General features: G+C 47.4%; 4 protein-coding genes across 9 annotated transcripts in view; 3 read left to right on the top strand and 1 right to left on the bottom strand.

The window, feature by feature from the left end:
• The window catches only part of wdr62 (WD repeat domain 62), a 21,237-nt gene extending 8,253 nt beyond the window's left edge, over positions 1 to 12,984 (top strand). For 2 of the 5 annotated variants that reach the window (XM_080888113.1, XM_080888112.1), the window contains exons 13-34: positions 1,029 to 1,154; positions 1,249 to 1,319; positions 1,504 to 1,625; positions 3,793 to 3,868; positions 3,952 to 4,063; positions 4,150 to 4,213; positions 4,291 to 4,398; positions 4,481 to 4,578; positions 5,911 to 5,963; positions 6,074 to 6,292; positions 6,490 to 6,563; positions 6,646 to 6,803; positions 7,321 to 7,434; positions 7,509 to 7,620; positions 7,759 to 7,831; positions 8,175 to 8,256; positions 9,722 to 9,847; positions 10,134 to 10,413; positions 10,901 to 11,076; positions 11,868 to 11,957; positions 12,351 to 12,448; positions 12,646 to 12,984. In XM_080888113.1, coding sequence (XP_080744239.1) covers positions 1,029 to 1,154; positions 1,249 to 1,319; positions 1,504 to 1,625; positions 3,793 to 3,868; positions 3,952 to 4,063; positions 4,150 to 4,213; positions 4,291 to 4,398; positions 4,481 to 4,578; positions 5,911 to 5,963; positions 6,074 to 6,292; positions 6,490 to 6,563; positions 6,646 to 6,803; positions 7,321 to 7,434; positions 7,509 to 7,620; positions 7,759 to 7,831; positions 8,175 to 8,256; positions 9,722 to 9,847; positions 10,134 to 10,413; positions 10,901 to 11,076; positions 11,868 to 11,957; positions 12,351 to 12,448; positions 12,646 to 12,864 — 2,651 coding nt within the window. In that variant the 3' untranslated portion in view covers positions 12,865 to 12,984. The remainder of the gene's footprint in view (positions 1 to 1,028; positions 1,155 to 1,248; positions 1,320 to 1,503; positions 1,626 to 3,792; positions 3,869 to 3,951; positions 4,064 to 4,149; positions 4,214 to 4,290; positions 4,399 to 4,480; positions 4,579 to 5,910; positions 5,964 to 6,073; positions 6,293 to 6,489; positions 6,564 to 6,645; positions 6,804 to 7,320; positions 7,435 to 7,508; positions 7,621 to 7,758; positions 7,832 to 8,174; positions 8,257 to 9,721; positions 9,848 to 10,133; positions 10,414 to 10,900; positions 11,077 to 11,867; positions 11,958 to 12,350; positions 12,449 to 12,645) is intronic. The other 3 variants (XM_080888114.1, XM_080888115.1, XM_080888116.1) reach the window with 3 other exon arrangements.
• A 531-nt stretch (positions 12,985 to 13,515) lies between these two features.
• atg16l2 (ATG16 autophagy related 16-like 2) lies at positions 13,516 to 32,450 on the top strand. 2 transcript variants are annotated; one of them, XM_080888119.1, is made up of 18 exons: positions 13,516 to 13,909; positions 15,245 to 15,302; positions 15,572 to 15,647; positions 24,029 to 24,102; positions 24,614 to 24,865; positions 25,296 to 25,397; positions 25,733 to 25,822; positions 26,281 to 26,334; positions 26,424 to 26,526; positions 26,655 to 26,760; positions 26,848 to 26,918; positions 26,996 to 27,067; positions 27,282 to 27,402; positions 27,488 to 27,593; positions 28,075 to 28,227; positions 28,306 to 28,353; positions 31,386 to 31,487; positions 31,824 to 32,450. In XM_080888119.1, the coding sequence occupies exons 1-18, from the start codon at positions 13,552 to 13,554 to the stop codon at positions 31,915 to 31,917; spliced, it is 2,040 nt and encodes a 679-aa protein (XP_080744245.1). In that variant the 5' UTR covers positions 13,516 to 13,551; the 3' UTR covers positions 31,918 to 32,450. The 2 variants fall into 2 exon arrangements, with proteins under 2 accessions (XP_080744245.1, XP_080744244.1); XM_080888118.1 differs by having other exon boundaries at positions 13,517 to 13,909; positions 26,421 to 26,526.
• A 6,918-nt stretch (positions 32,451 to 39,368) lies between these two features.
• arrb1 (arrestin, beta 1) lies at positions 39,369 to 62,193 on the top strand. Its single transcript, XM_080888120.1, has 16 exons — positions 39,369 to 40,986; positions 53,034 to 53,064; positions 53,165 to 53,225; positions 53,338 to 53,382; positions 53,634 to 53,830; positions 54,943 to 55,002; positions 55,156 to 55,223; positions 55,382 to 55,517; positions 55,911 to 55,995; positions 56,072 to 56,144; positions 56,268 to 56,405; positions 56,497 to 56,580; positions 57,132 to 57,155; positions 57,290 to 57,360; positions 58,675 to 58,723; positions 60,056 to 62,193. The coding sequence occupies exons 1-16, from the start codon at positions 40,967 to 40,969 to the stop codon at positions 60,165 to 60,167; spliced, it is 1,254 nt and encodes a 417-aa protein (XP_080744246.1). The 5' UTR covers positions 39,369 to 40,966; the 3' UTR covers positions 60,168 to 62,193.
• A 2,196-nt stretch (positions 62,194 to 64,389) lies between these two features.
• LOC308401307 (olfactory receptor 51E2-like) lies at positions 64,390 to 65,385 on the bottom strand (the record flags this gene model as incomplete). The annotated part of the gene is made up of 1 exon (XM_080889466.1): positions 64,390 to 65,385. The coding sequence occupies one exon, from the start codon at positions 65,383 to 65,385 to the stop codon at positions 64,390 to 64,392; it is 996 nt and encodes a 331-aa protein (XP_080745592.1).
• Positions 65,386 to 69,083: the final 3,698 nt, after the last annotated feature.

Raw genomic sequence — 69,083 nt, 5'->3', positions numbered from 1 at the left:
ACAAAAAAAATTGAAAATCGCTTTTGTTTTGTTTACATATATTTCTACTTGGAGAAGTTTAAGAGGTTTATCCCTCAAAACTTTAAATACAATAAAGTTGCAAAAAATAGTTTCCCACCACAGGAAATTTATTTTGAGTGTCTTCATAGTTTTATTTTGGAGATACAGCAATTTTTATATACTGCAGGAAAAACAAAAAACAATCCTATGATGCAGATTTGCAAAGAAAACAGCATGTGCATCATTTCACTGTGGGAAGTGTTACGAACAGCTGATCGGATCGGCAAAGCGTGTTTCTGGAATATTATGTTTTTGTTCCTGCAAGCGCTTTTTATGCAATTTTTGCAAAGCTTTATGTGGAAGGAAACCGTGACCGAGGACAAGCTGATGGCATCAGATGTAAGTACAACTCCTCCGGTTTCATATGCAAAACAAATTATTGCGCTAGCTTACACGGTTCAGGTTCTACAGGGATTTAAAAATAGTTACGCAAAACGGAGCATGCTGCTCTGACCGGCTTTAAAGGGTTAACAATGACTTTAAAAAAATAATATAACATAGTGTGCAACACCACTGAAGTTTGTTTTTAAACTCTCTGTTCAACCAACAGCAGTCACTCTCCTCTCCAAATAACTTCTGCTTAGCTTTCTGAGCTTCCCTCGGGTCCTCTTAATCAGCGGTCTCCAACCTTTTTTGCGCCACGGACGGTTTATGCCCGACAATATTTTCACGGACCGGCCTTTAAGGTGTCGCGGATAAATGAGGGAGGGGCTAATAATCGGCTCAGTCATTTTTAATGATCGTTGAAAGCCCAGATCGTAATCGTGATTAAAATTTGATTAATTGAGCAGCCCTATCAGTCGGTGAGGACGTGAAGATGCAGATCAGCAGCGCCTCAGAGTAATCCAAACCTGTCTACGACTCCGCCCATCAGAGACCCTCAGCCCTGCTGGCTGGGCGTGGTTCTGTGGGGGTGGGCTTGAGTGTGGTGCGGCTCCTGAGTGACGACGCGATTTGTGGCGTTTCAGGTGTGAAGCTGTTGGCGTCGGCCAGCAGAGACCGACTCATCCACGTCTTCGACCTGGAGAGGAACTACAGCCTGGAGCAGACCCTGAATGACCACTCGGCCTCCATCACCGCCGTCAAGTTCACAGGTACCCCAGCTCCGCCCACACGACGCCGCCCTTCATCCCATACGCACCTGTGTCGTGTTCTCCCAGCGATGTCACTTTGTTACCTGTGCTGCAGGTGAGAGCCCGGAGGTTCGACTCGTGAGCTGTGGAGCCGACAAGAGCATCTACTTCCAGACAGCTGAGCAGGTGAGGCTCCCTCGTGCACGCCTGCAGATGATCCACTTTCTGATTGGTCGATTTCTGTTCTGTTTCTGCAAAGTCTGATTTTTTTTTTTTGGTTAAACTCCTGACTGGTTTTATTTACCTGCTGATTGGTGCCGCCGTCCGTTTCCCATGATTCCGTGCTCCGGGACGACTCGTCGTGGTCCAGACTTCGGAGGGCCTGCAGTTCTCCAGGAGTCACCACGTGGTGGAGAAGACGACTCTGTACGACATGGACCTGGACTCGAGCCGGACGCACGTCGCCGTCGCCTGTCAGGACCGAAACGTCAGGTGAGAAACTCTGCGCGTGGTCACAGCTGCTGGAAACGTGTCGTTAAGAGCAGGTTTGTGGCTGCGCAGCTCGTTCAGAGGCCGCGAGGCGACGCAGCCTGTTAATCACGTGGGCAGATATCAGCTGATAAAGTCGAGTAAAGATGATTCTGATTCCTCCTTGAAGGTAATCTGGAGAACGGGGCAGGCGTTGAGGGAAGGTTACTTCCGTGAGACGGCACCTTCAGTTTCATTCAAACATTTAAACCGCGACCGGTTGGATCTCTTAATTCTCACCCCAACCAATCGCAGCAGATGGCCCCGCCCCTCCCTGAGCCTGGTTCTGCCGGAGGTTTCTTCCTGTTAAACAGAGTTTTTCCTTCCCACTGTCACCAAAGTGCTGCTCATAGGGGGTCATGTGATTGTTTGGTTTCTCTGTATGTGTTATTGTAGGGTCGACCTTGAACAAGTCACCTGACAGCTCCTAATGTTGTCGTGTAAAGACAGTGGGGGGGGGTGGGACTCCATCAGTCAGATGAATCCTTAATGAGCAGCGCTTGGCAACTGTGGGGACGAAGAACTGCCCTGAGACAGGGGGGCACTGAGGGAGGGGTCAGGAAATGAGATTGGATGGTTTTACTAAAGCTTTGGTCACTCGAGCTCTTCGTTCAGAGCCCAGTCCCTCAGTAGCACGTGACCTATAACCCCGTGTGGACAGTTTTGCCCCTTGCAAAATGGAGAAGATGAATTTCCTGTACGTGAAAGCGACGTAGCCTCGGTATCTTATGGAGATTGACAGCACGACCTTTCTGACGTTAGAATAAAAACGGCGTGTTTTATCGCTGCGGGTCCAGCTGTTGAGTCTGCAGAAGCAGAGGCTCGTAGCCCTGCAGCTTCCTGTCGGGGCAGCTCTTCCATCACTCGCTGTCATCATCGCTCCTCTCTAATCCTGGCCGCACTCGACGGCGCGTGTTTGGCTCTGATCTTTGTTTTGTTGGTGTTTGTTGAACATCATCAGAGGCTGAGGTGTGTTACTGATGCGTGTCCCGGTGCCATCAGAGCACCGCTGTAGTGCACACGAAGCTACGGGTTCAAAACTGTGTGTGTGTGTGTGTGTGTGTGTGTGTGTGTGTGTGTGTGCGCGTGTGTGTGTGTGCGCGTGTGTGTGTGTGCGCGTGTGTGTCTGTGTGCGTGCGTGTGTGTCTGTGTGCGTGTGTGTCTGTGTGCGTGCGTGTGTGTCTGTGTGCGTCTGTGTGCGTGCGTGCGCGTCTGTGTGCGTGCGTGCGTGTCTGTGTGCGTGCGTGTCTGTGTGCGTCTGTGTGCGTGCGTGTGCGTGCGTCTGTGTGTGTGCGTGCGTGTGTGTCTGTGTGCGTCTGTGCGTGTCTGTGTGCGTGCGTGTCTGTGTGCGTGCGTGCGTGTGTGTCTGTGTGTGTCTGTGTGCGTCTGTGTGCGTGCGTGCGTGTGTGTCTGTGTGCGTCTGTGTGCGTCTGTGTGCGTGCGTGTCTGTGTGCGTGCGTGCGTGTGTGTCTGTGTGCGTCTGTGCGTGTCTGTGTGCGTGCGTGTCTGTGTGCGTGCGTGTGTGTCTGTGTGCGTCTGTGCGTGTCTGTGTGCGTGTGTGTCTGCGTGCGTGCGTGTCTGTGTGCGTGCGTGCGTGTCTGTGTGCGTGCGTGCGTGTCTGTGTGCGTGCGTGTCTGTGTGCGTGCGTGTCTGTGTGCGTGCGTGTGTGCGTGCGTGTGTGTGTCTGTGTGTGCGTGCGTGCGTGTCTGCGTGCGTGCGTGTGTGTGCGTGTCTGTGTGCGTCTGTGTGCGTGCGTGTGTGTGTGTGTGTCTGTGTGCGTCTGTGTGCGTGCGCGTGTGTGTCTGTGTGCGTGCGTGTCTGTGTGCGTCTGTGTGCGTGCGTGCGTGTCTGTGTGCGTGCGTGCGTGTCTGTGTGCGTGCGTGTCTGTGTGCGTGCGTGTCTGTGTGCGTGCGTCTGTGTGCGTGCGTGTGTGTCTGTGTGCGTGCGTGTGTGTCTGTGTGCGTGCGTGTGTGTCTGTGTGCGTGTGTGTCTGTGTGCGTGCGTCTGTGTGCGTGCGTGTGTGTGTGTGCGTCTGTGTGCGTGCGTGTGTGTCTGTGTGCGTGCGTGTGTGTCTGTGTGCGTGTGTGCGCGCGCGCGCGCGTGTGTGTGTGTGTGTGTGTGTGTGTGTCAGGGTCTACAACGTGGAAACAGGAAAACTGAAGAAGTGTCTGAAAGGCTCGTCCAGCGATGAGGGGGCCCTGTTGAAGGTGAGGGGGCGGGGTTAATGATTGCGGGTTATGGTGTGTCTTGTGGAAACGGCTGAAACGATGTGTCTCAATCGGAGCTGCAGGTTCAGATGGATCCGTCGGGCTCCTTCTTCGCCACCAGCTGCTCGGACAAAAACATCACCATCTTTGACTACGGGTCAGGAGAGTGCGTCGCCACCCTGTTCGGCCATTCAGGTGAGCGAATCCCCGAGCTTCACGCGCGTGTCTTTGAGGAGTTTAAACTGTCAGCTAAACGTGTCTGTGCTGCGCTGTCTCCTCAGAGCTGGTCACCTGTATCAGGTTCAGTCAGGACTGCAGACACCTGATCACGGTGTCAGGAGACAGGTGAGCTCAGCGGTCAGACGACGCGCTGCTCAGACCGATGTGCAGGAAAGCGTTGACCGACTCTTTGCTTTGTGTAGCTGTGTGTTTGTGTGGCGGCTGGACGCTCAGATGACCAGCACCATGAGGAAGAGGCGGGGCGTCAGGCTGACCGCTGCACCTGAAACCCACAAAAAGCCGAACATTAGGTAAGTCAGATGCGATGGGACGCTGCAGAAGGTGCAGCAGATGTTGGGGTTAATTCACGTTCTGCTTCATGGCGTTTTTCAGGAGGGAGACCTTCATCACGGTGCCCTCCTCCCAGCTGCCTCAGATGGAGGAGGAGGAGGAGGAGCGGAGGACTCCCTGCAGGCTGGACCCGTGTCCTGGTGAGGACGAGTTCACTGAGAGCGGTTTGTCCAGTCCGGTGAAGCAAACAGCTGAGCTCTTTGTTGTGTTTACACGGTGATACTTTGTGCAGGCAGCTGTGGTGTATCGCAGACACAGAATAAAGAGTCTGTGCAAAAACAGCATCAGTACAGCGCTGTGAGGCTCCTCACAGGGCAGCAGTACAAATACGTCTCCTCCCCTCGCCGCCGCATGTCGTGCCCTAATGAGACAGCAGCTGTTACAGCGCCCCTTCAGGGACAAACGGGAGAGGCCAGTGAGGGCCATGGTAAACCACACAGAAGAAACTTACACTGCAAGTCTGCGTCCATGTGCACACACAGGAAGTAGCAGCTGGGCGCCCTCGCCGCACACTCTCCTTTGATGCAGATGAGCTGCAGGTCGGACGTCCTCCTCCTGAAATCAGTGATAAGCTCTTTGGTGTTGGAGGTGTAAAGGACACCACACCTCCACCGTCAGACCTCCTCCCTGTATGCAGTCTCATTGGGACTGGAGATGAGGCCCACCACGCCGGTGTCGTTGTACTGACAGGTGTGAGATGAGTACAGTAGAGGGCTTGGCACACAGCCCTGTGGCGAGCTGATATCAAGGCGAGGGGCTGTGGAAAGATGGGGACCCACTCTGACTTTCTGCACACAGACAGAAAGTCTCTGATCCAGCAGCAGGTGGTGAGAGGAAGCATCGTGCAGAGCTGAAGCCAGCAAAGAGCAGCCTAGCACTGCGCCCCTGTTCTTCTTGTTGGGCGAGGTTCGTGTGGAGCGCTGTAACAATGGGGGCGGGACACGATGATGCTCGCCTCGCGCTCCTGCACCGGGTGAGCAGAGCTGCTGCACGCTTTGAGGTGGACAAACTGTTCTGCTACTCTGCAAGCACAGCCTCTGACGTCGTGCTGTTGCTGGCCTTCAAGTGGGTGCAGACCCTCCCACACCTGCTGTGTATGGTTGTCACTGTAGTGGGCCTCAGTCCTCCCCTTATCCTCAGCATCTCTGCTGCCTGTCAGGTCAAGTCTGAAACTGAAAGCGTAAAACCTGAGACGGTCCAAACATTGGTGCAGATCCCACATCGGTCAGGGGATTCCTGATGACACGTGCGCGGGCTCGCTACTTCCTGCTGTGAGTCATATCCTCTTTTACTCGCTGAAAGCTGCAGGAGCTGAAAGCGCTCCCTCGGGCTCAGACAGGAGTTCACAGCTTCAGACGTTAGACTGAGCCCTGCCAGGCCGGAGGAAGCATCTGTGCTAAACTTCCAGTGTTTCTGTGAATCAGCCAGAACCAGAACGATGAGTCTTTTCTGTCCTGACTTGTTTGTTTCAGACGCTCCGCTGCTTCAGACCAACGGGAAGCTCCCCCTGTGGTTCAAGAAGCTGGTCAGTCTCCGCCCTCTAACCCTCAGCTCATCAATCTGCTCGCAGATAATGATCAACCACACTATAGACTGTGTGTGTGTGTGTGTGTGTGTGTGTGTGTGTTCGTTCAGCAAGGACAGGGCGGAGCCTCCTCCACCATCCAGTCGGAGAGCGAGCCTCGTCAAGTGCGCAGTCGGTGGGCGGAGCAGATGAACCCTTTGACCTTCTGCTCCAACTTCTCTCCGAGTCTCAACAAGAGCCAGGGGGAGGAGGATGAGGAGGAGGAGGAAGAAGAGGAGGGTTTCCACCCTCAGAGTCTGGAGTATCTGCTGGAGGATGAGGAGAAAGAGGTAAGGACCAGGCTGCTGGATCAATGAATATTAATATTGATTCTTTTTTTTGACTGTAAATCGCAACCATTACAATCTGTGATGGTGGTGGGTGTGGCTTCTTCATGTCGAGATGGCCAAAGCTTGAAGTTTGAGTAATTGGTTAATGAGGTTGTGGTGGCTGAAATGTGGGCGGAGTCTGACTGACTGATGTTCAGGTGGTGCAGACAGCAGGTGGAGAGCAGAACAACTTCATCCTGTATCCTAGCAACACCACGGTCACCCCTGAAAGGTGAGGGTTACACCTGACGACGATGATGATGCTGCTGTTTTCATGAAGTCTGTTTTTGAAACGCTCCGATGTTTGTCTTCAGCGAGTTTGAGGTGGAGGGTGTTCCCGTTCCACAGCAGTCACTGAGCCAGCTGGAGGTCAGAGGTCAAGGGGAGGAGCCTGTGTGGCAGACTCAGCTGAGTCCAGACTCCGCCTGTTCTGAGGGATCAGCAGGAAGTCTGGAGCAGCAGCATGATCCAGGTCAGAGTTTAACCCTTTACAGGAAGCTCAAAACAGAGCCTCACTCCCCCAGGGGTGAGTTTCAAAATAAAAGCCCACAGAACAATATCAGATTAAAATCAATCAATCAATAAATCAATTAATATCAGGTTAAAATAGGAAAAGTTCCCACTTAGATACACTAAATGACTGGAATCCTTAGATGCTAGCTTTTCAAAATAAAAGTCCCTCAGGTTAAAGAATGCTTTAGTGTCGGCTTTACATGATAAAATCCTTCACTTGGTTAGAAATTGTTCAACATGTTTAAGCCTAGTATCGAGGGGTTTTCACAATAAAGGAACTCACTGAAGTAAAGTGCCTCATCAGTTTAGAAGGACGCTTTAAATTGATTAGTTTTGTCATATTTTAAGAATAAAAGCATCCAATCTGTTACAGCAAGTTAACTGGACAATCAAACCTTTCAAAATAAGTGATAAGAGGCGCACCTTCCTCTGTTTCCCATCACGAGTCATCACAAGCTCCGCCCTTTCTGTTTCAGACACCGACTCCCTGAGTCAGGGCAGCTCAGTGGGCAGTTTGGGTTTGGAGGACGACGAGGACAGAAACTCTCTGAAGAACCACTTTGAGACTCTGGCCTCCGGTCTGAGCGAAGGTAAACACCAACATCTTCATCATTGCCATCCTCTGACAGTTACTGAGCTGCTAACATGACCTTTGACCTTCCAGAGAAGTTTGACACAGACCTGAAGACTCTGCAGCCTCCAGATGAAAAGCACTTCCTGAACCCCCGACTCAGCATCTCCACCCGCTTCCTGTCCCGCTTCCAGGACAGAATCAGGTCAGCTTACCCACAATCCACAGTGAAGCCGTGACCTTTGACCTGCAGGGTCACTGCAGGCTTGCAGGTACCACTCGCCTCCGTCACTTCTGACTCCTACGTGACTTTGTGTCCATCTTGTCTCTGCTGCTGTTTCAGGGCGACCCGAGCTCCGCCTCCCGTCTCCATCCCGACTAGGATCTCTGAGGAGAGCAACATCAGCACCACATCGGTAAATGCACACAAGCCTGTAATGCAGGGGGCGTGTCCAGATGAGGAGTGGCGCCTCCGCTCAGCGCTTCTCTTGGATTTCAAACTGAGGCAAACGCCTGATTCCAAATTTTCCTTTCAGTTACAAAACAAATTCATTTTACAGCATTTTCAGGCAACAAATAATGACACGGCACAGTCGACAGTTAGTTTACATTCATGTGGGCGTTTCCAGAGCCCCGCCTCCAACTTGATGCTACAAGAATGCAACATGAGCTGTGGACACGACCTCTGACCTGTCGGGGCGCGCCTGAGAGCGGCCATGGCTGAGGTTTGTAACGTTGAAGAGGAAACTTGTTTTTCAGGTGAACTCCGAGTCGAGCAGCGACGTCTCATCAGCCGGGCTGACTGGGGGAGAGAACGGGGGAGGAGCAGCGGGAGGAGGAGGTGAGTTTCCTGTCAAAGCTTGAGAAGCATCAGCTGTCGCAGCAGCTCGGTCACATTCTGCGTTTCTGGCTCGATGACTCAGGGAAGGCGACGGCACGCGCTCATCGCTTTGCTCCCAAACAGCTGATTGGTCCTTGCAGTCGCCATGTTTCAGGAAGCAGCTTCAACAAACTGACAGCTGTGAGTAATGACAGGGTTCACCATGGCGACGGCCAATTAAGGAGCAGTGGATGAAGACTCGGATCTGAATCATTCATACAGTCGTTTTACTGAACTTAATGAAATTTGGTAAAATAACCTGACAGGGTCTCACTACAGATGTGGACTCCTGACATTTCAGTGGAAAAATGGAAGAAATCAAAGACATAATTTCATCTTATTGTTCTAATTAAACTTAAGATTTGACAAAATCCGTCTTTAAGACCAAATTTTCAGGTTTATTAGTTTCTGTTTGGATAACATGAAGTTACATTTCTTATTGGAACAAAGAGTAGAACAGACAACAGCTGGCACATCTGCATAAAAGTACAGAAAAGTGATGCTGAGCCCCCAGGAGAGACTGCCCTCTGGTGGTAATTTGGTGCAGTGCAGTCATGACCTCAGTTCATCTACAGTCTAATAGAAAGAGGCGTTTTGTTTTTATTTCTAAAAGCAGTGTTGCCACCTTCTCGTATCGCCCAAAGCCGCTCTTAAGGCTCGTGCTGCGGCGTCCTCAGATGAGGTTTAGAGTCTCAGCTCGTCCGACTTGGAGGTTTGTGGTTGAGCAGGATGTGAGTGTACATCAGATAATGTGTGCACGTTTGCCGCCGATGTTCTCTGACGCTTCCTCTTTGCTCCGCTTTAGTGAGGACGGTCCTGCAGACACACACAGGCGATGCAGAGACGTGAGCTGTGTGAAAGGCAGGCAGAGGTTGATTACAGATTGCAGTTTAGTCTCCAGTCTGAAAATGAAAAGAGCCGGACGTGATGGTTTGAGTTTTGATGCTGCAAAGGTCTTTTTATTTTGTGTTTAATCTAAACTTGTTAAGTTCAGAATAACATTTTTAAAACCACAGGTTTTGTTTCCTAATATGAAAAATGTGAATTAAAAGCAAAGTTAGCTGAAGATCACTGTCACCGCGCCGCGGTCCGATCTGGAGGTGAAGCTGGAAATAATAATGGATGATGTTTAATCAGGTTAGTAATCAAGATTAAAACTGCAAGGATGTGATGGAGAGCTCGGCTGGAGCTGAGCAGCGCCGCGTTCAGTGTTCAGTGCGGTCGCTGCAGCGCCGCGCCGGAGCTCCGTGTTTCTGTCTTCACTCATTTGTTTGATAAAAGTTAACACACTTGTGGTTAAGCAGAGGAAGCACACTCGCACACACGTCACACACTTCCTGTGCTGTAACAGTTAAACAGCTTAAGAGAAGCGACAGAGGCTCCAGGACGTCTCTCTGAGGGACTCCATGTGTTTGTGTGCTCACAGCGAGCTGCCGACAATCAGCCCTCCATAGAAGAGCTTCCTGCAAAATTTCCCATCAGCCCCATCGCCATGGCACACCCCGCAGAAGAAACACGGCGCTGGTCGTCCTGTGCAGAAAGACGTTAGGAGGTGTGTCTGTACGCCGCTGCGGGCACCCGGGTGTTTGTGTGGCGTCTTCCGATTTATTTATTTTTTTATTTTTTTTGTGCAGCAAATCATGGTTGTGGTGGTGGGAATGTTTAGGGGTCAAAGGTCACAGACGGTGTGTTCACATGAGGTTGTATCTGAAGCCTGGCTGTAACTGTCCTTATCAGTAATCTTCACAGAATCGGGTGACTGTGAAACGGCGCTCAGGGACACCACTTCCTGCTCTGATCGCAGCTCGCTTACATTCTGCTCTCTTCTAACCAATCAGACGTGACCTCCAGGACCATCACGGCCCAAAACAGCTGCAGCGAGGAGGCGGCGGACCAACCGTCGGCTTTTCGGCTCAGATACCTGGGAACCACAGCCAGCTCCAGGGCCAAACTGAGCCGGGACTCTCCGGGTTCCACCTCCTCGCCCTCCTCCACGCCCACGCTGGAGGAGAACAAAGAGAACCTCCCCTCTCCAGCAGAGTGCCAGCCTCCAGCCTCCACCCTGCTCTCTGCTAGACAGGACAGCAAACCTGACAACCACCAGGACCAGACCAGCAGGTACCCCCCGGTCCCCCCCACACCAGCTGGGCTTTCCTGTCTTTACTGAACATTTTCCATCAGCCCTGGTTTAAGGTGACTCATTTCTCACACATGTAAAGCAGAGGCGAGGACTCGCAGGAGACGAGCTCTAAAATCGCTTCATTTCAGTTATTACCACATGAATAAAGACTTCTAGAAGTCTTATAACACTCTCAGCTAGTCCTTTGTTGTTGTTGTACAATGAAACACGTGTCAGATGTGTTCAGACGTAGGACAAAGGCACACATGGCCTGAGTGATGAGGGTCACGCAGACCATGGCTCAGGTGGGTGTGGGGGGAAGCAGCTGTTAGTGAGGCTGCTGGTGTGGGACTGACCTGAGGCACTGATCAGAGGGCGGCGGGTGAGATGCTCTCACTGAACGTCGGTGAGAGCATCCGTTTTGTTTTTTATTGGTTTCTTTATGATAAAAATGGGAATTATCAACCTCGACAAACCCTCTGTCAGCCTGCAGGTGTGGACCACGCCCACTCAGGTGATTTCACAGCTCATAGTTGACAGGTGTAATATCAGCAGCACAGAGGAGACTCTAATCCAGACCCCTGTGGCAACACCCACCACCTGTGAGGTCATCACCTGCCCTGCCTCCATGAAGGAAGAAGCTCGAAGACCAGCTGATCCAGGTAACACACACACACACACACACACACACAGGTGATGGCAGCTACATCGTAGCCACAGCTGCGACGCACTGACAGAGGTTACTTTCCTGGTATGAACGCGTCCTTTGACCGTCAGTCTTTTCTCCAGAAGCCGTTCGACTCGTCCATGTGGGCAGCTGCAAATTTCTGTTGAGCTTGCGAGTGTTAATGCCAGAGCGGGGGCTTGTTTCTGGGTCAGCACCCTCTCGGTCCATGATGGATGTTTTACATCATCATGAACATCCTAACCAGTTTCATCCCATCTGAGGGTGACCGTTTCGATGTTCTTCCAGATCTTGGCATTGAAACATCAGAATAACTTGCAGCTGTTCAGAAATGACTCCTAAAGACCTTCCTAACTTGTGTAAATCTGCAGTTGTCCTTCTTAGACCTTCACAATGTTCCCTGGACTTTCTCACTGTTCTGAGTATTGGTCAGTCCCAGAAGTGCCGTCACACAAATCCTTTGTAAGCTGCACCAGTTGTAGTCTGAGCTTTGTCCAGTTAAAATACTTGGGCACCATTCATTGGTCTGACCGTATGTAAATGCTTTGAAAGCTGTATACTGTACAGTCATTTCAGCCTCACGTTTATGCTCCTGGCTGGAAACTTCTGACACAAATATATTTTCTTCCTGATATTGTTACATTTACAGTAATTTTTTCTTTCTTTTTTTTACCCTTTTATCTTTTCTCCTCATATCTTTATGTAACTCATATCTGACCTGTACACCTGCTGCTCTGATGCTTCGTCTTTTTCTGGTCTCATTTAAAGATGTTTCTTTATCAGCTGATTTGCTGCTCTCTGCCCCGCCCACCTCGTCCTCCTCCCCTCTGGTGGAAAGGCTCCGCCCCACTCTCACAGGTAAAGGTAATTTTCTGTAAAGTTGTGATGATGATGATGCTGCTTGGATCGCTGTGTAGCGCCACAGAGGCCATAGCTGCCGTGATGTCACCTGCTGATTTCAAGATGCCGCCCTTTCACCATGACGGGGGGCTGATCTTACTGTGAAACCAAAAGCTCATTGACTAATACTTTGTGATTGACAGACCGTTAGCCAATGAGCATGCCCTGGATAATCCTGACAAAACGCACGACTACAATTCTGAAATTAGTTACTGAACCACAAAGTCGTCAATGGTTTTTTCCCAGAACTGTCCGTTGCATCGCCCTCTGCTGGCTGTTAGAAAGAATACAGCGTATTGTAACGACGCCATGCTTGTGCTTCAGGCTGTAAGAACAGATGTTTGTGTGCAGGTTCAGGAGGAGACGAAGAGTCGGTGAGCGTGCAGTGTCTGCAGATCGCCGCCGAGCTAAGGGCGACGGCGAGACGAGCTGTCCATCTTTACCAGAAGGTTTCTTCTTCACACATTGTTATTAGGATATCAACACTGATGTGAATCGTCACTTTTCTTTGAATCATCATATTTCTTTTTCTTCTTTTGTCGTTTTTCTGAATCGCTGAACGATAATCAAATGTAAAGCGTCACGCAGGCGTTTGTGTTTGTTCGTTAGTGTCCGCCTCACGTTTTCTTTGTTGTTTGTGTTGCAGCTCGGCGCAACGCTCGCTGGCTCGCAGCGACGTCTCCAGGTGTCGTCAGCGATGCTGGAGGCGTTTGACGTAGTTCGCTCTGACATGCAGGAGGTGCTGCGGGAGTCGGGTGGCAGCGTCCCCTGCGGTCAGCTGGAGGACCGCAGGACGGCGTCTCTGCTGGAGACGTACTCTGAGCGGCTGCTGCAGATGGTGGAGGAGAAAATGAAGCGTGTGTGAGCCGATGGTGGATTTGAAATCAGTATTAAACTGTGTGCACCTTGTGTCTGTGTGTGTCTGAGTGTGAATCACTGTCTGTAAATACTTCATGTTTCCTAATAAACGCTGTTTTTACTTTAACTGTGGCCACTGTTTCAATCCGACGGGAATACGAAACTTTATTCATACAGAACCTTTTACAAACAGGTCAGAAATGAACATGAAGGCAAAGGGATGTGAAGATTGATGACATCACATCAAAAAACCATGAGAGCGAGGCGGCCGGCGGGGGGGCGATGCAGCCAGGAGACCTCAGTGAAAACCTTAGAATCATTCAGAGTAGGCAGGAAGTGGGCGCTGCCTACCAGAGCGCTCCTGGTGCTGAGGCCAGAGCTCATCAGTTCTCTGGATTCAGCATGGTTGATGTGAGCCCGGGCCCCTGCAGCAGGCTCCTCCTAATACCTGAACTTCCGTTCTGCACGTGCAGCCCCAGGCTGCCCTGAGACCAGGTGGGACTGAGTCACAGAGCAGCAGCTGGCTGCAGTGACGTAAAACTTTAAAAGCCTTAGAAAAGGGTGCTGACGTCATATCGAGCGGGACTACAAACACGCCGGTAGGGCATGTTTGTAGTTCCTTAAGAGCAGAGCGGGCGGTGATTGGCCGAGAGCCACAGAGACGGGCACGCGCCTCCGCCCCGCCCCCAGCAGTATGAGAAAAGCCCCAAAAGTTAACGACGACAACAAAACAAACCACAGAAGAAGAGGCGTAAACAACAGCAGGAGTGAGCAACATGGCGGCGGTGAGAGGAGCCGGGGTTTCAGAGCGGGGCTGCCTGGAACTTCAGGCCGCTCTGTGAGCCTCTGCCCGCGGCATGAAGCTCTCCGGGCTGCCGGCATCATGGCCGTTGTGACAGCCAACGCCCGCGGAGTGTCCCCGCGGGGGAGCCGGCCTCCGGCACCGGGAGCCGGCGGGAGATCCGAGGAGTCCTGGAAGGGACACATCATCCGAGAGCTGAAGCACCGAGACCTGAGCCAGCACGCCATGTTCCAGGACCTGATCCGCTTCTGTACGACGACCAAGTACAACTTTTATCCCCTTTAAATCCATCACAGGCGGTCTGAGAGCAGCAGTCACCGGGCCGAACATTTAAAAACCCATTAAGTTAGTGTTCAGAGTTACAGTGAGGTTTTACAGGCTGACGCTGAGAAATTACTGCACGAAGAAAGACACTGATCATTTTTGAGTGAGGTTTGGTTCAGAGAAATCAGGGCTTTGTATTGGGGAACCAAGAGGTTTTCATCAAAGGCCAGCAAAAGTAAATATGTTTAAACCAGAACTAACGTCCTCGCATTTGCTCTCGTTACTAATCAGCCTGTTTAACCCTGTACTCAGGAAATGTCACAGAAGGAGCTGCTTTACTTAGGGACAAAAAAGATGGCTTTTTAATAGAGTTTGGTGTAGAGCTGCCCTATGTAGGGAGACGGGATTCCATCTCAGCCAGGTAACTTCAGGGCTAACTCTACTCATCGCCATGGTAACATATACTGCGAGCCATACTTGCTCCAGAGCAGCTTCATGCGACTGCTTGTCCCCACTGCTAGCGATGGGATACGTTAATACAGACAACAGGGAGGGAAAGGTGAGCTTAGCCCCAAACCTCAGACTGCAGTCGGCATTCGTCACCACAGCTCGAAAGAACATTTCATACGTTCAATAATCAGCATTTTTAACACTTTCTTGAAACCAGGCTGAGATTCAGGCTTGTTGATCACGACAACTACACTGTGGTTCAGTTGGATTTTTATATTTTTCAGTTATAGCAGCTCTGAAACCAAAAATGGAATTTGTGACGGGCAGAAGTTTGATGAGAGTCGTCCAACCTGTCCCACCAGTCAGACATCCAGTATAATCCTGTTCACCCTCCTGTAAAATCAGATTGTTTTTGAATGGAGTCTGGTTCATTTTATATTTTTATTGTGGTGAGTAGATCATTAACCCCTCTGCTCAGTGTTTTGAACCTCGCCGACATCCACCCTCCTTTCATACTTTGCTGACATTCAGGGACAGGAAGTTGTCGGAACTATTAAACCACACGTCGCCTCACTTCCTCTGCGCAGTGAGTCATGTGTGACAGATAACCAGCCTGCTGCTGGTTTATCATCAGGCCGCACACGCAGAATGAAAAAATGTTAAACATGACAGATTTTGAATGGAGTTTGGCTTCAGTCAATGAAAGCTGGGAAACATAATAAAATTAAGTCATAGTAGAGTAAAAATATCTCAGTGAAAACATGTTGTCCTGGTTTTTTTGGTCCTAGCTGTCAGTCAGGTGCTCATCAGGTACAAACCTGGAGCACCTGGTTCCTGCCCCGCCTCCTCTGACCCCCCTTTCTGTCTGCAGACACTCAGCTGCTGGAGAAAACCAGTCTGACCAAAGGACTGCTGAGCAGCGCCGCCAGGTAACTCACTGTGTTTGTACATGTTCAGACATCTTTGTGAGCACAGAACATTGGTATGTTACTACACTACAGTAGTCACTGGTCCCACAAGGTTTAAGACATTTTTGAGACTCGCATTGTGGTTGTAGTGTCAGGATCACAGGTCATGGTTAGGCATTCATTTTGAATGTTAGGGTAAGTGGCTGGGATGAGATGAGTGAGGTGTCCTCACTAAGATATGAAAACGAGCGTGTGTGTGTGCTGAGGCTGTGTTTGTTCTGTGTGTGCAGGTGTCCCCCCGCGGGCGGCGCCCCGCTCTCGTCCCTGCAGCAGCAGAGCATCCAGCTGAAGAAGACCACGGGAGAGGTCAGAGCAAACCTGCCCCCCTTTTCAGAGTGATCACATGATCAATTACGGCCAGGGTTAGGGTGACTCAGCCCGCAAAGTCAGCAGTGCTTGCAAAGGTCAGAGGTCATCTGGTGGCCTTCAGGTAGAACGCAGGTTTTTGGGTATTAACGCGTCGTTTTTCCAACCTGGAAACTGCAGTTCCTCTGACGTCCAGCAGAGGCAGCAGTGAGGTAGTCCCCATAGACGTGTTCACAGCCTCAACTCCAACTGGTTGGTCTCTGTAGCCAACTGCCTCCTTCATAGCACCTGTACAAGGAGGACTGTAAGAGCCTAAGAAATGTTTATGTTTTGTGTATTTGTCATGTGGCACAGGTGTTTAGATTTTCCTGCACCTCAGGTGATTGCATGGGGGTGTGTTTGCATGTTATTTACCTGATGCCAGTGTCGCAACAGCGTCGTTGGGTGAGTCTGAGCGTCATTATAGCACATCAGTTGGTACATGCACTATTTGTTTTGATTGAAAGCACAAAGTTTGTTGTTTTCTTTTAAAATAAATAAAATACAAGTGGGGCTCAGTTTGGATTATTGGAGACGCGTCACAGCACAAAAATATACGTTTTGGAGTCACGGAGCTTTCAGATGGTTGGACGCTGTTCTCAGATGAGTTATTTATTTCTGTAACTCGCCTGTTATGGAATAAAGGGGCGTGGCCTATTTGACTGGCAAGTGGATGGTGACGCAGGTGTCTGTAGCTGGAGCTCTGGACCATGTTTGTGCTGCTGTGAGGTTACTGTACTAACAGGCCGTCTGAGAAGGCGGGGCCACAGTTTCGCTGAATAAAATCAAGGATTTTGATTGGATGTCGCTGTGCAGGTTTCACAGCAGGAACCTTTATTAACAGATCCACCGATCGGGGGTTTCAGTTCTCGTCAGTTCGATGCAGATTTATGTCCTGCTCATGAGCAGCAGCAGGTGTTGTTGTTGTGATGAACAGCTGTTCACCTGTTTCCGTGGTCACGCTCAGAGCTCTTTCAGCTCGTTCCTGGCGGCTTGGCTCCTGTTTTTCTTTGAGGCCGTGTGATAAAACACAGCAGACTGTAACCGAGCAACAGCAGCCACTTCTTCCTCTTGTGATAAAGCCGACGAGCAGATGTGATCGGTGTGATAAAAGTGAGAGGAACAGGCAGCCCGAGGGCGGGCAGACCACTTCACCCTGAGCTGCTCCACAAGCTTCGGCCTGCAGGCTGACGATCCACAACAAACGCTCTGAGACCAGGAAGAGACACGTTCACGAGGGGAGGGTCTGGCTGCGGTCCGGCAGCATGGCTGTCGGGGCAGGCAACTTCTTTTAAGCCGTCGTGCACTCATCCCGGTGGACCTGTTTAGACTCTACTTTTGAATACCAAGTAGCTTGCTGTGTTTGCCTGTGGGTTTTAAGGACTAGATTCACCTCTTAAAACCTTTTGAACGGACCCAATCTGCCATTTAAAGAAGAAGATGACGCGGGAAAAAGCAGAAGCTTCAGCTAAGCCAGCGGTAGCTTCCAAGAGCTCTGCACCCGCTGACCACGAATATGCAGTGGAGACTTCAACACCGTCAGTGAAAAGAGAAACTCCACCTACGCCCACCAAAGCACCCACACCACCTAGCAAGGGTACTGTGTCCCAAAGTGTGGAAAGCAACAACTCCATAATAGAAGCCATTAACAAGCTAACAAACAAGATCGATGACTTCGGCGTGCAGCTAAGTAACAACATGATAACGGTGGCTAACATCGCCAAGCTGGCTGCAATGAACGCAGCCGATATAAAAGTCGGTAAGGCTAAACTGTCTGGTTTGGAACTTGAAAATCCAGGCTGGAAAGAAAAAAATGACGAAGATACCCGCGAAGAAGTTATCGACATCTTGGCTAAGGTCGCGCCACGTTGGGCTTCCGCACTGGGCAACACTGTGGACGCCGTCCATCGTCTAGGGAAAAAAGAAGCGGGTAGACATCGACAAATAATAGTTCAGTTCACCATGAGGCGCTACCGAGAAGCTTTCTGGAAACTAAGGATTCCCAGGTGTGCAAGGAGCAGGCGTCTACTGCAAGCAAGATTTCTGCAAACGAGACCGGAGACAGGACGGGAGGCAAGAGCTGCAGTTTGGCCCAAAATGGGCCCAAAATGGGCCAAACACTCAGTCTGGATTCATAAAAGGCTGCTCAATCCATAATAATATCCACCTTGTTTTGGACTTGAGTGACTACAACTACCTAATTGAAAACCAAGGTTTTGTTCTATTTTTAGATTTTTACAAAGCCTTCGACATGATAGAGCATGAATTTATGTTCCAAGCCCTTGATTTGTTCGGTTTTGGAGGTAACTTCATTAATGTAATCAAATTACTGTACAGAGATACTAACAGTTCAGTGTGTCTTCCACGTGGCACCTCACAAAGATTTAGGATCTGCAAAGGAATAAAACAAGGATGTCCAATCTCACATTGCTGTTTATGGCAGCAACAGAAATGCTTTCCATACTGATTAAAAATGCTGAGTTTGGTAGGACATCTATCCTGGGTACAGAGCTCTCTATCAGCCAGTTAGCCGATGATACAACGAAATAACCTGAATGAAATCCCCAAAATTCTGCAGATTATTGAAACTTTCTCAAAAGCTTCAGGATTAAATCTGAGTTTAAACAAATGTGAGATCTGACCCTTAAATGATTGTACTATTTCTAACACTTAATATTCCTGTTAAATCCACTGTCAAATATTTGGGTGTGTATATAACCAAGAATAAGACTGATTTAGATAACCTTAATATTTGGGAGAAAATCCAACTCGTTTAAATAACTGGGCTCAGAGAGACTTATCGATTCTGGGTAGAATTCTTCTCACCAAAATGGAAAGTATCTCCAGGCCAGTACATCCTGCATGTGCGGTAGGAGTGCCTAAATCAGCAAATCTATTAACCAGCTACACTTTGATATTATATATGGAAACGTAAAACCCACTATATCAGGCAAGGTAATTTAGTCAAACGCGTCGAAGATGGAGGTTTGCAAGCTATTGAATATGACAGCTTAAATGGCTCCCTGAAAATAAATGGGCTTAGGTCATTTTTAAGAAGTCAGACTAGCCGTTGGTTTCACATTCCAAGCAAAATATTCTCAGATCTATGTGGAATTAATCTTTACTTAGATGTGATTTTGACATAAACTCCCCATACAGCTGTCTTCCTCTCACCAGCACGTTGTATTACACTGGAAATGAATATACAAACATAACTACAGCCCACACAACACTCCGCTGTGCAACTGTCGCTACATAAACGCTGGAAACTAAAATGCTACGGTAAGGGCATCTGGGCAGTGATGATAGAGGTAAAATTCTATTAGAAGCTTTCACCACCAATTATAATCTGCAAATAAATAACAAAGAATTTCAAATAATTACTAATTACTATCCCTCAAAACATTCTATGGACAGCATATAATCTTTGTCAAAACCCTGACTGTGACCTCCCTGAACTCTTGGTAAATGGCCTGTATTTATATAGCGCTTTACAGCATAACATTACAGCTAACAGTCTAAAAAAATCTGGGAATTATTTACTAATGTTTTTATCCACATCTGTTCTCCGGTGATGAAAAGAAAGATCAGAAAAAATGACCTAAAACTTCCGATTCCTCCCAAAGCTCAGGAGGTCCGCTACAAAATCCTCTCTGGTATTTACTCTTCCAAAGAATCTCTCAGACGTCGCTTTGCTATTGATAATAATTCTTGCTCTTTCTGTGAGGGGATATTGAATCAACAGAACATTATTTTATGGCTGTATATTCTGTAAAGCCTGTGGAACGATGTGCACTACTGGCTCTTCCCACAGATTCCAAACTTACTTGAATTTTCTAAAAATGATTTTATCTTTGGTTCTCTAAGAAAAGAAGCTTGAACATGTTCTAAATGTAATAATTATTATGGGCAAATTCTTCATTCACAAATGTTGTTTTCTGAAAACAAAGAACTCGTCCTCTCAAAAACACAAGCTCTGGATCTGAATCATATGATTATTGAACTAGATCTGAAAACCCCTGAGGTATCAGGTATGTCTTTTAATTATCCTTCTTTTTGCTTTGATTCTGTTTGGGGTTTGTTTTTATTTTATTTATTTATTTGTTGTTGTTTGTACTTCCTGTTCATTATCTATCTTATATATGTTGGAATTCAGCCTGTTCTGATACTATTTCATGTTGGAAATATGCATAATTGTTGTACATTATATTTCTGTGTGATTAATAAAATAAAACTGTTCACGAGGGGCGAACCGGAAACGTCGCCTGTCAGAGTCAGGTTGGGAGTTCGCCTTGTAATCGGAAGGTTGCCGGTTCGAGCCCCGGCTTGGACAGTCTCGGTCGTTGTGTCCTTGGGCGAGACACTTCACCCTACTGGTGGCGCCAGTGTCCGGCAGCCTCGCCTCTGTCAGTGCGCCCCAGGGTGGCTGTGGCTACAATGTAGCTGCCATCACCAGTGTGTGAATGACTGGATATGTAAAGCGCTTTGGGGTCCTTAGGGACGAGTAAAGCGCTATATAAATACAGGCCATTTACCAATGTTCCCTCTAAGCTGTGCGCGTCCGCCATCGCGCAGTGCTGCAGGTCTCTGCACACAGAAAAAAAATCTAACCTGAATTGAAATTAACATTAAAACTTTAACAATCCTGTTTGCAGTGTGAGTCAGTGACTGGCTGCTCCCGTATGGGATCAGAACGATGCCACCTTATCCCACAGTCCAGCCAATGATGCGATTCACATTCGTATAAACGCAGCTAATCGACGTGGCTGTCAGGCTGTGACAGCGTCCTTATGTGCGACGCCGGTGTTTTAGCAAAGCGGCTGATGTGGAGTGAAGCCACGTTAATGACAACGTGCACAACCACTGGAGATGTGAGCAGGACAGACGGAACAACTGACGGACAAAGTGTGGACTTTATACCAGTTTTTAAATTGTGTTGATCGGCCACGTAAAACCAGAGTTATGATAAAATATCTGCAATGTTTGGTTTTCTTCCTGAATACTGTCGTTGTTTATATTTACTGCAGGAAGAAACGGTAAAAACTGCGTTTTATAAGGAAAACGCTCGAAAGCCTGTGAGCAAAAACACCAAAACTCCCAGCCTTTCCTATTGGTGGAAAAATGTACCATGTGGACCAATCAAAAAATGATATGGCAACATGACCTTTAGTTGTTTAGGGAGGGGGAAGTTTTAGTGCCGGTGGTGTTTTGAGATGTGAGGGATTTGCGACGTTTAGCACAAATCTTGTGTAGTTAGTGTGTAGTTAGTGTGTAGTGAGTGTGTAGTCAGCGTGTAGTTAGTGTGTAGTTAGTGTGTAGTTAGTGTGTAGTCAGCGTGTAGTGTGTAGTGAGTGTGTAGTCAGCGTGTAGTGTGTAGTGAGTGTGTAGTGAGTGTGTAGTCAGCGTGTAGTCAGCGTGTAGTCAGCGTGTAGTCAGTGTGTAGTCAGTGTGTAGTCAGTGTGTAGTGAGCGTGTAGTCAGCGTGTAGTCAGCGTGTAGTTAGCGTGTAGTTAGTGTGTAGTTAGCGTGTAGTCAGCGTGTAGTCAGCGTGTAGTCAGCGTGTAGTCAGTGTGTAGTTAGTGTGTAGTCAGCGTGTAGTCAGTGTGTAGTGTAGTCAGTGTGTAGTTAGTGTGTAGTCAGTGTGTAGTTAGTGTGTAGTCAGTGTGTAGTCAGTGTGTAGTCAGCGTGTAGTCAGTGTGTAGTGTAGTCAGTGTGTAGTCAGTGTGTAGTCAGTGTGTAGTCAGTGTGTAGTCAGTGTGTAGTTAGTGTGTAGTTAGTGTGTAGTTAGTGTGTAGTTAGTGTGTAGTCAGCGTGTAGTGTGTAGTCAGCGTGTAGTGTGTAGTGAGTGTGTAGTGAGTGTGTAGTGAGTGTGTAGTGAGTGTGTAGTCAGCGTGTAGTCAGCGTGTAGTCAGCGTGTAGTCAGCGTGTAGTTAGCGTGTAGTTAGCGTGTAGTCAGCGTGTAGTCAGCGTGTAGTTAGCGTGTAGTTAGTGTGTAGTCAGTGTGTAGTTAGCGTGTAGTCAGCGTGTAGTCAGCGTGTAGTCAGCGTGTAGTCAGCGTGTAGTGAGTGTGTAGTGAGTGTGTAGTCAGTGTGTAGTCAGTGTGTAGTCAGTGTGTAGTGAGTGTGTAGTGAGTGTGTAGTGAGTGTGTAGTCAGCGTGTAGTCAGCGTGTAGTCAGCGTGTAGTCAGCGTGTAGTGAGTGTGTAGTGAGTGTGTAGTCAGCGTGTAGTTAGCGTGTAGTCAGCGTGTAGTTAGCGTGTAGTCAGTGTGTAGTCAGTGTGTAGTCAGCGTGTAGTTAGCGTGTAGTCAGCGTGTAGTCAGTGTGTAGTCAGTGTGTAGTCAGTGTGTAGTCAGTGTGTAGTCAGTGTGTAGTCAGCGTGTAGTTAGCGTGTAGTCAGTGTGTAGTTAGTGTGTAGTCAGTGTGTAGTCAGCGTGTAGTCAGTGTGTAGTCAGCGTGTAGTTAGCGTGTAGTCAGCGTGTAGTCAGTGTGTAGTCAGTGTGTAGTCAGCGTGTAGTTAGCGTGTAGTCAGTGTGTAGTCAGTGTGTAGTTAGTGTGTAGTCAGTGTGTAGTCAGCGTGTAGTTAGTGTGTAGTCAGTGTGTAGTCAGCGTGTAGTTAGCGTGTAGTCAGTGTGTAGTCAGTGTGTAGTTAGTGTGTAGTCAGTGTGTAGTCAGCGTGTAGTTAGTGTGTAGTTAGTGTGTAGTCAGCGTGTAGTTAGCGTGTAGTCAGTGTGTAGTCAGTGTGTAGTCAGTGTGTAGTTAGTGTGTAGTCAGTGTGTAGTCAGCGTGTAGTGAGTGTGTAGTCAGTGTGTAGTCAGTGTGTAGTCAGTGTGTAGTCAGTGTGTAGTCAGTGTGTAGTCAGCGTGTAGTGAGTGTGTAGTCAGCGTGTAGTGAGTGTGTAGTCAGTGTGTAGTCAGCGTGTAGTGAGTGTGTAGTCAGCGTGTAGTCAGTGTGTAGTCAGTGTGTAGTCAGTGTGTAGTCAGTGTGTAGTCAGTGTGTAGTGTAGTCAGTAGTGTTGTTGTGTGTGTCAGAACAATGAGGCGACTGCTGAGTGTTACAGGTGTTACAGCAGTGACACATCTGCTGCTGTCAGGCCTGCAGGTATCAGGCTGTTGTTCTCCTTCGTCTCATAGTGGACAGAAATTATTTTTTGTGACACAAATAATTTGTGTGGCATCAGATTTGATGCAGAACAGCTGATCGTTCTGTAAATAGTTTGAAATGTTTGTTTAAAAAACATCTTGGCTGCATTTTTAGGTAAAAGCTGCAAAAAACTTTGTTTGCATGACTCAGTTACTTTTTTGAAGAAGTAATGTAAGAGCCAAAGTCAATGTTTATGTTTTTCCTTTTTGTTTTGGTGGCACAGGTGTATAGCTTTACCTGCGTCTCAGGTGATGGTATGTGGGTGTGGTCACAGTCTATTTACCTGATGTCGGTGTTCGCAGCAGGTGTTGGGTGAGTGGTTTGTGGGCAAACTTTTCTGTTGACTGTCATTTTTGGCACACCAGTTAATCCATGTGCTATTTGTAAATTGATTGAAAGCGCAAATGTTTGTTTTGTTCTTAAAATAAATGCGCAAAGTACAAGTACGACTCATTATGGATTATTGGAGGCGCGACACAGGGACACAACCAGCTCAGCCGGCCGCGGCTTTATTTACGGATGAAAGTCGTAACAAGTAACTATGTAATTAATTGGCCAACATTGGTCATTATTTACTGTATTTGCAGACAGAGTTACAGACTCTCTCCCAGACCACAGACTCATCATACAGTCAGAGCTTTATAGAAAAAAGTTCTTTTCAAAATTGGAGTTCAAGTTATTTTTACTTCCAGTAGTGTTGACGTGCTACAGGTCAGGAACAGGATTTGTTTAAATTGTCATTGTAAGTGGGCTAAAGCAGTTAATTAAAAGTCGTCTAACATACATGTAAACGCCGTAATGTGATTATTTTAATAAACATGTAACTTGGATGGATTCGTGCTGGCGTGACCACAGTGCTCACGTCTGCTGTTGCTCAGGGAGTTTGTGTGTTCGCTCAGACACGTGAAACATTAGAGGGAACGTTGGTCAGAGCTGCTGCTGGTCCTGCTCTGGCTTCATAAGCACACAGCAGAGGCTGAGCTATGCAGAGTTACAAACAAGTACATTCTGTAAGTGAGCAGAGGGATGTTAGTGTCATGACCTTTGTGTGCGCAGGAGGCTTTTTCAAAATGATACGATTCATGAAGCTCTGTGTGAGGTCAGATCAGAATCAGACATGTGACAGCGTGACGCTAACCTCACCCAGGTAAAAGTCACGACCACGAGTAACCTCTGACCCCTCCCTCCCTCTCTGTGCTTCCAGTTAGCCTATCAGGTGGTGGAGCTGACGCAGCAGATAAAAATCAAAGACGGCGTTCTGGAGGAGCAGCATGCCAGGTGAGTAACACACCTGAGACTGTCAGCTCACCAGTCAGGTGTAAAAACCTGCTGCAGGTGAGTTCAGGCTGAGGTCAGAGAGCAGGAGGAGGAGGAGCCTCGTTCTAGTTTTCCTTGTTCATTCGCTGAGTAGAAATATCGACTCACAGCTGAGCTCAAACTGCACTTTAGATCAGACTCTGCTGCTCGTCCACCGGGGGGCGCTGCGCCATCTGGCAATAATTCAAATATCTGAACCATCTGAAATTATTTTTAATAAAAGAAAAAATCAGATTCTTTACTCTAATATTCAAACATTTAAATATATTTTATCCTTTTTGTCAAAACACAGCAAACCTCTTTATTATTTTATGTTTTTATTTGAAATGTGTTCTTCAAATCTTGTAAACTTTAGAAAAACATCCATATTCTACTTTGACATATTGAGTCTCAGGTGTTTGCCTCCAGTGTTTGTGTGCGCAGCTCCATGACACCTCATACTGGTGTGACCTACTCTTTCCTCCACCTTCAGGCTGCTGCAGGAGCAGCGTTGCCTGTCGCGAGTGTCTGATGCTCATCAGGAGCTGCAGGCACAGGTGGAGCAGGTTCAAGGGCAGAACACGGTGCTGAAGGTGGAGTACGACACTCTCCTGGAGCAGCAGAGAGCAGCGGAGGCGAAACTAAGGCAGGAGACGGTCAGAGGGGAAGAACTGCTGGCCAAGGTGATGAAGCGGAAAAACCAGGCCGCAGCTCGGATGAACAGCCACAACGAACGCCGCTCCAGGTACCTGAATGCACCGCGCACACCTGTTCATCAGTGTACCTGAATGCACCACTCACACCTGTTCATCGTGTACCTGAATGCACCGCGCACACCTGTTCATCGTGTACCTGAATGCACCGCGCACACCTGTTCATCCTGTACCTGAATGCACCGCGCACACCTGTTCATCCTGTACCTGAATGCACCGCGCACACCTGTTCATCCTGTACCTGAATGCACCGCGCACACCTGTTCATCGTGTACCTGAATGCACCGCGCACACCTGTTCATCCTGTACCTGAATGCACCGCGCACACCTGTTCATCGTGTACCTGAATGCACCACTCACACCTGTTCATCCTGTACCTGAATGCACCGCGCACACCTGTTCATCGTGTACCTGCAGGAGGGTCAGTGTGGATCCAAACAGGCATCTCTTTGTTTGTTTCAGAGCCCGAGAGGCAACCCAGGCCGCAGCCAGGTCGAAGGTCAACTTGGACAGGTCAGCTGTCCATCCCCCGAGCTCTACATCGCCCTTTTCAGGTTTCTCTAAGTAAGAATAAATGAAACGCACGACACGGGTTTGATAAACATTTACACTGAAACAGAATTTTAAAAATACTTTTTAAAGTATTGATAAACATTTGAAACCTTGACAAATTAAAAAAAAAGTCTAATTTTGATTTCGAGAATGTTTTGAAATATTAAAGATTTTGAGACAATAATATTCTGAATAATTTCTTTATTTTTGATCACATTCACTTACTGTCATTTTTGTTGTGCTGAAACTTTATTGGTTTATTGGCCATTACAAGCTTCTAAAGATTGATTAATAGACTACTTTGTTACTTCCTGTCACTGTCAGAATAAAACATGTTTGTGTTTCAGCTCATCAAGTGCTCCGAGCTCCAGATCGACGTCTCCAAAGAACGAGAAACGGGACGCGTCCACGGAACGAAAACCCATGCGACTCGTGAGGTCATCAATCACGCCTTTGTTTTATTTTATTATATAGTTTTCACGAGTTCACTGACGACCTCAGGTGCATTTACACACAAAAGTCATTAATCCTGGAGGGAAATTGAGTTGTCATAGCAACGTACAAACAACAGACGACAAAGCAATCGTGTTGAAGTGGAGAGATAAGGATGAGGTGGGTGAGTTAGCGGGTCTAACGACCTCGTCTGCCTCTTCAGATCTCAGGAGCTTTTCTCACAATAAGATCATGAAATCAAATTTGAGCAGCAGGTCATTAATTTTCTGTGTTTTATTTTATTTTCTCTCTTAGAGTTGAAATAAAAACTATTCTGACTTTTTATTGAGATCATTGTAATTATTTCTATTATTGTTAATGTTGTGCACATGTGCTCAGCAGGGTGGTTACTAACGTAACTGCGGCTCCTTTAAACGAGATGATGAACTGTTTCTTCTCTCAGGTCGGCGTCGGTGACGTCTCCGAGGATCCTGACCTCCATCAAAGAGCTGTTTGAGTGAGTTGTGACCGCCATTATGTTTTGTTTGGTTCATTCATTTAGCGGCTCAGCGAATGAATGAATGACTCTGTGTGTGACATAAGCAGGAAGAGGCGGGGCCACTCGGTCTGCAGTCAGGAGGAAGATCTCGTCTCTCCTGTAAGAATCTGTGTGTCAGCCCGAGTCCCGGCCAGAGCTCTGCAAGTCCTGGTAGCGCGCACTCACACAAAGAACTCCTCTGTTCTCACTACCCAGCATGCCTCTCTGCTGACCTCAGCCTGGTTCACACGGAGTACGACGTTTACACGACGCTGTAATCTTTCCTTTGTTTTTTTCAGGATGCCCATGAGCAAGACATCAACGCCGTGCGGTTCAGCTCCAGCTCAGACCTGCTGGCCACGGGGGGGACAGACAAAGTGATCAAACTGTGGGAGGTCAGGGCAGGTAAACCCACCTGAGGCCCGCTCGTTGTTTTTCTGTATTATCGCTGATTTAAAGGACGGGTTGTGACCTCACTGCTGATGTCATCAGGCTTGCTGACTCACAGAGGGACCCTGGACGGCAGCACGGAGGGCATCACCTGCATCGAGTTTGACCCCATGGTGAGGAAGTCACCTGAGCTCACCTGTAAATGGAGCACTGAGGTGTTTCTCACTCGTGTGGGCATTTGTGTTTTTAGGGCTTCAGGATCCTCGCCGCGTCCTACAGCAAGGCGGCCATGCTGTGGCAGCTGGGCGACTCCGTTCCAAAGGTAAAGGTGACTCACCGCCCGGTGTGTCTGATTAATGACGGGAAACATCATCAACAAATTCTGAAGACGAACACAAAATTTTTTAATTTACAATGACGAGCTTTTATTTTGAAATTGTGTTTCTGCAGATCTGGAATGTAACTGTGTGTGCGTGCGTGTGTGTGTGCGCGTGTGTGTGTGTGTGCATGCGTGCGTGTGTGTGTGTGTGTGGTAGGTGACTCTTACAGGTCACAGCAGGAAGGTGACGGCGGCGAGGTTCAGCAGCATCACCCATCAGGTGGTGACAGGAAGTGCCGATGGTACCATCAGACTGTGGGACCTGCGGCGAGCTGCCTGTGAGTAACCGTGCGTGCCTGCTGCTGATTGGCTCATGGCGTCCCTGCAGGTGGAGTGTATTTAAGGCAGACCGTGTCCCTGCAGGTCTGCAGTCGCGTAATGTGGCGAAGTACTGCAGCGACCTGGTGTGCTCTGAGAACTGCATCATCAGCGGACACTACGACGGGCAGATCAGAGCGTGGGACTCCAGGTTGGTCTGCCGCGCCGCAGCACACCTGTGCACCACCTGATGCTGAGCCACGCCTCCGCTTCAGTAGAATCATTAGAATCTGATTCCTTTCATTCAGACACCTCTCGTTTACTCCTCCCAGCCGTTTCCAGGGTGACATCCCGTCTCCGTCTGTTACTTAGCAACAGCTTAGCTCACAGACTCCCCTCAGTGTCCTGAAGTCTGTCTGAAGCAGCAGGTGATTGACAGCTCTGCCCACCATTTACACGCCAGCATCGGCTCTCGCTGCGCGTGGTTGATCAGAAACCGGATGATGTCGTGTTTACCTTTGTATCTTCTCCAGTTTTCTGTTTCTGATCATCGGTTTAGCGTAAAAGTTATTATTCGGGGACGAGCCCCTGATGCTTGCACCTGCTCTCGTGAGCTTTGGCGCCATCAGCTGGTCAGAGATGAAGGCGTGTTTAAAGCCGTTCATAAATCAAATGCTTTTCTTTACGTTCAGGGTGGCGAGCTGCGTTCAGGTGTTTCCTGCTCAGGGAAAAGTCACCTCGTTGGACCTCAGTTCTGACCACTGCCAGCTGCTCAGCTGTTGCCGTGACGACTGTCTCCAACTGTTCGACCTGAGGAGGTGGAGCAACGAGCGCGTGACCTTCAGGTACGTCAGGACGAGGTGATGCTCTGCCGAAACGAACTTCCTGTCCATTTGTCTGACGTTTGTCTGTTTGTGTCTCAGAGCCGACGGGTTCAAATGTGGCAGCGACAGCACCAAAGCCGTCATCAGGTGAGTCACATGATCAGTGACATCAGAACCAAGCACTACAAGGGTCAGTGAAGCAGAAAACTGTTAGCCGTGCTTACTGGGCGCGCCCCGAGTTAGGAAAAGGCTCACTTTCAGTTGATGACCAAAGCAACTACCAATGAGAGTGAAGGATACTGCTGAGTGACAGAGAGGACGTGTGACCATCGATGAAAAATGAACATGTGACTGCGGGACGTCTCGCTTTTGTCAGTTACAGATGAAGCGGTTCCAGGGTCCAGTTCAGGGGCTGCAGTTAGGTGTGTCACCCGCCACCTGTCAGTCAGAGGCCACGCCCCTAATAATGCAAACTTTCGTTCTTAATACTACATAAACAGGCGGGTTATTAAAGGAAAAGGCTGCAACATTTCTGCTGTCTGACTCACTGCCGCCTCTGCTGGACATCAGAGGAACTGCAGGCTGCTGTTGAGTGCAGAGTCAGTCCTTCCTTGTGTCTTTATGTTTGAGTCACGTTGTTGGGTTTCTCTCTTTACTGTAAATCTTTAACGTCACGTCGTCGTAGCGGCTGCAGGTCAGCCCGGCACGTGCCTGTCCTCGGTGTCCGGGTGGAAGCGGGGAGGCGGGGCTGCCAGCAGAGTTTGGCTCGGTGCTCTGATCGATTATCACAAGTTTAATCGTCGGATGGAGAGGACTGTTTCTGGGCCAGAGAGATAAAAATAGGGCGAGCTGGAGACGGGGAGAGATGAGATCGGGAGATTGGTTGATTTTCTGCTGTTTCCATGACGACAGCAGGGCAGGGATGCTTTGCGCCTGTTCGGCTCCCTGACAGAACCACTGCACATGTGAGTCCAACATGCACAGCTGCTCTGCCTACACTACGCTGAGCCTCGCCTGCTGTTGGCTTCGTACCTCTGATTCCTACATTTGTCTGTTCTCATCGGGTCTCTTGTTCAGCTTCTCGGGAGCCAGACTGACAGTGTCTCTAAAGTCTTCAGACTCAGCTGTCCACATGGCAGCAAACCGCTGACAGCATTTTAATCTGCACGAGGCCACATGCACATCTGCTTCAAAGCAGGAATGACAACAGAAGGTGAAGCAGTATAAAACACACGTGCTGAGTATCAGCGTCACAACTTTCACCGACGCGTCGAAATCTCGCCGACTCGGAGCAGCCCTCGACGCTCTCTCCTGACCTGAGCAGTTTGTTAAAGTTGTCATGTTTTGTTTGTTTTTTCCCGCCTGTCCCGTTTGGCTCTTTTGCATCAGAATTATTGTCTAAAGGTGAAGAAAGATGCCCAACAGATTTACTTTAAGATAAGATAAGATAACCTTTATTAGTCCCACACGTGGGAAATTTGTTTTGTCACAGCAGGAAGTGGACAGTGCAAAAGTTATGAGGCAAAAATTAGAATACAATAAGAATAAATACAGTACACAGCTGTACAGAATAGAATAAAATAATATACTATATACAGTAGAATAAAATAAAATAAATATACAATAAGATAAAAATAGAATACAAATACAAATACTATATACAACTGAGTAAAAATACAACGATGCCAGAAAGGATTATTGCACTTAGTATTATTGCACATGTATGGATGTGTGTGCTTGATCAGTTAAAGTCTTACCAAACTGACCATCCCAGCCTTGCTGTAATGGTCCATTTGATTCACCTTTTATTGTTTATTTTATTTTATTTTCACTTGCTCCACACGGGACAGACTTGACTGGGGAAAGAAAAACAGCGGGGAAGAGGGGCGGGGATAAAGGGCAAAAAACGACAAAATAAGCAGACAAAAAATCCATCCATCAATCACCTGGATCACCTGTTGAGAAAGAAAAGAGAAAACAAGCAAAGAAAAAGAGCAACATAATAAACAACATCACAATGATAAATGGGAATATGACAGTAAATACTAAATATTAAACATCATTGTGCAGCACATAAGATCAACAGAACACAAGAGACCAAGGAAGACCAACAGAGGGGCAGCCGCGCCACTGTCCCAGAAAGAGCTGAGGAGAGTCCCAGATGAGGGCTCACTCAGCAGCCGCGGAGCAGAAGCCAGGGGGAGTTGCAGTGACGCGCCCGTGAGCTCCGCCGGCAGCCAGCCGTGCCTGAGTGACCGAGCCCCAGGCCGAGAGGCCGGGGGCACCCCACCTCCGAAGTGGCCCGAGCGAGCCCCAGGCTCCAGGCCCCGATAAGCGGCCGCCAAGGAGTGAGCCGGTGTGTACCTGGACGCCCATCCCCAGACACAAAGAACCACCAACGCACCGACACCTGAGGGAGTCCGCCACTGGCAGGGGAAGTGGTGGTGGGTGGAGATAGGCCTCCAAACCTTGGAGGGTCTGAGATGTCCCCAGAGAGGTGGCGCCTGACACCCAACCTGACATATAGACACAAACATCCATTCCCACCCTCATGCTCTCATATGCACTTACTCCACACTCAACCAACGTGGAGACAGACATAAAGAGACGCTGTACACACGATCACACTCCCCAAGCGTACTCTAAGCCCCGGGTCTAGGTACCCTTGCCCCTGGAGGGGGAACTGCACCCAGACCCAGGTGGTGTTACCCTTTTCCCTGCGGTGGGGGGAGGCAGACCACCCCGACTCCGCAGCAGCAGGAAGGCTCCACACTCCAGACCGCAGTCGGACGGCCAATGGACCAATGATATATTTGCAATTTACCTGTGCTGCTCTGCCAAAACACTAGTTGGCGCTGGCGTCTCTCTGAACTCTCTTCCAGCTGTCCTCCAGTCTAAGAACCAGTTTACATATGGGAAAACTATTGTGTTGAACATTGGGTTGTTGCGAGCAGCATCAGTGCAGCATGTTGCATTTGTGGGGCACATCAGGTCACAGCGTAGGGTTCAGAGGGTTTGTGGTTGCAGCGTAATGGTGAGACAAGTGTAAATCCCTCTTCGATGTCCCAGCTGGGAGTTCTCGGCTCTGCAGATGTAGAGAATCGTGGAGCAAATTGCTCACAGCAGCAGGAAGTTTCACGCCAGAACAGCTGTTTCACCCAGATGTTCTCTCTCTTCAGTCCAGACTGCTGCTATTTGGCGGCCGGCTCTGCAGACGGCGCAGTTTACATCTGGAATGTCTCGACGGGCAAGTTGGAGACCCGGCTACCCGACAAACACAGGTAACACCGAAGACTTGAGTCAGCTGATCAGCACAGTCACTGCCAGTGCAGGGTCCTAAAGATCAGAGGCTCCAGCTCAGCTCCCTGTGGGACTCCAAATGCTGCTAGTTCAGCTTCACTCTTAGTGTTTGCCGTAATCCACAGACTACAGTGTTCCTGATGACAGGCTAGTGTGAGGCTGCAGGGCTACAGACTCCTCCAGAGTGACTTGTGTGTTGCTGTGTGTGTAAATCTCCATGAAGTTTAAGGGCCTGCGATGGCGCCTTGAGAGAGCCCGCGTGTGTTTAACCACAGAGAAAGTGTCCACTGTCCCTTTAACAGCCTGCTCTCTTTCAGCTCGTCCATCAGCGCCGTGTCCTGGTCTCTGTCCGGCGAATACTTCGTCAGCGTGGACAAGAGCAAGCGAGCCGTCCTCTGGAGTGACATGTGAGGCAAACCCGCGACCAGGTCACGTTGTCATGGAGACGCGTCACACATCCAGCTTTGATTGGACAGACGGCTGTTTGACAAAAGTCTTTAAGCTATTTGTTGGTTGGACCAAAGGGAAGTGACCTTACGTTGTTGTGATCTATGATAACCCTGAAGAATATTAACGAGGGAGGAGAACATGGACGTTCTACCAGCTTTAAGCTTTTCTGTGTAAAACCTGTGTGAACAAAGGGAAACGTTGAACCATTTTACAGCCGACACGCCAAAACGAAGCGAGGCCGAACAGCTCATCGGTCACGCGTGCACACGTCAGCCCGTGGCGTGCGCTGTGCTCACGGGCTGAAACCAAGCTAACTTCTTTTTACCTGGAACGAGTAGAACGGTTTTGTTTTTATCGTTGCGGACAGATTAATAACTCGCACGCTCCTAACACTCCTGTTTTAGATGTTAACGTTTTTCCCGCCCTGTCTCAGCTGCTTTTGGGTCCTGAGAAAGTCTTAAATTGACATTTGTTAATAAAAGATCTGAAACGGTTTTAAACTGATGTTTTCGGTCACCTCAGATTCATGTCCCCGCTTTTACATCCAGAGTGGGGCCGCAGCGCGACACTGAAGCCCCACCCACCTGCTGGCAACCAATCAGAAGAAAGTTGTCTCTAAAGGGGGAGGGGCCACCACCCTCAGACTGCCTTAACCTTTGAACCCCTGAGAAGAAGCTTTCGTTCAGGCCCGGGAACATTTGCTCCTGATCCTGAATTTAAACCAGCCGCTCTGGGATCGGTGGGCGTGTTTCCAGTCTCTTTGCTCTCAGCCGTGGATTTACATTTAAAGGCTGCTGCATGCAGTCACTGAGGGATTATTTTGAACTGTAAGTGATGCAAAGCTGCTGTGGAGGAAATGAGCAGAACGTGTCCACCTGTGTTGTCCTGCGTCTGTATCTGCAGCGAGAGGCTGCCGCTCAGGTAAATGCTCAGGTGTGTTTTTGTCTCAGATGTCGTTCTGTCAATGTTTTTAATATTATTGTTTCTGCTCTCAGCTCTAATAAACGCTGATCTCTAACCGCCCGTCCTTCGTCCTGTCGTCTCCTCGCTCCTTTCTGCTTGAAGGCTTTGTTCGTTTTTTTTAATCGCAGTCTGAAGTCATGTCCCCGAGTTTAAAAAGACAAGAGGATGATGATGATGATGCTGATGAGGAGGTTCGGCGCTGCAGGCTGCTTCACGCTGAGGTCATTGATTAGGAAACAGAAAGCAGCTGCTGCCTCCAGACTGACCGAGCGCTGACCTACACGCCGCGTAAGTGTTAGAAAGCTTCTGTTGTCCTCCACTCCTCACAGAAGCCTCTCACTTTGACCAGGTGGATGGTTTCTGTCAGTCATGGCAACAACAGACGAGTCTGTTAGTCTGCTTCATGTTTCTTCTGTTGTTGTCTCACAGAGCGAATCAGGTGTTTTCAGCTCAAACTCCATCCATCACTCCTCTGTCCTCCACCCGTCTGTTGGACATGAAAAAGCTCATCTTTGAGGGATTGAGCAGGCATCCTGGTGGCTGAACCACCGCTTTGAGACTCTCCAACGACTGCGCTCCTCAGCTCTCTAAGCACAGACATCTTCAGATGATGCTCACTTGTACCCGTCTTCCTCCCCTCACAGCCAGCCGGTCACAGTAGATGAGCCTGGTGCTGCTGGAGGTTTCCTGTTAAAAAGGGTTTTTTCCTTCCCACTGTTACCGAGTGCTTGCTCTTAGTGGTCTGATTTTTTTAGGTTTTCTCTGTACTATTTTAGGGTCTTCACCTGAACAGAGTAAAATAAAAGTAAGTAAATGTTTATTTATATAGCACCTTTCAAGATAAAATCACAGAAGCTAAAACATGAAGACAAAATCAACCAAAAGCAAGTCTAAAAAGATGAGTTTAAAGCTGTTTTTAAAAGAGACCACTGAGTCCACAGATCTCACAGTCTGGGGGCCACAGTTACCAAAGCTCGGCCTCCTTTTGTTTTCAGCCTCGTGTGCTGGACAACCGGCAAGCCCTGATCACATGACCTCAGGGACCTGCTGGGAATGTATGGATGTAAAAGATCTCTGATGTATGTCGGTGCTCATCCATGCAGATCCCTGAATGTCAGAGTCATAATGTTAAAGTGGATTCTGAATTTAATAGGGAGCCAGTGCAGCTGGATCACCAGGGGTGTGGCATGGGAGGTCTTGGTCAGAAGCTTTGCAGCAGCGCTCTGAACACCCTGCAGATGTTCCAAGGAGGATTTACATAAACAAGTGAACAAAGAATTACAATAGTCCAGACGAGATGATGCCCCTGGGCATGTCGTGCCAGTTCAGAGCACGACACAACGGGACTCAAGGCCGCAATGTTTCTCAAGTGATAAAAACAGGAGCTGACAAGCGATTTAACATGAGCGTCCAAAGTCAGAGCTGAGTCAAAAGTTACACCAAGGTTGATGGATGAAGCAAGAGGACCTAAATTTTCCAAAACCCTAGGCACAAACTTATCGGGAGCACAAACGAGGACTTCAGTTTTCTCCTCATAAAGTTGAAGAAAATTATCAGCCATCCAACCTCTGATGGAGTCTATGCACCTATGCAAAAACTGTAGCTTGGAAACATCTTGGGGCTTAAAGGAGATATATAACTGAATATCATCTGCATAGCAGAGATACGAAATGTCTTTAAAAGTGCTCAGTAAGTGCTGAAGAGGAAGTAAATACAACAAAAACAACAAGGGTCCCAACACAAAACCTTGTGGCACACCATAGGCAAGAGAAGTAGAAGAACTGTGGTTAGAGGCAGCCACAGAGAAGGATCGTTCATGCAAATAAGATTCGAACCAGTCCAAAGCAGCCCCTGATATTCCCACCCAGTGTCTCAGCCTATCTAACAAAATGTGATGGTCAACAGTATGAAAGGCAGAGGTCAGGTCCAACATCAGCAAGACATTCTCCTGCATCACATCTCATCAAGATGTCGCTGGAGGTTTTAAGAAGTGCAGTTTCAGGAGTGTGAACTCTGCGAAAACCAGAATGCTGTATTCATCCAGAGCAGCTTGGTCTATAATAAGCAGAGAAGCTTAGCAGTTTTGTTTTGTTTTGTTTCGTACTCTGGCCCCAAGTCTGAAACAGCTGAGTGGCCCCGTCTCATTGTAGCGAGGCTACACTACTACACTGACTGTGTTAAAATCCTGTCGAGGGCAAGGGAGCTTCAGCGGATTAAGGTGAACAATATGACCATCTCCGTTTTCCCCGCCTGTACCGCCAAGACAGCCTGAGCTCGTGCGGCCTTCGCAGACCGTCGCCGTCAGCACATCACAGATGTTATTGAAGCAATGACAGGATTTACAGACTGAACACGATCTCCTCACAACAACTGACGCGGAACGTCTTTTGATTCGATCCCGTGCTACCTACTACGAGCATGGTGAAAAGCCAAGTAGACTTCTGGCACACCAACTGAAACGTAGAGCCAGCTCTCGCACAATTTCACAAGTTAAAGACCAGTCTGACATTAGGGCTGCCACGATTAGTCGACTAGTCACGATTACGTCGACCATCAAAATCGTCGTCGACTGATTTAATAGTCGACGCGTCGTTTGAAGCTTTGTAAGATCCCAAAAGACGCAGGAATAAGCAGCAGGATTTAACAGTGTAATAACGGACTGAAACAGAAGATGGCAGCACTGCATGTACAAGGATGCCAGCTGCCGTTAAACCCCGAAGAAGAAGAAGCTGTGTCCCAGAATTCATAGCGCAGCTTCCAACAATGGCGGCAGCTAGTTAGTTTTAATATTACTCTTATTATTCTTTCTGGGTCACAAAATAAACGTTTAACATATTTTCAGGCGAGAATGTAGCTGTGTAAACCTCAAATATCTGCTCAGTTTATCAGGACACCGCATATTTTCAAAAGCGCTCCGACGTTTTCGGAGACGTCTGTTACCCACTAGCTCGATAGCTAGCAAAATTAATCGGTGACTAGTCGACTATCAAAATAATCGTTTGTGGCAGCCCTATCTGGCAATCTGATTTCTGACCCTGTCTCTGTCAGTGGGATTTTTAAGAGACTTTTAACGTGTAGTTATAAATTGTTAGATTATTGTGATATTGAAATATAAAAATACACTTTTATTTTCTATTATTTCTTCATCGCTCAAAATAAGCGTCACACTGGCGGAAGCCGGTGTGCCCGCTGAAATGCCTGCATTTACCGAGACTTTCAACCCCAGGTAGGCCAATTATGGATCTTGGGATCCACATTATGTCAGCAGCTCCACCGCGAACTATGTTAAAAACAAACACGCTCACGCCTCACAGACGACAGCTTACAGTCCTGTAAAGATGAAGTGACTTCACTGTGCGCAGAGGTTCAGGAGCAGAAGTCCCGTTGTAAACATGTCACGGCAGACCTGACGATGTTTGCATGAACACGCTTTACAGCATCTCTTTATTGACCACTTTCACACACGGCTGCTGTACGCACACAGCCGGCTGTAGCTTTGCAGCTCACAGCCCGACACACAACCGCAGAGAGAGCACAGACTTTAAGGTGGCGAGGCGTGATTGCTGGTGCCGCTCAGGTGCGTCCGCCTCCCCTGCAGCGGCGCTGCAGACCACGCCCCACCGCACACATTAACCAGGTAAAATACATATTTAGGCAGAATTTTGTAAATATCTATTTTTCATTTTTCAGCAGCATAGAGCTTTTTTTCCAGTTATTTTTAAAAGTCAGGTCAAGGCTCCAAAAGCCCAAAGGAGATATAAGGCTGGCGGCTCACAGCAGTTTTTGTTTGCTGGATCATTGTAGTTCAGCTTTCCTTTTGTTATATTTCTTTAAGAGATCGAAATGTGTTCATTACATAAATAAAATGTAGTTTTCTCTGTAGCACTTCACGGATTTCATAAGCAACACACTTTAGCTGTTCACACAAAGCATAAAGGTAAAAAAACAATATTTACAGTGTTATCTTCATTTTAGACGTCACAAAGTATTTGCGGCTCCCAGTGGGTTTTTTTTGCGTGGAAACCGGCTCCAAGTGGCTCTTTGGGTCTTAAAGGTTGTGACCCCTGGCCTAGACTGAGGCTCTCTTTATTACAACAGTTTACCTCTAATGGGGGTCTTTCCCTACCAAATTTTTTAATGTACTACTGGTCTTCACATATTCATAAGCTGACCTACTGGCTAAATTCACCGAACCTGATTTGGTGTAAACTTGAAATTCAATCAGTTTCTCCATATTTTCCAGTCGCCTCTCTTATCTACTCATCACTGCCTGTTAAACATCGTCTGTTGCTTCAAATCCCGTAGTGCTCTCTACACGTAAGATGTGGTTTCAGTTCAGGTCGCATTTTAAATTCATTGCCCCCTCTACCAGATTACCATTGTTAAGGAATCATCCATTTTCCTGCCACTGCCGCCTGTCTGACGTGGCATGAAAGAGACATAAAATTTCTCTATTTGCAAATTAGACACTGTGTCTCATCACTGTTTCCAAACTTCTCCCTGCTGATGCTCCATGGGTTGACCTTCTGCTTGTGAGGCCTAATCAAAAATCACTTCTATCAAATATATATTGTATGCTTATGGCGACCCAAACTGATTCATCGGGTAAAATCAGAACCGCCTGTGAGCATGAATTAGGTGTTGAACTGTTTGAATCATGGTGGGACAAGGTGACTCTCATGCGTTCAAGTACACCATGTGCTACAGCTTGTACAGTTTAGTCCATTTCTCAAAATCCCGTTTATCTAAAATTTTCCTTCAATTATAGATCAATGTGACCTCCCCCTGCAATCCATATGTTTTCTTCTGTCCAAGTTTGAACACATTTTGGGTTTTCAGAGGTTTTTGGATCCGATCCGAGAAGACCCTCTGACTGCCATATTTGGAGTTCCAAAGACCCTCTTAATATAACTCCCCAGCAAACTGAGATCGTGGCTTTTTGTTCCCTTCTTGCTAGACGCTGTATTTTACGCCTCCATCTGCATTGCAATGGCTTAATACTGTCCGGACATTCTTGAGGGTGGAGACGATCTCACTCACAGTGAAAGGTAGTCCTGCTAAATTTATCCACAAGTGGACACACTTTGTGGAATATCTCAGATCTTTTCCTTAGAACAATGTGATTTACCCACCTGCAACTAGATTGAAAAGAATTTGAAATTTACTATTTTTAAGGTAGGCACAGGATTTAAGCCCCGCCCCCTCTATTCTTTTATTTGTATTTATATTTTATTATTTTACTTTATTTTATTTAAGATTTTTTCTAATTTAGATCATACAAACTTATTTCTAATATGCCATGGCCAAGACCAAAGAGCTTTCGAAGGACACCAGGAAAAGTATTGTAGACCTGCACCAGACTGGGAAGAGTGAATCTACAATAGGCAAGCAGCTTGGTGTGAAAAAATCAACTGTGGGAGCAATCATCAGAAAATGGAAGACATACAAGACCACTGATAATCTCCCTCGATCTGGGGCTCCACGCAAGATCTCATCCCGTGGGGTCACAATGATCATGAGAACGGTGAGCAAAGATCCCAGAACCACACGGGGGGACCTGGTGAATGACCTGCAGAGAGCTGGGACCAAAGTAACAAAGGTCACCATCAGTAACACACTACAACGGCAGGGAATCAAATCCCGCAGTGCCAGACGTGTTCCGCTGCTGAAGCCAGTGCATGTCCAGGCCCGTCTGAAGTTTGCCAGAGAGCACATGGATGATACAGCAGAGGATTGGGAGAATGTCATGTGGTCAGATGAAACCAAAGTAGAACTTTTTGGTATAAACTCAACTCGTCGTGTTTGGAGGAAGAAGAATACTGAGTTGCATCCCAAGAACACCATACCTACTGTGAAGCATGGGGGTGGAAACATCATGCTATGGGGCTGTTTTTCTGCCAAGGGGACAGGACGACTGATCCGTGTTAAGGACAGAATGAATGGGGCCATGTATCGTGAGATTTTGAGCCAAAACCTCCTTCCATCAGTGAGAACTTTGAAGATGAAACGAGGCTGGGTCTCCCAACATGACAATGATCCAAAACACACCGCCCGGGCAACAAAGGAGTGGCTCCGTAAGAAGCATTTGAAAGTCCTGGAGTGGCCTAGCCAGTCTCCAGACCTCAACCCCATAGAAAATCTGTGGCGGGAGTTGAAAGTCCGTGTTGCTCGGCGACAGCCCCAAAACATCACTGCTCTCGAGAAGATCTGCATGGAGGAATGGGCCAAAATACCAGCTACTGTGTGTGCAAACCTGGTAAAGACCTATAGTAAACGTTTGACCTCTGTTATTGCCAACAAAGGTTATGTTACACAGTATTGAGTTGTATTTTTGTTATTGACCAAATACTTATTTTCCACCCTGATTTACGAATAAATTCTTTACAAATCCTACCATGTGGATTCATGGATTTTTTTTTCACATTCTGTCTCTCACAGTTGAAGTGTACCTCTGGTGCAAATTACTGACCTCTGTCATCATTTTAGGTGGGGGAACTTGCACAATCGGTGGCTGACTAAATACTTTTTTGCCCCACTGTATGATCTCTTGATAAACAAATAAAATAAAACCAGTGAGTGAATGACAGCATTCTTACAATAAACAGGGACCTGACCAGAAACCAATGAAGTATTGATAATTGTCAGCACACAGGGACCGATAGACTGAAAGACATTTGTAAACAAAGATCCAGGTAAAATATCAGGAGAGCAGGAGGACGCTTTTTAATCAAATTAACTAATTTGACCAGTTTAGGTAAGGACACAGGTTAAAAACCTTATAACAGGACTAGGTGGGGTTGGAGCAGACAAGAGACACAGAAGGAGATATATTGTTCCTAACAATGCTGACTTTTTCAACAAAGAAAGTTTTCACAATCTTCATTCAATGAAATTGGGACAGCAGGTGGAGCAGGAGCAACTATATCACTAACGGTGTCTAATACTACCTTGGGGTTACCTCTGCTCTTTGAAACTAGGTCTGAGTACCCATAGCTTCAGTCACAGGTGAGGCTAAGGATGTCAATCGATGGCTAATTCAACAGCTTTTCTTATGTGCTCAGTTGTCAACCACCCCAAGGAAAGCTGGACCCATGAAATCCTCAGACCAGATCCCGAGGCCCCTGAAACAGACGCCCTTCCCCTTCTGGACAAACTAAAAACTTCCATCACTCGCGATTTAAGAGCAGCAGGATGAGATGGGGAACTGCAGGACGCAAATATAAAGTGTCAGTGCTGTACGTAAAGATTAATGGCCACATTAATGTGAATAAATAAAAACAGTGGGCCTCACGCAGGGGCGTGTGGTGCGAGCCCATACATTTATAAAGCATGATGAGAGAGAAACCTGAACTGCTTCACACTGATGTGACTGAACCCGAGTACGACACTGCCTAAACTCCTGCACTAAATGTCCAGCAGGGGGCGACTGGTTGTAAGAAGTCACTAATGACGAGATGTAAACATGCTTAAAAGTCAGTACTGAGGGTTGGATTAAACGCAGAGATGCGCAGCTGGCAGTGAATGTTCATAGAAAGAACGACAGCGACTTTCTTCGTTTCCTTCCTCGGGCTGTAAACATTCAAGCCTGGAAAGTGTCCAAATTTAGAGGAAATAAATATTTATTTAATGAAGGACAGATGTAAGGAGGGTGGAGGTCAGAGTCCAGCTGTCAGTGTGATGCTCCTGTCAGACAGAAATATAATCTGTCCTCTGGGTGTCTCCTGTTTTAACATGTTTTACTGCTAATGAGTCTGACAGAAGAGAGAGGGGGAGAGCATGCCAGGCGCTGAGAGGAAGGAAGGAGGCGAGTTAAAGAGGAGGAGGGGCAGAGTGGTGGATTCAGTCAGTCCTTCGTTCAGTCGCAGCTCAGATGGAGGTTTTTCCTCCTGCTGAGGACACTCTGATGGCATGACAACGGCTTCCTGAGTGAGAAAGAGCGAGAGAGAAAGAGAGAGAGAGAGATATCCTGCCCTCAGTTTCCACGGTGACGGCATCCCTCCATCCTCCTCCATCATCTCTCCGCCCGGCTGCTGTCGACATCGTCGGGATGGGAGATAAAGGAACAAGGTAAGATTTAATGGGTGTGTGCAGTAATGCACCCTGATAAATGTGTGTGTGTGTCACACAGATCGATCCGTTAGGAGGTGTGTGTGTGTGTGTGTGTGTGTTGCTGTAACGTTACATAACGTTGTGTCCGAACCTCGAGGACTGTGACGTCTCGATGGCACTGACAGGTTTGCTGTGTTTGCCTGGGGCTTTTCTGTCTTTTATTTTGACAGTCAGACACACAGGAAACATGGGGGGGAAACCCATCTTTGTGAAAGAAACAAGATTACCAGAGAAATATATCACTGCCAGTACTTGTAGTGATACTGTAGTAAAAGTATGTAAGCGTGTGTCACTCTGATTCATTCACGCGTCATCTGGAGGGTTTAAAGGCGAGCTCATGTTTTACAGCCGCTGTTACTCCGAGTGCACGACAGAGAAATGCAGTCACAGAGCTGCAAAACTAAAACAAAGAAAAGCCAGGAAAACATTTAACTATGTGTCAGGAGGCCAAATCAGAAGAGGCTGTTTTTAGTTTTTATTAGTTAAAATATTTGATCCCAGACTGTGGCGATAACAGATACGCATCAGGGTGTGACCATGTTCAGACAGGCTGGCGCTCTCTGTGCATCTTTGTGACAGTCACAATGAAAATGACAAACTGCTCCTGAACTGGAAGAAACGGCCCAAACCCAAAGACTGAAATACAAAAGTCCAAACAGGACTTGAACAGCTCTCGCCTAAACCAGCACACCCACAGCCTCCTAACACACCTGTTATCACTCCAGTATCACCACAGAAAGCAGACGTCATGTTTCTGACAGGAGAGCGTGACTGATTTACTGGGACAAGTTCTGGATCTGTGCTAGGAGGTTACAGGGGTTCTGAGCCCATGTCTCACCTCTCCACCAGCTTTAATGAAACTCTTCACCTGCTGATCAGTAACATCCAATCAACATCCGCAGCCACGTTATTGGTCAGATAATGCCATTGAAAATGCTCCAAAAGGCTCTGACAGCAACAGTCCAGAGGTCCAGTGCAGGGACTCGAGTTAGCTTAGGTGAACTCTAGCAGCCAGCTAGCAGTTGCAGCCGCCTGTGTCCCCATCCACCTGTTGGTCAGAGAGGCCACGCCCCTAATAATGCAAACTTTAATCTAGGTGCGTTATTAAAAGTGTTATGAAGCAGAACAGCTTGTGTATCAGGCTGGAAACACGTTTTCTTTGCTGGATAGTCTGTGAGGTGGACTCACTGCTGTCTCTGCTGGACGTCAGAGGAACTACAGCTTTGGGTTCAAAATCCAGGGCTTTCTTAGTCCATTACAGTCAGTGTCAGCTGACTCGCTCTTTGACTCCTTGTACACCCACCAGAGGAACTTCACAATCTCAGGTTAGGCGAAGCTTTGAAAGAGCCTCCTAACAGGAAGCTGGATCAAAACATCAGCTTATTTGTTCCACAGCTGATATTTTTCAAGGAAGAATCACACATTTGCATTCCCAGTATCAGACTGAGAACTCAGGGATCCTCAGTGTCAGGACTTCGCTGGCACTTTGACCAAATTAAATATTTTGGAGCCTAGTGCAGCGGTCCCCAACCTTTTTTGCGCCACGGACTGGTTTGTGCCCGACAATACTTTCACGGACCGGCCTTTAAGGTGCCGCGGATAAATACAACAAAATAAAACTAGTACTGGTACCGAAAAAAAGAAGATTTATTCATAACACACATGAAAAGACCCAGGAAAACCGAGGTAACGAAAAAAACGATAACAAAATAACACTAAAAACCGCTAAAACCCCTGAAAACCATACATTTCACACCCGAGTCTCAACTCTCACGGCCCGGTACCAAACGACTCACGGACCGGTACCGGTCCGAGGCCCGGGGGTTGGGGACCGCTGGCAATTTGACCAGCTGTTGGTCCGATCCATAATCCTCCACCTTCAACAGTGTGCTGAAAGCCTGTGGTGATGGAGGAATCACACGAGGGCAAAGGCTCAACAACTAGGCTCTCACTGATGAGCCCCTTTCCTAGATGGGGCAATGAGACTGGGTCCCACCAATGAGGCCGTAACACGGGGAAGGCGTCCCCAACAAGGCAGCTTATGCACACTAATGGTGTAGCTTCATGGAAGGACCACCATTTGGGCGTGTGCTTGTCAAGACCTTTTCCGTGTCTGCGAATCTGCTAGTGATGTAAATTTCTTCATGAGATGGTGAGCTGATGATTGGTGTGGACGTCTTCACGCCTGCCTGACCAATCTGCAGAGACCAACTATGCGTACGCCCCCGGCGATGCACTTCAGAGAACTACAACAGGACTACTGAGTCATCGTCTCTCCAATGCTTACAAGAGACAAACAATGACAAAGTGTGCAGCTTAAAGTATTTTAGGACATCCTTCAGGTGTGTGATCAGGTCGAGATGCAGCAATATTTGTGTCAGACCCAGAGACATCCAAGAAAAGGGCGAAAAAACGTCCCTGGAGTTTTCAGTTTGGCAATATTTTGATCAGTCGACTCAAACCTGTGATGAGTCCCACAGATATGAAGCCCAAACAACTAAATTAAAACTGACTTTTGTGGCACAACAACAGAAAGTTTACTCCAGCTTCCAGCTTTGCTGCTGTTGCCACTGCTGCTTGCTGTTTTGTGTGCAATGCATTCTGGGATACTTGGCTGTCCCAGATCAACACCCTTGATGCACTGAGGCTGTTTCATGAGTACGAGCACCAATGCAGGCGGTGACGTGTGTGAAGGCTCCTGGTGGCGGTGAGGTCAGGAGCTTTAGTGTTGCACTCAGGACACGTGTTTGTTATTTTGTTCCGTGTAGGTTTTATACAGTCTAGCTTCTCCAAACATAGACAGCTGATGAAGGAGCACTTTGATCAGCGAGCGAGGCCTGTTCCCTCTTTAAGCAGGTTAAGTGTTGAACTTGTTTGCGTTTAAATACTAAAGCTGAAGGCAGAGACCCACAAACAGGAAGCAGCTGAACGAGTGCGGCATGTGGCGGCGTCCTGCTGTTGACTGCTAAACACTTTCACCCAATAAAAGTATCATAAAAGTTAGAAATGTTGTTAGTCTGTGCGCCTGAAATGGGGCTGTGTTTAAAATCCACTGTGGTGCACAGACTGGCTCCTGTACCCGTTTGGACTGAATGTAAATGTGAAGAACTTCACGCTTGCAGGAACCAACAGAACCTCCCTGAGTTTCCACGGACCGGTGCAAACATTCAGCGGCTTTAGTTCTTGTTGCAGAAAGCAGATGAGTCTTTGTGGTTAAATAGTGAAAAAAGGACCTCATGCGTCTTCTCAAATTACATTTCCTTGACCTCAGTGGAAGGGAAGTAAAGATGTAAAGGATTGTTTACAAGGACTTGAAGAGCAGGACTGCGGCACTCGGAGAATCAGCTGTCCTTAAACAGACTGTTAATAATAATAATGAGGCTCTGCTGCGGTGAAACTACAAAGTCCTGCGGGTGGACTACAAAAAGCTCCTCTCAGATACCTGCTGTGCTCTCATTGGTTGCTGTGTGCAGACGGTGCGCACATGCACACAGTAACACGGTGAGAGCTCACCTGTGGTCGATCAAAGATGGCCGTCATTTGGTGGGTAACTCAGCAGTAAGTCACATGATGACCTGTTTGTTTACTGTAAGGTCTGATGGGTCGTTGCTGTGAATTGTGGGACGGCATCATCTCCTTTCGTTTCATAAAGGAAGCTCTGATGCATCCTTTACTAAAGGAGGTAATAAAGGAAGCTTCAGCTGCTTCCAAACTGCTCAGAGTCTGAGGTTAAAGCTGTGGCGACCCTCGTAGCATCGACAGCAGTGTTATCATCTCACCAACGTTTTGTTATTTGGAGGATCCGCCGACTCCTATCATGGCCGCCACACACACCTCCGGGTCAGAAGGAAAAAGGTCCACTGAGAACTGGAATCAGAAAGTCGGCCCAAAGCCTCCGTTTCCTTTGTTTTTAGGTGAGCAGCAGGAAGAAAGCTTCCAGCTGAGTGCGCTCCACCCCTCAGACCTCAGCAGTGTCGCAGAAACACTTCAGATGAAACAGACGAACCGAGCACGCTGCAGGTGCAGTGATTTCCCCACTGCCCCACACTGCTTCTGCAAAACTGGTGCTAATGTAGCACAGACTGCTCAGTCTGCCCCCTACTGGCAGGTGAATCAAACACTTATACACAAGCACAGCGCTGGGAAAACACCCTGCAGCGCGCCACATTCCTCCCAGCAAAGCTGTCAAGTTAAAGTTGAGTGCTGGCTATAAAACCCCGCAGGATGAAATATAACAGCGTTTGATGAAAACGTCACTCGTTTAATGGCAATGACGAGCAGATGCACCTGAAAGCGCTGTGCAGGTTAATCTCTGCCGCACGTCACCATCACGGTGTGACATAACCACAGTGTAGCTTTCACACAGGCTTTCATAACAGACTGAAAACAACCTGTTGCCCCATCCACTCTAAAACATTAGCTCATAGCCAAAATGTCTTCAGAACTTCAAACCAGGTGAGTAGCACCGTAATACACCTGAGCCTGTTAGCAACCGTGATGCTGTTGAAACCAGGCAAGTACCAACAGCAGGTTTCTCCTCAGCCCGAGGGTGGAGGTGGGGAGTCCTGGATGAGGTTCTGTAGCTCATCTTACAGCTGGTGGGGTATGACATTATCATTCAGGTTCTGATTTTGGTTCTGGGACTTTTTGCCCCCTCATGATCGAGGCCAGCGTCCCACAGGGAGTCCTGGTCTTTTATCCATCAGCTGTGTAAGGCATGACTGCCTCAGGTCTCCTTGTGGACTTACCGGCTAAGCTTAGCTTTGGGGTCTTGTTGGAACTGTTAGGGTCTTGTGACGTGATGACACATTTCTTTAGGTGGTCTGAGACGGCAGCACTCTTTCGTTTTAGTTAAATATGTCTTATTTGTAGTTTTTCGTGGATGTGGACAGCGTGCATCCTGTAACTCATCAGTGCTGCTCACCCTGCAGGTGTGTCCTCAGTGACAGAGCTGCAAAACAAAAGTTTTAATCATTTATTCTCATCCATTAACAAAATGCGGTGAATGAACAAAAGAGAAATCAGGATTTGGTGTGAGCACTCGGCTGGTAGGTTGTTCCAAACGTCTCGGAGAACTAAGCACAGATCTTCTCTTAATCTGCATCCTTCTGTCTCTTCATGTAACCAGGCACACGCGATGATGTTGATGTCAGGGCTCTGTGGGAGCCGCACCATCACTTCCAGTACTTACACTGGAGATAGTTCTTCATGACTTTGGCGGTGTGTTTGGGCTCGTTGTCCTGCTACAGAATACATTTAGGGACAATAAACAATCATTTATATTTTTGAAAGCGTTCTTTGTTTACAGCAGTTTTTCACACCTGCCTAAAACTTTTGCACTGTACTGTATTTCAGGCCAACTGGGCATGCTCAGATGCAACCGGGACTTTCTGGCTTATTGATGAGGAACTCGAGCAGTTTTGGTTCCTGCACATCTTTAGTCAGTTGATGGTGTTTTTCTGCATATCGGGCTCTTAATATTTGTCTGAGAGAGTCTGGGCTGAGATCAGGTGTCTGCAAACAGCTGCTTGTGTATCTCTGCCTGCACTTGAGAGCAGTCCTCCTGTAAACCACTTTAAAGGTCTGCTTAGACTGCTGCACCTGCCATCAGAGCCCGGATTGGCTGAGACATGAAGTCTTTTCTGAGTACGGCGGACGTAGTGACACTGATGATGGACGCTTGGCCTCTGCCTCTCTGACTGCTGGTCATCTGACACACGCATGCACGCACCTACCTACACACACACACACGCACGCACGCACGCACGCACGCACGCACGCACGCACGCGCACACACACACGCACACACGCACACACACACACACACGCACACGCACACACACACGCACACACGCACACGCACACACACACACACACACACACACACACACACACACACACGCACACACACACACACACACACACACATACACACACACACACACACACACACACATCCTTTTCTTTCAGTTTGTGACTCGCACTAAAATGAAGCTCTAATAAAGGAGACGTGCAGAAACATGTTTCAGCTCATTCTGATGGTGAATGTGGCAGCGGAGCGTTTCTGCGCTGCCGTCGTCTGAGTGTGTTTCTGTGTTTTCGGGCTCAATGATCTGAACGAGTCGTGTCGGGAGAATATTAACGAGCTCCGCTGATCAGTCAGACATACAGAGCAGCTCGGGAGACTCTCTGAGGAGGTTTTCACAGGAAGCAGCGTCAGCCCCAGAATCTGTTCGAGTGCTTGTGTGGAGGGTAAGTGGACAGAGCTGAGCCACGTCACGCTCTCAGGTTTCTTTGTGACTCGTTTAACATTCACATACGACCGCTGTGAACATCAGGAGGGAGGGAATGAAAAGGTGCTGCTCCACACAGAGCTCTGCTGTACCCGTTCTGTTCGGGGATTTTGGTCCACGTCGTTATGACATCATTGTGACATCAGCACACAGCTGCTGCAGATTTGATGAGAATCTCCCGTCGCTGCTCTGAGTGCAGCGAACGGTTCATGAAGCTGGTGTGAGGAGATCTGAGCGCTGAGACGATCACACCTGCAGCAGCTGAACGCAGACGCAAATCGGCGCTCATCAGACCAGGACGCGTTTTTCCACCTTTGTGAGTTTGTGTGAACTTTAACCTCAGTTTCCTTTGCTGACCTGAGCAGCAGCGGTGTGGTCTCCTGCTGCTGCTTTGGCCTCAGAGATGCTCTTCTGCATGCTGTGGTTGTTTGAGTTACCGCTGCGTTCCTTGAGCTTGACTCTTACCGGATATTTCCTCTTCTACTTTTGGTTGGTGTTAGTACTTTTACTGCAGTGAGGACCGGCCACACCAGTTTACATACTGGGCAAACAGGTCGACAGAGGACGCCATAATAACAGCTCTTCACACAGCCCTCACCTGGACAGTAGCAACACCTGTGTGAGAATGCCGTTTGTGGACCAGCTCTGCCTTCAACACAGTCCAACCCCACAAACTGGTTAATAAGCAACTCATGACTCAGCAGCTCACTGTGCAGCTGGATACTGGACTTCCTGCGTGACCCCAGAACATCAGGATGGGAGAGCACACCTCCTCCACCCTCATCCTGAATGTAGGTGTCCCACAGGGGTGTGTCCTCAGTCCCCTCTTATACTCACTTTTCTCCCATAAAATTTGCTGACACCACCATCATAGGACTGATCGACAACAGCGATGATTCAGCTACAGAGAGGAGGTTCAGCATCTGAAGCGATGACGACAACAACCTGCATCTGAACACAGCCGAGACCAAGGAGATGGTAATCGACTGAGCACTCCACCCTCTACATTGATGGAGGAGGTAGAAAGGGTGGAGAGCTTTAAGTTCCTCGGAGCACACATCTCGGCCAGCCTCACCTGGTCCACAAACATCTCCCACCAGGTAGGGAAAGCACAACAATGGCTATACTTCCTCAGGAAACTACGTCAGGCCCAGTTACCCCAGAGACTGCTAATTAACCACAACCGCTCCACCATCGAGAGATTTCTGACCTCCTGCTGCACACTCTGGTTCAACTGCTGCACCATGGAGGGCAAGAGGAAACTGCAGCGGGTGGTGAGGGCAGCAGAGCGGGCAATCGGCACCTCACTGACCCCCTCAGAGACATTTATACTGGCAGACTTCAGCAGAAAGCCAGCATCATCATCAAGGACCCCTCACACCCTGGACACGCCCCCCGTGCATGTTTGTATGGGTGTATCTGTATGTGTGCAGGTGTATGTGTAACTTGTACATATCTTTCCTGTGTAAAGATATTCTATTCTTTAAAAAACAAACAACGGGCTGGTTTCAGTTCTCGTGGCCTCGTCTTTATTTTATATCTGCTCATTTTGTTTCATATAAAGATTTAGATTTTGCTCACTGTTAAAAGGTGCTGTACCAATAAAGCTGTCAGCGGTAAGTGTGATCAGCAGCTCATTGATTAATGCTGCAGTCAGGCTGTGCCAGGCCCTAAAAGTAATTACAGGGATTTTAAAGTGAAAGCTAAAGTTGGCCGGAGGACCCGAGGAGTCAGCGGATTCACGGAGCCTCCAGGAGCTTTTCCCAGTTTTAACACACAGAACGAAGAATAAATCACCTGAGACAGTAACTGTGAGAGCTGCAGGTTCCAGCCTGCTTTTCACAGAGTTTCGTGTTTAATAGAAAATGGAATAAAGGTTTGTGTTTGAACTGGCTGCTCGTGTAAACCTGCTCCTCCGTGGGAAAGCTCCCGACGGTCTGGGTTGATTTTGACTAAATGAGACCAAAGCAGCTGCTGCTGGTTCCCCTTCGGTTCTTGGTGAAACATCTTCAGTGACTGATTTCCACAGTCGTTCAGGTGTGTGAGTCAGGACACTGAAAATGTCTCTTTATTTCCCCACAGTGGGTTTTATTTTCACACTGTGCTCACACCTGTTTGAAGCACAGATGTTTTTAATGGCTGCCAGATGTTTCTGTTGGATTCCCGTGTTTCCGGTGTCATGAAGTAAGCGCTGATAAGCGTCCCTCCCTCTGCAGCCCAGAGACCAGAGCATCTGTGATCTCTGGATATAATCTGAAACCAGCTGCCTGTTCTCTGCGTGGCTGAGGCCGAGCCTCATGCGTTCGTGCTGGTGGTTTTCAGTCGTGTTCCTGAGCCCGGCAGAACCAGGTCCAGCTTTAATGCTGAGCCGGCCGAGGGCTAGAACGGAGAAGCAGCTCTGTGGGAAAGCGGACACAGTCCAGTCACACCTGACGGTCGTAGATCTGAGGAGGCGAAAAAAGCCGGTTTGAGTCTCTGCTGCAGTTTGGGTATCGAGGGAGTCTTCAATCATCGGCCGTCTGCTGCTGCAGAGCTGACACAACAATCAGGCATCGATCGGGCAGTTAGCGTTCCCCCTGTGTCAGAGCGGCCGATCGATCAGCGGCGCGGCCGCTTCACCTGCACCAACCACGAGCGAACCACGACGCGTGAGAAAATCTCAAAGGCACCAAACTTATTCCTGACACAGAAAGAGAGCAAATGAATCAGTGAAAGTCCTTCCAACAGATGGTTGCGTAGAAGAATCCACGTTTTTTATTGTGACAGAAATGTCTCCATACGCGTCAATATTCATCGATATTCAGGATTAAACATCAGTTTAACCCTCTCAGGCTCAAATTACGTTTTTGTTGCTAATGCACAAACGAATACCTGCAGTGGTACTTCTGAGTAAAAACAATATGTCTGTGGGGTGATCAGGTTGTTAGTTTGTAACTGTTGCAAATCTGCAACGCCTGCCTCGAGAGGGTTAAGTGATAACAACAATAATCCCAACAATAAGGAGCAATGATGATGCATCAGAGTGTTTGGGGTGACGCACATCACTCTCTTACACAGGAAGTGTGTTTATTCACGTGTGAACGAGCCTCAGAGGGACCGGGCTCAGTTTGGATGAACCTGAGCACTGACGTGAAAACAGGAAAGAGCAGGAGGACGTCAGAACCCACATCAGGTGCTTCTCCACACGTCTTTGATTTCAGCTTGTTGTTTGGTTCAGTGGTGGTTCTAAACAGGTGTACCTGTCCAGGTGCTTCACCTCTGCCTGTGTGGCAGCAGCTTTGGACCCAGAAAGGGAAAAGTGGACAAATGTAATAATATTTGCTTAAAAGGAGCTCTGCCTTCTTGCTGGTCTTTGAGCTGTCTTGGCGTCTTTGATGTGATAAAGTCGTTACTCGCGCTCAGATGAAATGTGAGCCCCTCTCGTGCTGTAACCCTGCACTGATTCACGTCTGTGCGATGAAGCTCTAACCGCATCCTCGGCTCTGAAGATTCAGCTCTGCTCTCTTTCAATGAATCTTTAATCGTGTTTACACTCTCTCAGACGCTCGCTTCCTGTTACCGAAGCTTTCAGCATCTTTTCTCTCATTTCACACAAACACCAGCATTTATATGTCCAGTGTTTAGCACAGCGGTTTGTGAGGACGCCGTGTTTTGTCCCGGCCTTGTCTGAAACCGACACGTTCACTCAGCTGTGATTAAAAATCAAGAAGTGACCACTGAGGTCGATAAACGTCTGCTGTCGCCGTCACAGAGCCGGTGCTCTACCTCCGCTCAGCCTGATTCGTGATTTCAGATGGCAGAGCTGCTCCGTGTTAAGGTTTAATTGGACTAATTGCAGAGAGTGTGGTGAGCAGGTGATCGTGCAGTGGGCAGCTCCCAGGAGTCCCTCCGGTTTCCGGCTAAAAACGGCGTCCCGATGCTGGTGATTGATGAAGAGCCACTCAGGAGGAAGCTGAAAGCTAATGGAGCCATCAGCTAATTTATGACAACATTAACGCGGGGTGAGGAGAGGGGCGTCACGCTGTCGGGCAGCATTAGACAGAAATGCAGAGAGGAAGCTGCTGACGGCACACCCTCTGTAATATGTGACTGTGCAGGGTCCCAGCAAACACCAGACGTCATCCAGCCACTGCTCCGACACTCACAGCCCGTCTGAAGCCAGACTTACTCGTTTTCTTCTTGCATCACTCTCAGCTCAGAAATCTGCACAGCTGTGGACACGAGAGCTCTGCTGGTCACAGCCTGGCGCTCATCATCGCTCTGCTCTGACACGATACACAAAACAGGCGCAAAGTAGCTTCTGATAATGAAAGTGATAATGCATGCTCAGTAATCCAGGTAAGGAAATCCCAAAAGGTTGATTCTGTTCATCTGGATGTTTTCAGGTTTACAACCTTACAAACAGCACATTTGCTGTTCATTCAGTGGGCTAGTTTCACTGTGACTGAGGTTTGAGTCTCTGCTGAAAATGCTACGTCCACATGAGCAGAATCAACCTTTTGAGGTTCTCATAGTGAAGATGATGTTTGTGATGTTTGGGCCCTGTGTGGAGAGCAGGGCCTCCCCGAGGCTCTGCCGGCTGCAGGCTGGACGCCTCCTGCCACCTTCAGTTTCACTCGGTCAGAAGAAAAGAGATGGAGACAAAGCTTCAGACCGAATGAGGTCAGCAACGTGTCAGACAGAGCTGGGAAGGTTACTTTAGAATGTATTCCACTACAGGTAACAGATTACATGCCCCAAAATGTATTCTGTAACGTATTCCGTTACGTTACTCAATGAGAGTAACTATTCTGAATACTTTGGATTACTTAATATATTATCATGCTTTTTACAACAACATGAATGTGATTTATTACTGTTACTGAAGCTCTGAACTGTAGTAAAGGGACCTCTGACTAATACGGCGGGTTCGTGTCGGCTCGTAGCTGAAAACTAGCTTTACTTTGTTGTGTGGGTCGACTTTGCTAGAGACAGAGAGAGGCGTTGAAAGGCTCCAACGGGACTTATTGTTTCAGAGGAAAACAGGAACACAGCGTACAGTCGAGTCTTAACAGCTTACTCACAGCTGGGCTACACTCTTTAGGCCGATGTCTGCTTATTGCTTTCGTATCAAATCCTTTTTTGAATAATAATTTTTTTAAAAACTTCTTCACGTCGTTATGCAGCCGCAAGTAGAATGACCAAAAACAGCGAGGGGACAGCCGAACATATGAAACAGGAAAGTACCGCTGTGTAATCCATTTATTTCAACAAAGTAACTGTATTCTGAATACCACCTTTTTAAGTGGTAACTGTAATGGAATACAGTTACTCATATTTTGCATTTAACATGTAATGCCAGTACATGTATTCCATTACTCCCCAACAGTGGCCTTCAGAGGAGTGAACGCAGCTCAGGGCTGGAGCACATCTGCAGGGTTAGGAGCAACACGAGCTTCATGAAACCCAAAATACATCAGCACCAACATCTGGCAGCACACCTGGACTCACTCAGCTTGGGTAGTCTGAGTTTTCTGGGTGTTTTACAGGCAGGGGTCATGTGAGAAACCACTTCTGCTGCTAAAACAGAAGAAACTCCGACAATTTAAAATTTATTCCTGAAGTGTGGCGCGCTCTGACTGTTTCACTGTTTCCAGACTTTTCTTGGACAGTTTTATTTAAAAGTATGAGATACTCAAACAGTGTGACCTGTGCTCTTCTCTCTGTCTGCAGAGTGTTTAAGAAAGCCAGCCCCAATGGAAAGGTGAGTCCTCCTTTAGCACAGTGCAGGTGTGACAGTTTGCTGATGCCCGAAACAGCAGCGACAGTTTCAGGCTGACTAACAGCAGCTCTTCCTCCCTCAGCTCACCGTCTACCTGGGGAAGAGAGACTTCGTGGACCACGTGGATCGGGTGGAGCCTGTCGGTGAGATCTTGTTCAGTCTGTGGCTCCATCCTGGAGCTTCACTCACATTTAAATTTAAGTTGACTTTTGAAGCAAAAGCGACTTTGCTGAAGATCTTGTTTTCTCCTCGCAGACGGCGTCGTTCTGATCGACCCGGAGTACCTGAAGGAGAGGAAAGGTGAGAAGCCCGAGTGCGGGAAAGCTGAAAGCTGAGCTGCTGCTCAGAGAAATCGCTGCAGCTGTGGATGTGAGCGATTACCCAGAAACCTCACTGGCTGGTGTTATCAGAGCACGCTGCTTCACTTTGGGCTCACGTCCTGCTGTAAAAACCACGAGCAGGAAGATGGCGTCTCACATTAATGTGCAACATGTTTCGGTTTTCTGTTAATCAGCTTCCATCACTGATTGTCTTTGTTCTCGCCCCATCAGTGTTTGTGACTCTGACGTGTGCGTTCCGTTATGGTCGCGAGGATTTGGACGTCCTCGGATTGACGTTCCGGAAGGACCTGTTTGTGGCGAACATCCAGGCGTTTCCTCCGGTCACCGAAGAGAAGAAGACTCTGACTCGTCTTCAGGAACGTCTGATTAAAAAACTGGGAGAACACGCCTACCCGTTCACCTTCGAGGTACGGAGGCCGCCGGGCCACCTGAATATTTGTCCGCTGATCTGTGACAGAGTGCTTTTAGCTTTTATTCTCCCACAGAGGTGCTGGATCCAGGCAGACCAGCTTCCTGGCAGCCTCCGGTTGCAAGGGGAGACGATTATTCCCCGACCGGTTGGTGCTGAGGTTGCTGGCTGTCGCTGGGTGTTTTCCATCACAAGGATGATGCTGGTTGCCATGGTTTCTGCAGTTTGCAAACACCCCATTTACTCCCCGAGCCGTGGTGAAACTTCCCACTGCAGCCAACACATTTCAAAAGGCTTTTATTTTGAAGGCAAATTTGCTACAGCTCGGAGAGTCCATAGCGAGTGTTTGCAGACAAGTTGGCGTCTTCCACACAAACCACAGGCGATCACGACACCCTGCCATCAGCCACAGCCATCACTGTTGGACCAGTTTGATACTGATTTCATGTAACTGACAGTAAAAACACGCGTGAACAGACACGTGCCGTCACACGTTTCACTAACAGGCAGTGGTTATCAGGCCGTCAAAGACCTCCTCGTTAATATTAAGACTTTTCTAATTAGTTTTTTTCTCGGCGTGCTGCACCAACTCCGGTGTTATTGGTGCCGAGCTGCCAGGCTCCATGTTTGAAGTCTTGGATATCAAATGTCTTCATTTCATCTTTGCATCATTCTGAACAATTTGTGAGAAATTACATGGAAAGTTGACAAAGATCCATGTAAACAGGATCCCGGACTTAATGGAAATGTATCCATTAGTAGAAAATAATGACAGATGAAGCTGTTCGTTGAGATATGAATGAATAAATGATTCAATTAGTTTGGAAAACAACAGCTAAAACGCTGCCTCGTGCATGATGCTTCATCACGTAACATCATCCATCAAGCCTCAGTGACTCATGTGTCCAGCGTCTTCTCTGGGAGCTTCCCGTCCTCACAGATGTTCTCGTCTCACAAACCCAGAGGAGGAACTTTTTGTTCTTGGAGTTCAAAAACAGAAAATGCAGAAAAACAAAGAGAAGCGACGGCGGAGCAGGAACCCGCAGCATCCTCACTCTCTGCCCTGCCCATAAATGTTTCAGATGTTTTGAATATTTCATATCTTTTCAGATTCCTCTGAACCTGCCGTGTTCGGTCACCCTGCAGCCGGGACCGGAGGACACCGGAAAGGTAAAGCCACGACGTCCGCTGTCATTTTCTTTTGCTTTGTGCTCGATTCGTGCCGCCGTGCAGACCCTCTGGGTTTGAAGCTCCTTTCAAAGGTGGAAACGTGTCTGGATTTAAATGAATCTGAAGACACGTCTCGCTGTGGTGTGTCCTCAGGCCTGCGGAGTCGACTTTGAGGTGAAAGCTTTCTGTGCCGAAAATGTTGAAGAAAAGATCCACAAAAGGTAAACGTGAGTCAGCCGCAGTCCGGCCGAGCGGCACAACAAAGACGTGAATTATGAATGAAACTGAGAGCGCTCGTGCCCGCACACACACGTGAACAGAATAATCTGGGACACATCCACTCTGAAATAAATGTCTGAGCTATGTTGTGTTGCTGCAGGAACTCTGTGCGTCTGGTGATCAGGAAGGTGCAGTACGCTCCAGAGAAACCTGGCCCTCAGCCGACGGCAGAAACCACCAGACAATTCCTGATGTCGGACAAACCGCTGCACCTGGAGGCCTCGCTGGACAAGGAGGTAACTCCTGAGGGACAGATTCACTCAGTTCACCCACCAGCAGCCAGCAGAGCTCATCTATGGAGCACAAACGGAAGTGTTTGCCTGCTCATCAGAGTAACAGCCAATCAAATCTTTGAATTTCACTTAAACTGGAGCTCAGACTCCGGGACGCTCTGTTAGTGCAGCGACCTCCCAGCACACATGTTATTGGTCACGTGATGTCATTAGAAATGCTCCAATAGGCTCCAACAGCACAAACAAGGTGCAGAGGTCTAGGTGTCACCATCCACCTGCCAGTCAGGGAGGCCACGCCCCTAATAACACAAACTTTTAGCCTGTACGCCGATTTAACCAGGTGAATGTCATAAAGGTTGTTGTGAGCCGTGAGGTCATCTGTCTGTTGTGTCTCAGATCTATTACCACGGTGAGCCAATCAGCGTCAACGTTCACGTCACCAACAACACCAACAAGACCGTGAAGAAGATGAAGATCTCAGGCAAGTCAGGGCGCTGCTTCCTGTGTGTATCTCCACGTCTCCACGTCCTCCTAAATGCTGATATTTGTGTCCACAGTGCGACAGTACGCCGACATCTGCCTGTTCAACACGGCTCAGTACAAATGTCCCGTGGCCACCGAGGAGTCAGAGTGAGTTTCATCCATAAAGTTTGACACTAAGGAATCAAAAGTTGGAGTAAGCGAAAAACTGACGCTGCTGACGAGCTCTCTAATGTGAAATCAGCTGAAGCTTCTCTATTTCCCTCTCCTCAGTGACGTTGTGGCTCCCAGTTCGACTTTCTGCAAAGTTTTCACCCTCACTCCGTTTCTGGCCAACAATCGCGAGAAACGAGGTCTCGCTCTGGACGGAAAACTGAAGCACGAGGACACCAACCTGGCGTCCAGCACGCTGTGAGTCCAGCCGCCTTCACGCCGCCTTCGCTGCCAGCGGGGCCGAGACAGCCAAGCAGAGTGACGTGTGAATATTTTGTCTGCTGTGCAGGTTGAGAGATGGAGCCAATAAGGAGATTCTCGGCATCATCGTGTCCTACAAAGTCAAAGTGAAGCTGGTTGTGTCTCGTGGCGGGTCAGTATCGTGCGAGAGGAGCTTTAAATGTTAAATGGTCGCCTGCTGACCCTGAGCTCAGATGTTAATCCTTGTTCGTCATGCCGTCGTGTGACGCTCTGCTCTCTGTGCAGACTGTGGCGTTTTAGCTTCAGGTTATATCGTCCACAAATCAGACCCCTCAGCTGGTGACAAACAGAAATGTTATTTATGGCCTTTTCAGCTTTATTTGATAGACTAGGACAGGAAAGAGGGGGCAGACATGTGGCAAAGCCCGGGGTTCGGACTCAAACCCGGCCGGCCGTCTCAGCCGTGTGGCACGCGGTCGCCTGATCAACACTCACAACCTGGTGCCCAAAAGATTTAAAAACCTGCAGAATCATCAGAGGGCAGAAGTTCCCATTTCTAAACTGGAGATAAGCTATTTAACTGTGCATGGACCATAACAAATCTGCATCTGTGTTCGTTTGAAAGATGTTATGTGAAAATGTCCACAGCGTTGGGATGCACTCGTCGTAAATCCTCTGTGCTCTTGTATTGAAGCTGAAACTCTTTCTTTTTATTGATTTCAGGCTCCTTGGAGATCTGGCAGCGAGGTAACCGTTCATGTTCTCGCATTGATGGAAACACCGAGAGTTACAAAGATCGCATGAACACCTCACTGAACACCTCAGTGCTGACGTGGTCATAAATGCTTTTATTGTGTTGTTACCAATGATCTGTGTTTCAGTGACGTCTCGGTCGAGCTGCCCTTCACGTTAATGCACCCGAAGCCTTTAGAGGAGTCCTTCTACAGGGAAGGTGAGACACTTCCTGTTCCTGCTGACGTTCACAGACACAGGAAGTTAAAATGATGCGTTACATCATCCTTTATCAGCCGCAGGTTCAAAGGGTCAGAGCGTCACCTGACCTCGAAAGCAGACATTTGTAATGCAGCATATTAATATTTGATGTTCAGTGTAATAGTATTCATGATGTCCACATGCTGATAATATGCTGCTGTGGATTCATCTTCAGGTGTTTAAGGCTGATCTCTTTCCCGGTGAGTCAGCTGACAAATCGGCACTCTTCTTCTTCTCCTCTAGAAGCGCCCACTACAGGCTCTACAAGAGCTGCTAGGGCTGTAAAATAGAGACGCTAGTGGGAGGTGACAATGCAGAACTGCAGGGTCTGCAGCGGCGATCAGGACGCACGCTCAGAAGACGAATGTAAATAAGAGATGATGAGACGGTGGCGACACATGGAGGTTCAGCCCAGCAGACACAGCACAGGAGCATCCTCTGAGTCAGGTTTAACAAAGCCGGGCTGTCTTTGCATTAGCTGGATCTGACCGACCACAGAGCCATGGTTCTCATCTTTCTCTGTGGGCGGCACGGTGGAGCAGTGGTTAGCACTGTTGCCTCATAGCAGCAAGGTCCTGAGTTTGAGTCCAGCGGAGCCTTTTCCTCCGTGTCTGTGTGGGCTCTCTCCGGGTACTCCGGCTTCCTCCCACAGATGCTTACTTTAGATAGCTGCCGCCCACAGATGTGAGCGTGAGTGGTTGTCTGTCTCTCTGTGTTAGCCCTGCGTCAGACTGGCCACCTGTACAGGTGTACCCAACTGGAAGAGGAGGGCTCTCTCTCTGCTGCAGGCTCCGTCCACGCTCACATCAAAGTTCGGCGTGTCATGTGACTCATGCACTAAGTGAAGCCGGCGTCCCTCAGAGCCATATTTTATTAGTAACTGAATGCACTGGTGTGATACTGGGATTTGGCTCCTCCCCTGCCCACAGCCTCGGTCTTCCCGCTCCGCCAATCGGTTAGAGACCCACGTAAATCCGTGCTTGCGGCCCTGCTGCAGTTCTTCCTCCTTGTTTGCGGCGGTTGTGGAGAACAGACCCAGAGCTGAGCTGCTCGGAGTCATCAGGTCTCCCTCAGTAAACCTGAGCTCCAGACGCAAAGACGGCGCTCCACGGGGCTGTCTGACAGGTCAGAGCGTCACGACCGGAGCCAGGCTCAGACTGAGGGTGTGTGGGGATTTTAAACGAGTCGGTGTGAGAAGATTGAATTGGCTCTGACAGAGACGAGCCAAGAGTTTTCCTCAGGTGTGTAACTGTGATCTCTCGCTCCTCCACAGCTGCAGACGAGGCTCCAGTCGACGCGAACCTCATCGAGTTTGACACAAAGTAAGCAGCCGTCTTCCCGTCTCGCTGCTGCCTCTCCTCCTCACTCTGATTGGTTCTGCTCTGGTTTACGGGTTCATCAATAACACTGACAGCAGACAGGTTTCCTCTGCGCCCGCTGCAGCATTAACAGTGATGGACTCGTCTCCAGAGTTTCAGTCTTAATGCATCTTAATGCCTGCTGCTGTGGGAGCTGCAGGAAATGGGCTTTAAACTGGAAACTCGTTCTGCTGCCAGCACAGCCAAACGCGAGCGCTGTGAGCCGACGCTGCAATTTACTCATTATCATTTCATGCGTACGCAACAACAAAGGAAATGACTCCAGCTGCAAAGATGAAATACAGAACAGCGAGGCCACTTCCTCGTTTGTGTGTTTTTATTTCCTCTTTCCGTGCAGCCCAACGAATATTTCCACTTCCTGTCTTTGTTACCTCAGACGTCTGTACAGGGGGAAGAAGAAGTAAAAGCAGTGAAACACTCTTTCTGCCGTCTCCAGCTCGTCTTCAGCTTCGTCTGTAATTATTAATCTCATTACTAAATGGCAGGGCGGGGTCATGGCCCGTTAGCTTTCTCACGTCGGTTAAAGTTGTTGTTTTAAAAGTGGCGCGGCTGCTGTCCCCTCTGCTCTCTCAGCAAGTAAACACAGTGTGGCGATGAAGACACTGGGGAGATGGGCGCGTTGGTACAAAATGAAATGGACAGATGTGAGGATATCGATGGTCACAGTAAAGAGGATGGAGGATTTATCCACTCGTTTTGCTGTCAGAGCAGAAGAAAACCTTCATTTCCACTTTAGTCTTGTTTCATGTGGCCCTGTCATATAAAAGTGGGTCGAAAGACCAAGTTTGAAAATAAAAAAATGTAAATATAGTTTGAAAAAAATTCACAGGACTGTTTTTATATGTTTGGCCTTTTTTATTTTCACTTTTTATTTCATTACATGTTCATTATATTCACAAATGTTTATGAAATTTGGAGGCTCGGACATGTTTCTTCGCTCACCAGCCTGAACACAAAGCCGTCCCAGGCACCGTCTCATATCAGCTGATTAAAATGCGTTGTAAACGAGTCTCGGCGCGATTCCGTCCATAAACGAAAGTTGAATTCACAAAAATGTTTGAGAGCTTTTTGTTGCTAACCAGTAAAATATCGACTAATTGTAACTAAGATGTTAGTGCGGCGACGTGTTACAGAAAAATAACGCTCCCAACGCTGGTAACCACGGATACGAAACAATAAACATTTAATAAGTGCCATATTACTCATTTCAAACCAAAAATCATATGACCAAGTTAGCGTCTCTGATTTAACTTCCATAACCTCTCCCTCCCTCAGCGACGATGACATCATCTTCGAAGACTTTGCCCGCCAGCGGCTGATCGGAGCAAAAGACGACAAGGATGAAGACGAGGAGCCGGTGGACTCGCCCAAACTGGACGACAGATAGAGGGGAGGAGACACTGCGGCTGTTGTTTTGCTGCTGTATGTAGTGTGGAGCTAATGGAGTTCACCTTTAGGTCAAACCACAGTCTGGACACCCTTTAAACACTCGGTGGTGCCGTGTTTGTGTGCTCGTTCATGTCTGTCCTCTCTGAGTCCCGGTGAGGTGTTTAAAAAAAAACTAGAATACTGCAGCCTAGACATCGGAGCGGCTCTTTGCTCCGACGGAGTCGCCTGGAGCGCCGACCCGGCAGCTCCTAACGACAGCTGGTAGCATGCCTCTAATGTCTCTTTGTTCTAAGTGTTTCCATTAGGGACCAAACAGATGTAAAGTTGTGTTGAGATTAGTTTAAAGTCTTTAGAAACAACACTGCCAGCCTCGGTTGATCTTGAACCCTCTGCCACTGGAGACAAACTTCAGCCGATGGAGGATTTTGCTGAGTAACCATCTGTAGTCGGTGTTGCTGAAGCTGCAGAGCAGATGGGAAACGGCACCGAAGTGATCTGCTGGGCTGCCCGACAAGAGGACCTCAAACTGTCAGAGTGAGCCACCGACCATTTAACAGCAACCGGTGGCCTAGTTTGCATGAATAAATACTTCCTATGATTTATTAATGTCATGAATAATCAAACTGATTTTAAATAGCATACAGTTTCATGTGTTCATGCTGATAATTTTCCGAATCATCATCAGAACGATTTTCTTCCTTGCAGGTAGTCGCTGGTCGTCCATTCGCTTCGTTTCTGTTAAAATCAGCACGGCTTCATGTTGCCTTAAAGTAAACGCTGCGCTTTAATATGATACATGTGTCAGACAAATATAATTGGCATCCTTTACGTGTTTGTTACCTTTACCTCTGTTTAACTGAAACAATCAGACATCTGGCAGAAATTTAAAGAGCAACTGTTCGAACTGTGGCCTGATCGTTGTGAATGCTTTTAAGACTGGAGAGATATATATTTTGTTTCCTCAAACAACATTCTGATAATTATGAGTCACTTTAGTGTGACAGGCTAATTCTGAAGCTAATAATGTTAAATTTCTACTGAAATATCCGAAACATTTCGTCACCCAGTAAATCTTCACTTACCTTAAATGTAATAAAGTTTAAAACTGAAAATAAACCGAAAGATCTTTTATTGAAACTGAACTGAAACTCAGAGACAGCAAGCAAAATGGAAAATATTATTTTATTCACTAAATAAAATCTGATAGAACAGTGTTGCGGTCAGAGGTCATCACACAGGCCTCCTAGCAAACACTCACTGCTGGTGACTGGGTGGCGAGTGGTTGTGGCAGTTGCTCGGTGAAATATGGTGCTGCAACAAAAGCCTCCTGTGGTTGTTCTGGCCTGTGGCAGACTGCCTCAGTTGCCTGAAGTTTGCATGGAAGATGCAACTTTTACTGGTCTGCAGATGACTCAACGTCTTATATGCAAACTACAGGTGATGGAGGCAGTCACAGAGAGGTTTGTGGCGTAGCGGCCTTCTTTTACATTAACCACTTACAGCTGGCTGGTGAACAATGACCAGAGGTTGCCAGTGGGTCGTTCTCCGGTCTCTCGGCCTGTGGGACTGGCTCCTTAGACCGCTGAAGATTAGCGCTCTAATGGGCAATCCCTACGTGCCGGCTGATTTTACAGAAACAAAGTAAAACTAGTGGCTGTGCTGAAGAAAGAGAATCCACATGGAAATTCATCAATGATTTGTAAGAGAATTGGCAGGGATGTCATCCATCCATATGTCGTATCAGGTGACTTGAGCAGGTAAAGAAATTGTGCAAACCTTTATTTTGAAAAGATTCAAAGTTAAAGAGTCTCAAACATCCTGTATGAGGGGTAAGATGTGTTTCTGCTTACTTTAAAGTCAGACTGAAACCAGTTTTTGCATTGTAACGTACAGTTTAAGAAAAAACAGAAAACATCAGCTGTGTCTGACTGTTCATTTTGGCGGGGCGTGAGGAAAACTTGTATATTTCACTGGATCTTAAATAAAAGGACGTTTGTGTCCCCATTTGTCTGGATTCATGAAACTAAACAAAAACGAACTTTTCAACCGACGAGGAGCTCAGAGGAGATTCATGGATGTAGTGGAGGAGGACATGCAGAAGGTTGGTGCAACAGAGGAGGATGCTGGGAAAAGGGTGAGCTGAAGGCAGATAAAGACTAGCATATTTTTCAGATTATAAGGCGCATTAAGCGAAACAAAACAGTCAAATAAGTCAAACTTTACTCAACTCATTCTTCTTGCTTCCTCCACTTCTGTACCATTGATTCATTAATGCTGAATTCTCTGCAGCTGCTCTATTCCCATGTTGTTGCAGTATATTAATGACTAACCTCGTATTGTGGATGGATTATCTCAGTTGTTCCCCTGACTGAAGTTTGGTCCGTTTACAGCATCCTGCCATGCGATTGCATTTGTCCCTAACCATCGGAAACCCTCACGTTAACTTTTATCGAGTGGAAAAGAGTTAGCGTTCATCCTCCAGCTTCACTGTGTTTGTTATGCTAACATAGCTGTGTAGCTAGCGGTCACGTAGCACATCATTATATACCAGCTAGCCCAACTTCAGTAACCCTACAAACGTCACTGCTGTTTAGTTTTCTGTCTTCATTTATGTTGGAAGTGATAACAAAGCTGTATGTTTGAAATTTTTCAGAAATCTCCCAGTCAGAACATGCTATATCATGTTTAGGTGGAGACTAGCGAGCTAACTTCCTGCTAACTTCTAACTTCTTTAAATTGAATAAATTCTGTTTTCATGGATGCCTGGATGTTAAACTTAATTGCTACACCTGTTACACTTTTATTAAAGATGAAAGAATTTAGACAGTTTTTAACTCTCAGTGATGCTGCAGTGTTCGTTTGACTTTGGGACCTGAAGGACGGAGTTTAGGACCCAGATCACTCCACGAGGCTCCTGACTACAGTAGCCATAATGCTCCGACAATCCATCAAGCGGTGCGGCTTCGTAGCTTACCAAAGTTGTACTGAAACATTTTTGACATAGTTTTGAGTGCCGTGTACCACAAAAAATCAGTTTGAGGTCAGTAAGCACAACCAGAATTCATACATAAGGCGCACTGTCAATTTTTGAGAAAATTAAATAATTCTAAGAGCGCCTTATAGTGTGAAAAATACGGTACTTGTGCTAATGCCTAATGCTGGGTGTTCCATTTAAGGAAATGAATGAATGTGTTAATTGTAGAGATGCCTTTTAAAGAAGCTTTATAGTGATTCACCAAACAGCAAATGCTTTCGACAGCATGTCTGAATCCCTGAGCATTCATTAACAGTTAGACTTCAGATAACACGTCTTGCAGGAGGTTTTCAGACTCATGTATACCTTGCAGTCACAGTTTGATTTTTCTGCTGCATATCTGCGCTTAGGTCACAAGAGCAGCAGCAGCAAATACCTCACTCCCTGAAAAACTCCCACTCTTTTTTCATGTCATGGTCGTACTCTGCCTAAACATGCCAACTGTCCCATAAGCCCTTTATCCCTGATAGGTCTACTCCTTCACCATCACATTTCCCTTTACCTCCAGTGTTTACTGGTGGGGCTCTGCCATGACGTGCCCTAAACACCTTACAGCCATAGCCTCATTCAGTCACATCAGCAGTGGTGGTGTTGAATGTGGTCCATTCAGACTCGGTGTCCCTGGCCCCAATCAGAATAATGCTGCAAAAGTTTTGCAGGAGGTGAAGATCTCCACTCCAAGGCCCGTCCCAGATCCTCCCAGCACACTTTCATTTTTCATGGCTGTCTGGCATCCTCCTTAATACACCTAGTCCAGGTCAGAGACAGGTGAGTTGGCCATTGCATGTAGTAAAAAATGACAAAATCAACCAATGTTCATTATAGACCAACAGCACAGAAGTCCAGTAACAGAACAACACTTGGCCTCCAGCAAGCCCTTCCTCCCCATCAACAAGTTTCTCTGTTATTGCCAACATTAAAAAATGAGGTACCCCAACTGGACAACAGAGTTCCTAGGCGGGATATTTTCCAGCACCCAAGAACTCCCAAAAGCAAAAATTTGGTGCATATGAGCAGAACCCAGTTTCAAAGCAGCCGTCTATAATCTGAAACTCTGGGATGGTTCCAAGGTCCTGTTTCCACTTCAGAGTCTGAAACTACAGGCATTAGTTGTATAAAAAAAAGTATGTTTGCATAAAAGAGGTTCATGAAGATCATATAAACCAAACCCCACAGAAGAGGGGCTTCATGATTTTTCTTTTCCAGCAGACGAAACCTTCGCAGTCATTATTTTCTTTGCTCTGTTTTTGAAAATTCTCAGAAAGCTGTCACGGATTTCTTTGGTTCGTACTCCGTAGATGATAGGGTTGATTGTTGCTGGGAAAAGGATGTACATGAGTCCCATGGAATTGTTGATATCTGTTGGTATGGGGATGTTCAGGTTGTGAGAGAGGAAGGTGATGCTGCCCACCAGGTAAAAACACATCATAACAATGAGGTGAGTGCTGCAGGTGTGAAAAGCTTTCCTGCTGTCTTCACCGGCTGCTGCCGATCGCAAGACCACGCTCAGTATCTTCATATAGGAAAAGAAAATAATTGGTATGTCAGCTCCTACAAAGCAGATGATGACAGCAAGGCCAGCTGCACTGCTCCGGCTTGTGCTGTCACACGCCAGGCTGACCAGCGCCATGTGGTCGCAGTAGCAGTGCTGGATTACGTTGGAACCACAGAACTGCAGAGAACCTGCCAAACCTACGAGCGTCGCCATGATGGAGACGCTGCGCACCAGCGTGAAGAGCACTAGCCTCACCAGCATGGAGGAGTTAATTATTTCATTGTAGCGCAGTGGCCGGCAGATGGCGAAGTAGCGGTCCAGTGCCATTGCCAACAACAGGGTTGACTCCACTGAGGACAGGAAATGAATGAAGAACATTTGAGTCAAGCAGCCCACCAATGAAATCTCATTCCAGTCGAACAGAAAGCCAAGGAGCATGTTGGGGATGATGGTTGTCACAACCAGGATGTCAACAAAGCAGAGCGTGCAAATGAGGAGGTACATGGGGCTGTGCAGTCTCTCCACGCTGCAGATGACGTACACCAGCAGCGAGTTTCCGAGCAGCACCAACAGGTAGGAGGCGCTAAATGGCAGCGCCAACAGCCGGCGGTGTTTCTGCAGCGAGGGAAACCCTCGTAACACAAATGTGCAATGGGAGAAGTTTCTGCTTAGCGGTGCTTCCAACATGGCTCTGGCTTCACCTGCACAGAGACGGCCACACAGAAACAGTCAGCACCACCGTCGCCGAGAGGACACGGGGACTTATCCAAATGCAGTTCTTGCCTGCTAAAATTTTCCACTTCTTCCAAACACAATTACATTTTTAAGGCTGCTGAAAAGATTGCGCACACAGTGAGCATACTTCATTTAAATTGGCGGTGGGCACCTCACCGCGCAGTCTGCCTTTACCGACATGTGTGAAAGAATCGGCTGTGCTTAAGTTCACTGAATTTTGGTGCTGTAACCGTAGCTGTAAAACAGTGCAATATTTTTTTCTTTTAAACAGGTTTTTTTTGGTAAATAATGACCAAAAAAAAAGGGATTTCTACATAAGTAGTTAGTGCATTGGTTCATCTGGAACTTTTGAAAATGTAAACGGAATACAAAGATTTTAAATCTCACAAACTCGTATTTTACTCACAATAGAACACAGAGGACATATTCCTGATATCTAATTTGATGGCAGCAACACGTCTCAGAGAAGTTAGGATGAGGCAACAAAAGGCCGGAAAAGTAAGAAACAGTGAGAGGAACATTTGATAACTAATTGGCAACAGGTCAGTGACAGGCCTGCAAAAAACTGCAATTTCAGAATAATGTTCTTCAGTTCCAAATTGTCTTTGAACGTCTCGTCATGCACAGGGACAAGGCCGATAACTGTGACCTGTACATTACAACATCAGTGCACGGGCTCAGGAACACTTCAAAAGAACCAGCGAGCAGCTCAGCGTGCAGGTTACTGCTCCATCACACAGAGATGAAGCCACGTGTGACCACGATGGAGAAACAGCACCATGTCCTCTGGACCAAAACTCCTTAAAACAGATCTGAGGTCAGACCCATCCAAACATGGAGGTCCTTAGACTGAAGAGGACGAAGCAGAGCCAGGACTGCTGAGCAGCTGGAATCCTCCATCAGACCATCACACACTGACGTTAGAGAGCAAACATGGACCTGTCCTACTTTTACAGATGTGCTGCTGCCATCACGTAAATAGAATAAAATATGGGTTTCTGAGATTTGCACATCGTTGCATTCTGTGTTTCACCTCAAATTAAACTAGTTTCTATTTTTAAATAGCTGATTAAAAGTACTCTGAGTACTTTGAGCAGAGGTGGGACCAAGTCATTGTTTTGCAAGTCTCAAGCAAGTCTCAAGTCTTTATCCTCAAGTCTCAAGTCAAGTCTCAAGTAATGTCAGGCAAGTCAGAGTCGAGTCTCAAGTCACTGGTGTAAAAGTCCGAGTCAAGTCACAAGTCTGAAACTTTGAATTTCAAGTCCTTTCGAGTCTTTAAAAAAAAAAACGAAAAAATAATGTTGCAGTTATGCTAAATGTAAATATTAGACCATGTAATTTTTAAATCTGTGTTTTTCTCAACACATGACAAAATAGTGAACTTAGAAAATATACACAAATTGTGAAATTGCACCTCTTTAAAATGCAGCTCAATTAAACCTAGCTCCAAGAATAATTTTCACCGACAGTTCTGAGATAAGCTGCATGTTATTCTTGGATGCGGTTGTAGGACCAGCTTTAAAATCGCATGACAAAAATATCATACATATTAAAAAAAACTGTATCACCAACGTAGCCTGGACAACATTTGCTAGTTAGATGAAGTCAGCTATCTCATCGTAGCATATTTATATGCATATTTATAATCATACGGTTCTTGGAGTGAGTGCACACACTCGTGAAGTTTAGTAACTTACGGTCACTGCAACAAGCCCAGGTACAGTTTACCGCCGGATGGGTGCAGGACCTTGAAATGCACCGTGTAGAACGAAAGACCATCGTACGTATCATAAGTTTACCAGTCTCACAAATTGTTGTCATAAATACACATTCCTTAACCGTTTATTAATAGGACCTTTGAGCTCAACGGTAATTAATTAGTAGTGGAAATAATTTCTGGTACCCATCACAGAAATGTAGCAGTGACAATAATATTGTATGCTGTAATCGTACTGGGCAATTAGTGATACAAAAAACCTGTTTTATCCTGTGAATAAAAGTATATGTTTTTGTCAATGTACCATAATAACAGAAGCGAAACGCAATATTGTGTCAGGACAATTCACTATTTATGCACAATAAACAAAGGAGCATAGCGCGACAATTTCTGTTCAGCGCCAGACTTGCTTGTAACCTATATCACCAATTATGTTATGAAAATGACGCATTAACTACAACAGCAGACTGACCTTTGTGTAAATGCTTGGAGCAGACTAACCTGTGAGCTGGAGGGTTCTGAGACGTTATATTTGGTCTTTGAATGGCTGCAATCCAGTCGGCTCTTTGTTACTTCGGAAACATGGCTCGAACAATTTCTCTTCAACGACGTAATCCGATAACAACCGATCTCTTTACCCGTCGGCTTCCCGTGGCTGTCATGCGACCGGCTATTGCAGTTAATAATACAACAGCTTCTTGACATTTTTGTGTTTCTTTTTATCGCTGTGTAACTGATTTTAATTGAAAGCCTGCGTGTGCTAGTACCTCTTGCCACGAGTTCCCAGAATCCTTTGCGGTTCTACCCGTGAATGACGTCACATTTTCAATCTCTATATAATATGCATGTTAAATTTTATATTTGGGGTAAAATATCAAGTCTTTTCAAGTAAACCGGTTCAAGTCCAATTCAAGTCCCAAGTCATTGGTGTAAAAGTCCAAGTCAAGTCACAAGTCTTACAACATTTTTTCAAGTCAAGTCTAAAGTCATAAAATTAATGACTCGAGTCGGACTCGAGTCCAAGTCATGTGACTCGAGTCCACACCTCTGACTTTGAGAACTGTCTCAGTGTTTGGACTCTAACCAAAATATTTTTTTAAATCCAAACACTGGTTTTAAAAAGCAAACAAAAGCGAGAAGAAAGAGAAAACAAGATCTTTCTTACCTGCAGCGCTGGTTTAACGTCAGGAAAAACCCGGTCTTTTCTCAAGTCATCTTATAGCCAGTTGCTCATGTCCCACTGAAAGGCTGACCTCAAACACAGCACCGCTGTGATTGGCTCAAAGCAGCTTGTGGCAGTGTAAAGGTCCCTGAGCCCATCGGTCTCCGGAGGTTTGTCAGGGTGTGGGTCTGTTAGGACAACGAGCAGAGACATGTGGGACAACCTGACGCGACTCTGAATCTGGTGATTTTTGTGCACACGCACTTCTGACGTGTTTTTCACTGAATACCAGATTCAGTTTTTTTTTTTAAAACTCCAGCGCAATGTCTGTTTTATAAGGCCGATACATATTCTGATTCTCGTGTGATAAACACTGAGTTAACAAACTTTAAGTTAAGTTCCTAATCACATTTTATGTTTGCTAGCATGTGCAAAAATAAATAAATACTTAAATGTTCTTCAGAAAGAAAATAACTATTATATAAGTGATTATATCTTTCCTCCTACGATGAAAAGCTGCAGCGTGATATTATTTCCTGCTCTGATATTGAATTCAGAGGAGCGCAGATGTTTCCTCTGAGGTTTATCTAATTTGACTGTTGCTCCTTCCTTCAGGTATTTCATCTGTATATTTGTTCCCATTTTCCTTTTGAAGCTAATTGGTCCCGAGGTCAGTACAACAGAATTTGGCTTCCTTTGAGAAGAACACAGGGATTAATTATCGGGGCTGCTTAATTGGCTCTTTCTGTCACACTACTGGGAATCTCAGAG

Source organism: Rhamphochromis sp. 'chilingali' (assembly GCF_963969265.1).
Source record: "Rhamphochromis sp. 'chilingali' genome assembly, chromosome: 8".
Classification (NCBI taxonomy): Eukaryota; Metazoa; Chordata; class Actinopteri; order Cichliformes; family Cichlidae; genus Rhamphochromis; species Rhamphochromis sp. 'chilingali'.
Note: the sequence above shows the minus strand (reverse complement) of the source record. Positions and strands in the feature narration are given on the sequence as shown.

What these genes read in the sequence shown, in the direction of transcription:
- arrb1 (XM_080888120.1), top strand. Translation starts at nt 40,967, where the DNA reads ATGGGAGATAAAGGAACAAG. An exon ending in AGGCCTCGCTGGACAAGGAG is followed by an intron (nt 55,518 to 55,910) that starts GTAACTCCTGAG and finishes GTTGTGTCTCAG; the next exon opens with ATCTATTACCACGGTGAGCC. An exon ending in GAAGAAGATGAAGATCTCAG is followed by an intron (nt 55,996 to 56,071) that starts GCAAGTCAGGGC and finishes TTGTGTCCACAG; the next exon opens with TGCGACAGTACGCCGACATC.
- atg16l2 (XM_080888118.1), top strand. Translation starts at nt 13,552, where the DNA reads ATGAGAAAAGCCCCAAAAGTTAACGACGACAACAAAACAAACCACAGA. An exon ending in AAACCCATGCGACTCGTGAG is followed by an intron (nt 25,823 to 26,280) that starts GTCATCAATCAC and finishes TTCTTCTCTCAG; the next exon opens with GTCGGCGTCGGTGACGTCTC. An exon ending in TGGGCGACTCCGTTCCAAAG is followed by an intron (nt 27,068 to 27,281) that starts GTAAAGGTGACT and finishes TGTGTGTGGTAG; the next exon opens with GTGACTCTTACAGGTCACAG.